Raw genomic sequence first — 70997 nt, forward strand, 5'->3', positions numbered from 1 at the left:
CTGAGCCAAACAATGTCTGAGAAAAGTGTTCGCGGAACCAATGCTGCGTTGCGTCGTATCATTCTGCGAAGAAGACTCCAAGTCGAAGTGACGCAAGGCGTTGTATCGAAGTGTTTCTGCTCCAACTGGCCTTCGACACGGCCCACACTGTTCAAAGGTGTCCAATAAGGATCTTAGTTGAGCAAAGTTCAGTTTCACACTTTGTTTTCGAAGCTGCTGATGTTGAAAAATAAACCCATTCCGGCCCTGGACCCAAGCTCCAATCCCGTTGGTCTGGTTTAAACCCTAACTTCTATTGAGAGAAAGGTTGACGAAATTGCAGAACATTAAAGGAGATGATCGGTCCCTTCCTTGAAGTACTCTCCGAGATAATTTGGAAGTAACAAAGTTTATTCCTACCCGGAGCTCTATCTCTCACTGTTGAGGACGGTCGATTAAACCGGTTCTTCGAAGTATAAACGACTATAACAGTGAGTCATTGATATTGCAAACAAGTACCCGAGGGAAATAATTGGGTGCAGGTTGGCTACCTCGGGTGGCTGACAGCGCTCGGATGGAACTCTGATGTCTGCTGACATTGGCTGTATACGGACAAACGTCAGGCAATATCCAGCCAGCCTAGCCTTTCTGGCTGCACCTGCCAGCCACTATAATGTCCCTTTGGAGTCCGGTCAGCGCTGTCCCCAGCAGCCATGAGGCCGCGAGGCGCTGTAGCCCGCAGCCTTCAAGATGCCCCAGGCAGCTTTCCTTCGCCGCGCTACGCTGCCCCCGGCTTCTATGACGCTTCGGCTCACAGCCACATCTCGGCCGCATCCTGCAGCTTGGCAGCCTCCACATTTCCCCACCAGGCTTGACTGATGGTTTGCATCGAAACGTACATTTGCGGGCCCCGAATTCCGTGGAAATAAAGTTAGTCCAAACTACATTTTTTTGGCAAATATTTGTTCAAGTCCACCTAGAAAAGAAATCCTTAAGTCTGCAACGCACAATTGATCCAGGAAGCGGAAGAAGGGGATAACTCAATTTTGGCCATTTTTCAGGAGAAACAAAAAACTGTTAGCAGGGAAAAGTAAAACAAAACAAATGAATGTTGCAAATGTTATTAATTTCAAAAAGCATTAGTAAAATTTTGGAAAAAAAAAATCAAAAGTGTAAGGTCACTCCGTAGAGGATTTCTGCGACTTATCACTTTCCGAAAACAGAGTCAGCTCACCTTATATTTCCTAAACAAAGAGGAATTTGGAGACAAGTCAAGTGGAACAATAGTCTGCATAAAGTGTATGTTACTCTGGTGTATTTTTTGGACTTAGCTCTTTTTTCCAAATCGAAATTTAAAATTAAGGGGGGGTTAAGTTGAGTTGATTCTTTTTACACTAGATTCATAAAAACACAAGTTGAGTTATATCCTTTTGGCAATTTGTCAAACGGACTCATGTAGACTAAGGTTGAGTTATCTCCATTTTCCAATGAAATTTAGACTGTAAAAGGGGTTAAGTTGAGTTATACCCTTTTTCCATGTGGATTTTCTCCTAAACTGCTTGGAATTCAGTCAAATAATTTGGTGTAATGATGTAAACCATTCTAAGGCACAATAATAAAATAAAAACTCAATTTGGTGATAAGTCAAGTTATTCCCTTCTTCCGCTTCCTGGATCAATTTTGACTTTCAATGCAAAATTCCAATGTATTTTATGAGGGAATTCGCAGAAAATTGACGAAGTGCTGCGGAGTTTAGAATCGCGACTTTGACGATACGTAATATCGGTCGCTTATATGCCGAAAATATTACTTTTTAATTATTTTCCGTGATATAGGCACAACCGAACTTTTCCTAGGGAATAGCACTACTCATCAAAACTGTCTACTAAGTACACACTTACAAATGCATGCTTGCAAGTACACACTTAATGCATGCTTGACACGTACACACAAACGCCTTGGCTTAGCATGGAGTTACACGGCGTCAAGAATGCGTTTGTAAGTGTGTACTAAGTAGACAAGTTTGTAGTGTAAACTCATTTTAAGTGATTATGGTTCCAATAATTTTTTATTAACTGCGTGTTAAAAGCTTTTTGGGACGACTACACTGCAAATGCAAGGGCGATACTTAAAGTACATTTACTGGCGATACCCGCCAACAAACGGCCTTACCGAAAAATCTTGCCTTCAGAACGGCGATACACCGAAGCATCGCCAAAATTTGGTGATACTTTCGGGTATCGCCAAAATCACGGCATTAAACTAAGAACTTGTCCCCTTGATTTGTTCAAAGTTTATTGCCAAATCGTGGCAATACTCTAAAGTTTTGCAAAATTTTGACGATACACTGTTAGAAATTAGCTCCGAAACTTGAACAGATGTTCTTCGGGGCATTTCTTGGGTCCTGATGGGAGGTAAAATGCATGTCTTTTCTCAGGGCTTCGCTGTCTGGACCGAAGATGGGAAAACTATAATCAACGCCCTTTTGCGAACCTTATTGTCTGTGTATGATCTAACAGCCCAGAGAGACTAATCGGCCAAATCTGCATTTCACTCCTTGCACTGGGGTCAACTTGTCAATGTTTGACATATTTTGTCAAAAGCCCTATTATGTAGTTTCCTGTTTCTCAAATACAAATTGTGATGTAATGCGCCTTTTGTACCTTTCCGCGCGTGCCGTGAGGCCTCTAACCCTGCCGCGGGTTTGACGCTAGGAACCCCCGTCGCTGAATGGCAGCACCAACTAGCTGTACAGGGCAGACTGTTCCAAGTTACCCCCGGTGTCCCAAGTTACCCCCGTTGACGGTACACTAAATTCCTGATAAAAAATTTGCCAGAAATTTGTGTACTTTTGTTGTGGTTATTTCCTGCAGTGCACCTACAAAGTTTCGTCAAAATCCGAGACATAAAACAATTCCACATAACCTTATACGGGTGATTCCGTGCGTAGGGGGTCATTTCAGGTCACCGGGGCCTTGCGCCTGAACTGAGGTTGATTTGGTAGCTTGGGCAATTCAAATTTGTTTTACTAAACGAAGACCATGTCCTCATGTGGATAAGTCGATCTAACTTCTGTTTATCTGGGTTTCGTAAGCTGCTAAAGTGTCGTTTTGTAAGTTCCGTCATGGTCACCAACACCTATAAGACAACATTGCCATGCTGTAGTATATGACTCAGCCACATCAAAAGAAAACTGGCTATTTCACTCTCTCCCCTGACTTATTCTTCACAAAATTACGGAGGGTGACCTTTGTATCATCACTTGTTGAACCCGAAACAGCCTTTGGGAAAATGTCCACCGTGTGACCATGTGACCTATGCTGTTTTTACAAATGACGGTCTACTGGGGTTCCTTTTCATTTTAGAAACTCGCGACCACTTGCGATCGAAAGAACATAAAAAACACTTCCAGAAGCCCGTGCCCACGGGACCTGGGGCGGTCAAACGACGCTTCCAGGCCGTCAGAAGAGTTCAAAACGGTAAGGGTGTAAAAATGGATGTAAATTCCGTTTCGGGCCGTAGCTCCTCCACCTGAGGGAGAAAGTTCCCACAACCTTCGCTGAAAAATGCTATTTTGGATGCTGAAAATGACACCGTCAACAGTTTTTACCTATCTTGTAACCCAGCGGTTCAGGAGACTAAAAACTTCACAAGATTACGGAATTTACAAAGTTTTGTAAATTCCGTAATCTGTAAATTCCGTCATTATTTCTGTAAATTCCGCCGCATTTCATAGGGAGTGAAAATAAAAGTCAACTTGTAGCGCTGCCACGCTCAGAGGGGTACTGTGGGGTACTATGTATGCCATCTACACCAAATTTAGCCCCTAAAGTTGAACTTTAAAAAAGAACATTTGGTACATCCAAAATGACCCCCTACGCACGGAATCACCCATACGTGAAAATTGATACCTCCAGTCTAAAATGTCAAACCACTTAGTGTAAATTCGTAATGCCGCAACCGTACGGAAACGGCAACTAGTCTCTTCTGAAGTGCAAAATTTGAATGCGCAACAATAGTTAAAATCATTTTGGTGGAGGGACTGTCCTTTCTTATGGAATTTCTTGTCCATAACAATTGCCATAGGAAGTACTTGAACCTATCCCCCGGAACTTACCTCCTGTTTTTTTTTTTTTTTTTTTTAAAGAAGTAAAACGAATAAAATGATTTTACCATAGCCTTTTGTTTCACACAATGTAATTAACACAGAAGTGTCTTAAATTGAATACAAGTCGCTTCAGTTTAAGTATATATCATGATTCCAGTCACAGAATATTACAGTCAATGAAAAAAATTAAAATAAATCCTAGAGAAGCTAGAGATACTGTGCAAGTGCAAACTGATGGCCAGAACCGCCAAGTTCAAAATAGTTGCAGTCGCTACAGGAAACTCTTCTTCTTCTTCAGCAGGGAATCGAGAGACACGGTCCCGGACTTGTCCCCCATGTAGAACAGACGAATGGACGCGGCGTCTGCTGGATTGAGTCGGCAAGCCTGCGAGCACACAAATGGCGAAGTCAACCACACTGCAAGAAAAAAAACGCAACAAAAGTACACAACTTCCTGGAAATTTTTTATCGGGAATTTATTGTACTTTCACAGTACAAGAATTGTTTTACAAGGTACAGTGGAACCGGCATTACGAGTGCTGTGCGGTCCAGGCCTCGTTGTGGTTTGTACAATTCGAGGGGTCCTATTCAAAAGATCTTATCTGGGCGTCCCCCCCCCCCCAAGACAATCTTATCTTAAACGCAGGCGAATTTCACTACCATTTGGTACGGGTACGAGAGTAAGCGAAATATATTTATACGTGCACTATATTGGTTTCTTTGATCTTTCAGCTTCACATTTCAGTGATTTTAATTACAAATTATATTGATTTGTAGATGTACCAAATGATCAAACTGAGTGAAATTCGCCTGCGCCTAGGATAAGATTGTCTCCCAGATAAGATGTTTTGAATAGGACCCCTCGAATTCTCCTTGTATTTACTACAATCCCTGCTGTACTTCTATAGTACAGTTTTAGTTGTACTTTTGATGTACTAGTCACACTTTTCCTTGCAGTGCGGTAGAACCGTCGTCTTAAGGGGGTGTACACACCCAAAACCTGACGTGTTTTATTACTCTGCTCTACAAATCGAAGAGCGTACATTGTATGCTCTAAACTGGAGCATGCCTGCAAGCACGCTCCAGCTAGCGCATGCCTGCCAAGCATGCACTTACTAGTGCATACATGCCAGGTACACGCTTACTGAAGCATGCATCTAGTGTATAAGGGATAGGGAGTTGCTTCCATCAGGAAGGGTGTACCTGGCGTGTATGCACTAGTTAGTGCATGCTTGGCAGGCACAAGCTACCTAGAGCGTGCTTGCAGGCATGCTCCAGTTAGAGCATACTATGTACGCTCTTCGATTTGTAGAATAATCTAAGTGAGAGACAGTCCCACACTATTTGGCGAGAACCACAATATCTCACGGTTTAAAGTGTGGGCCACGTTAGTCCCATGCTTCCAACTGTGCGACACGGTTCGTCCCACGTTAGCAAGTGTGACAAGTTTTGCCCCAAACCTGCTGCCAAGGATTCCCTGCCGTTTACGCCAAATAGTGAGACAAATAGTCTGACACTAAATTTGATAGCGTTTGTCTGCTCACTAAGAAGTCGGTGGCAACTTTGCTTGCCCATTGGCAAACTATTTTGAATGACAAAATTTGGCAAGCTTGGCCCAGACATACTCCTCAGCTTACCTCAGTTTGGCATTGCAGGCGGATGAAGCTCCTAATATTGACATGCTGATAAAGACATAAGGTCAAGTCTTGCCAATTTTTGGCATTCAAATCGGCTTGCCAGGACTGTGGCAGACAAGCCTGCCACTGAATTTGCAGTGTAGCAAGAGTACTAGATAACATATCATGTTTTCCTTTTCGCACTTAATTTTCTGATAGTTTGCACTACCTATTTAAAAAAAAAGCCAACTTTTGCTCTACGACAGATTTAACTTAAGTTGAGTTGACATCTAACTGACACCAACACCAACACTAAAAGTTGGTGTCCCATAACCTCCATGAAATTCAAGGCTCTTTTGTATACCTCACCCACCACAATCACAAGGCTGGCGTAATTTTGGCAAAACCACCAAATTTGGCCGTGTTATAATCAAATTCTTTAAGTTCATGGTGCCATTTCTGTTGTGAAATTAAACATACTGTTATTTTACGGAAGACAAGACACTAGAGGACAACATTTTTCAACTGAGTTCTTCGAGAAATGAAAATTTGCAACACCAAAAACTTAACTTTGGTAACATTGATAGCAAAACTTTTTTTTTACAAAACGAGTAAGCACACTTTCAGCACAATACTGACTTTTCTCTCATTAACTACGTATTCTTGTAAGCAACAATAATACTTAGTATTTAGTAAGAAGGTATGACTAATTTCCTTTCTAAAATTATGTACAAAGTACAAAGCCAAACTGTCAGTACACTGTTTAATATTTCGTAAGTAGTTCTTTAGAAAAGGAAAATTAAGTATTGTGGTAGCACAAATTACTTGCATAAGTACTGACAAGATGAGCAGAGAAAGTCAGTAACGCCCTGAGAGTGCAACCTCACCTAAACTACAGTTCTGATATGAATCTTTCATGCCCAATGACGGAATACACGAAATTCTCTCTCTTCTCACTCCTCATGCCTACCTCCTCAAAGTGGCGTTCAGCCTCGGCCTCTCTTCCGCCCTGCCGCTTGCACAGCGCGCCCAGCCTGAGGCGCAGGTAGCAGCGGTCCCCGACGGCAGCCCTGCAGCGCAGCAAGAGGCGCTCCGCCTCGGCCACCATGGTCTTGGTGACGCCATGGACCTGCAAAATAAAACAAAGAGGTAAAAAAAAATTTTGGTCATTTTTTATCTTTCTGTTTAGACTTTCATGTAGAGACGGGTGTTAATGCTAGAGACAATCGGTACACCATATTTAAATACGTTGTTAACAGATTTCTCCGTTTGCCAGAGAGTGTGGACGTTGCACAATGGGCCAGAAGACCGTTGGAAGAGGGCAAACCTCTAGACGCATTTTGAGCGACAGAGTTTCTTAAAAGGACTCGAAGACCAGAGCACTCCACCAATGGGTTCGAAATCCATCGTTAGGGTCACACATTCGGTTCGAGCCCCATTAAGCGACTCTACAGCTGAAAACCGTCTTGACTTTGACTGCCTGCACCGATCTTCTGGTCCACTGTGCGTTGGACGTACCCGAACCAGCACGTCGCCGGCGTGGCTCAGCACGTAGGGGTGGTCGGGGTAGAGGCGCAGGGCTTCACCCAGCAGTTCCACAGCCTCGGCGCGGCACTTGTCCAAGGGCAGCTTCTCGGCCAGGGTCAGAGCAGTGTGGGGCCCCGGGCGCAGGCGGTGGGCCTTCCGCAAGTGCTCCACGGCCGAACCACCGCAGAAATCGTTGTTGCCCTTCATCCAGTGCCACTCGCCCTCGCGCCGGCTGATCATTATGCTCAGGTCTAAATAGGTGAGAGAGACGTCTGCAACATGGAAAAGGAAAAAAAAGCTTATAGGGGTCATTTTTCAGGATGGTACAATTAGGAGTCCCTAGGGGCTTCAAGCACGCACACTTCATGTTTAGGTACTTTGATTGTCGATAACTGTGGCCATATTTGTGCATACCGAAGCTATTTCTTGAGGTATTAACAATTTACTTAGGATTTAGGGACAATAATTTCATTAAGTGTTTAAGTATTCATAAAATTGAGCTTATACAAATTTGTACATAACTTACATATGCACACGTGAGAGAGTGTGCACTCACAAAACCAGTGATCCGGCTTTCGCGTCCATGACGCTCTCTTAGGCCTCCAAATTACCAGAATTTACCTGAAAGGATCTCAAAACTTTAAAAAAGTAGGTCAAATTCTGAGAACTTCGGCTGTATATGGACTTTCTGAACGTAACTATTGCCATATTTGTGTATTCGAAAGTAATGTACAAATCGATGCAAGACAAAGGTAGTCGTTAAAGTACTTGCACAATATGGAAACGTTGTCCGTAATTTATGTATAAAAATGCATGCGTATGCACAATATGGCAATAGCTATGAACAAAGAAATGCATAGGGTCAGGGTGGGGAAGAACTGGACAGGGGAAGAACTGGACAGCCCATATTTTACTTCAAATACCGTGCACAGGAATAACAACTATCAAAAGTTGTTCCGTGGCATCAGCGGTTCACTACACGACAGTTGTCAGGCCAGTACATACGGCATTTGAAGTAAAATGTGGAGTGTCCAGTTCTTCCCCTGTCCAGTTTTCCCCCGCCCTGACCCTAAACATGTAGTGTGGTCCTCCGACACCCTGTTTAGAGATCCTATCCTCACCGTGCTGCAACTTGCTGACCCCCGCGTGGATGGCGTGCACTGCGGCCTGCAGGTCCGGGCTCAGCTTCTTGAAGGGCGTGATGTTGCTGACGAAGGCGCGCAGCATGGGCGGCGTGGACCGCGTCCGGCACCACTCCATGACGGCCCAGAAGGAGTCCAGCACGTGTCGCATGGCGGGGCTGGGAACACGAAACGCACTGGTAGAGACATTGTCGCAAGTTTGACAAGTCCCTTATCACCAATGCTATGGAAAATCGTTCTGGAATGATTCACAAGGTGTCAGTTGCCGATTGCTTTCATACTTCGGGATCTTCAAGACCACCAGAAAAAAATAATTTCAGCATCCACAGTTTGTGCTGAAAGTTACTAAACCAAACCCATGTGAAAGTTGAAAATTGACCAATTTTCAGAAAAATGTCCAGAAAATTGAATTTTACCAATACTTCCTAGCGGTCTGACTGAAACGTCCAAATATATGTTTGTTTCCGATTTTTACTTGTTCTTTACAAAAACAAAAAAATATTACCACCTAAACGAGTATTGTGCTCAGCATTGGAATGTGGTGATGTGGTTAACCTCGATTCATTATACACACGAGTTCCGGAATATCAAAATTCGATAGATCTTGATACCCTTACCAAAAATACTATGAGGTTATCTAATTAGTTTCTATGTTAAACACTGCAACTCACCGGTACTCCTTGAGTAAGGCACACTCGTGCTGACAGAAGGGCTGCGGCAGAATGTAGAAATAGCAGTCCCTGAGAAGAGCGATCGCATCGTCGTCGCGGTCGTGGGTGCAGTACGCGTACGCCACGCTGATCTGCGGCCAACAGAGAAACGGCATGTGTTGACACTGAGATTCCAAACGCTGTGTGTATAGCACGTATCGGGCAATGCAGCTGAGATATCGCACCATACGTGCAATGCGATAGCCATATTGCACCTTACGTGCAATGCATCCCGAAAAGGCCCTATGCTAATGTATGGGAATAGGGAGGCATTGCACCTCATGTGCAATGCTTTTGCATTGCACCAATTGACGCTATACTCATAGCGTTTGGATTCTCAGTGGATTCCCACTTGGTAAGCCCACTTGTAGTATTACGCCTGTCCTCAAGCGTAAAATCTTGAAGCGTACCCCTGCGCTTGACTTTAAACGTAAGAAGAGCTACGCTTGAAGCCATGCGTAGGGGTAGGTTGGGTAAGAAAAGTACACTCGAAGGTCGGGTAAGAAAAGTACACCCGTTATATCTCCGAACTGAAACTACACTGAACCATCACGTTAGTGGTTTTAGAAAGATTGGTCATCCCGCTCACAAAAAATAAATTTAGCCCAGTTCTACATATAATATTTAGAATCAAACTGCACGTTTGAAAAACACATTAGAAATAACTATAAAAATCTTTTTTTTTTTTAATGTTTGTACTTGAAGCACAGCTTCCTGCAGAATCAGCCGACAGGCCCATGTAAGGTACCACCTTACAGCTAAGACCATCATCTTTGAAAAACAGTGCCGTTCGATGCTCTTAGGCTTCAACACAATTTTTGGCGAGCGATAGCGAGCCCATGCCGTGTTTGGGGGCACCAAAAAGTGACTGGTCGTGCGTCTGTCTGTCTGTCTGTAACTCACTCACGTTTCTCAGCAACTACCGCACAAATAGTTTCAAAATTTCGCACCGGAAGGCTCCTAAATCTCCCCCAGGGGGAGTTTATCTTATATTCACGATTACTATTGTTTGAAATATTCAAAACATCTTTTTGAATTAGGTTCTTAGCGTGGTTAGGTTGGTAGTGGTTGGCAGCTAGTAGCAATTTTTCATACTTGCGGCCGCGACTCTCAAATACGGGACCTGGCAAAACATTGGCAAATAAAACAAACTAAAGAGCAGAAGGGCTTAAAAGTGAGTACGGTCATAGTTTTTTCGATATTTTAGAATGATTGATACCCCTCCGGAGTGTCAACACAGTGAAATACGGAAAATGAAAGTGACAATTATTACGCGTTTCGTCCGTCCGTCCACCCCCTCCCCTCCCCCGCTACAGGGGAAATGTTTTAGTCAGTGGAGTGTGTTTGATAATTGCAAGAATGATTTGGTCTTTTTAACCTTTGTGAGTGTATTTCCATTTATATTCTCAGACACTATATTTTTTAGTTGTTTGCTTTGCTCAATAACAGTTAGAAAATATATTAATACATTCTATGAGTACAAACCAGATGCTAATCTTGCCAAAATAAATAGTCTTTGCTGACTCTTGGCACTGATTCTGGGAAAAGGCTTCATTGCAATGCTGTGAATTTACTATAGTACTAACCTTAAAGAAAACCATATGATGAGTGAGTGTAGCGCATTCAAGGTTTGACATTGACATCAGATTCAATGACACGATTCACTGACTTGATCATATGATTTCATGAGACGATTCTTTTAACTTAATCATACATTGTCTGCGACAACTGGTAATTTGTGTTGGTCATGGTTTAAGTTGGCTTTTTTTTTTAATTTACTCAGAATGTTAGGTAAATACTTTTGCTAAACTCCCGTATGAAAATGAAAAGCACGCTTTTAGGACGCTTTTAGGACGCAAACAGGACGCTTGACCTTGGCTCAGACTTGTTCGCTTTCAGTCTGCTTTCTAGGTGGACTAGGACGTAAACAGGACAGAATCGCCCAAAAAGCGCCCTCCGCGCGCCCTAGTCCGCGCGGGACTAGGGCGCTTTCAGTCCGCTGCGCGGGACTAAAGCGGACTAGTCCCCTGACGCATCCCCGCCAAAAGAATGCCAGCACTGCGAGAAAAGATCACGGTAAATCCTGTACTGATTACTCCAGACTTCACCGTACTTTTTTTAACAGGCAATACCGTCGTTTTTTTACAGGCAATACCGTACTTATTTTACAGGCAACGCCGTACTTTTTTATAGGGAATCCCGTACTTTTTTACCCGGCAATCCCGTACTTTTAATACCTATCAAAAACTGCTATAATTTTTTTCAGCCGGTCGACCCTCGTTTTTCAAGATCCTGATGTACGTAACTGCTCAAGTCGGACTCCTGGACCCCCCTTCCGACCACTCGTTGAAAAGGTCTTGACGAGACCTATCGAAAGGTGCAATAAAATTTCTCAGTCGGTCGACCCCCTTTTTTCAAGATCCTGATGTGGACAATTCTTGGGTGCGGCCTTTGTTGGGACCAGATTTAGTCCTTCCTACGGCATGGACTGTACGAAAGAACGGTAACTTCTGTTAAAAAAACTACGGAATATTTTGTAAAACAAGTACGGTAAATACTGTAGACTGTACGGTGGATACTGGTTTATGAAGTACGGTAAAGTTTGGCAAAAAAATTATCCAGGATTTACCGTCATTTTTTCTCAGAGTGAGCGCCGGGCCGCCGGGCCGCCGGGCCGCCCGGGCCCCGCCCCGACCAGCTGCTGAGACACAGGCTTCAGTGGTAGTCGATCCCCGGACTGCTGTGTTGATGACTCGCCTGGCTCTTCGATGTCGAGGACGGTGACCACTGCGCTAACCTGGAACATGGGGACCGGGGCCGCAGGCGAGCCTCTTCACTGGCGCGGCGCGCTCAGCGCACAGGCAGTGCGCGCGCTCCCTTCCCTCCTCTCTGGCGGGCGCGCCTTTCAAGATTGAGAGGTGCGGTTTTCAACTTGGTGGTTGCTTTGCATAGAAATTGGCATCTAGTATGACTGGTCACGTGTCGCATACAAATATGTACGAAATATTTCGTAGACGTAAAATTTTGTACGGTTCAAACAAAATAGAACAGATACATTTACCCAAGGGGCAACCACTCCAGAAATCTTGTCACCTAAGCGCTAAAAATCTCTGGGAAATCTGAAATCTTGCCTTTAAAAAGACCAAAAACAAGCTAAGTTTGGGCGGAATATTGCTTAAAATCTTGCAAAATCCGACGAAATCTTTGGCCCTCAGAAATATTGTGTCCCCAAACATCCAATGTGGTTGCCCCCTCGCATTTACCACGCGTCAAGTTAAAAACAAGGAGTAGAACTTAGAACCAGAAATGGGCTTGTCTTCAGCAGCCCTGCACAGTGGAAGAGATTCATAGTAGTATTGGTGTTGAACCATGTGAAAAGCGTTAAAATGTCAATCACTGAGCACTGTGTTCTTCGAGGGTAGGATAAATATACCGCCTGACCAAAATTGACACCAGTTGAAATAGGTATTATAGAAGCATTGCGATTGAGAGTAAAGGTGCTGGAAGCGCTAAGGGCAGGGACGACATTGAACATTTAACACTCGATGACTCGATCACCTACCCCTGAACACTTGCGGACTAGTGCGCTAAAGGTACGCTTGCATGAGGGACTAGGACGTGAAGAGGCCGCACAAGTGCCGGACTCCGAACGCCCTAGTCCGTGCGGGCATTAGCGCGCCCTCTTCACGCCCTAGTCCCACCTGCAAGCGTACCTTCCGCGCACTAGTCCGTCTCGAGCGTACCAAAAGCGGACTAGTACCCTCCTCGGGCGCGGACGGCGGGACTCCTAGCGCCCTAGTACCCAACGGAGGGGCCTACACTGCAAACCTAACTGTCTACTAAGTACACACTTACAACTGCATGCTTGCAAGTACACACTTACAAACGCATGCTTGGCCAAGTACACACTTACAAATGCATGCTTGCAAGTACACACTTACAAACGCATGCTTGACGCATGGAGTTATACGGCGTTAAGCATGCGTTTGCAAGTGTGTACTTGCAAGCATGCATTTGTAAGTGTGTACTTGGCCAAGCATGCGTTTGTAAGTGTGTACTTGCCAGCATGCATTTGTAAGTGTGTACTTAGTAGACAGTTAGGTTTGCAGTGTATCCGCGTACAAGTCTCGCGCGTCTTCGAGACTAAAAGCGTCCTAGGACGCATGTTTGCGCACCAAAAGCGTACGAGTCCAGCCTGCAGCGTCCTGTTTGCGTCCTAAAAGCGTCCTAAAAGCGTACTTTTCGTTTTCATACGGGCTGTTTCAAAGAGTTAATAACACACCATGACTGTCATTATGAATAAGGTAAACTTGCGTTTAGCAATAAGTGGCCTCGACATTAGATTCTATGAAACGATTCATTGGATCTGACAGAAGGTCTTCTCCATAAAGTAGTTGAAATCAGCCTGCCTGTAAATATGTCTCTTTTTAATCAATGCAGATAAATCAATATAGTTTAATCCACTAGTTTAAACTAAAAGGGAGAAAGGCTTTTTAGGTATTACTAATAACATTGCGTATTCATAAGTTCAGTAACAAGGAGATATCGAATGGTAATTGAAGTATTTGTGAATCGTATTAAGCAATTCAATGCTGGCTGTTAAATGTTACTCGACTGAGTAACAGGGTCAGGGTTCATGGCATGACACCATGAACAGGAAACGCTCTTAAAAAACGTAACAACTGAAGACCCATACTTTCAACTAGAATTACATGATTTAGGACCAAAATTTCCTCGGTGTTTCATTGCTTCCTGCAGTATTTGGTGTGCTGATCACAAAAATGACTTCCAATTTCATCCCAGACCTTTACTTTTCCAAATATTTACCAATTTTGGACCAAAATTTTTACATCGAGTTTTACATAGTTTCCTGCAGTTTTTGGTGTGCTGATCACGAAAATGACTTCCAATTTCATCTCAGACCTTTACTTTTCCAAATATATACCAATTTTGGACCAAAATTTTTACATCGAGTTTTACATAGTTTTCTGCAGTTTTGCTGATCACGAAAATGACTTCCAATTTCATCTCAGACCTTGCACAAAACCGCTGATGCCACGGAACAACTTTTGATAGTTGTTATCCCTGTGCCTACGGTATTTGAAGTAAAATATGGGGTGTCCAGTTCTTCCCCTGTCCAGTTCTTCCCCGCCCTGAACCTAGCTCCGAAACTCCATGCAACGCTCAAGCCTTTTCCATAAATACTTGCCAAGTATGCAATTGTAAGAGTAAAGTCAGAAGACAGTTGGGTTTATAGTGCAAATCACGATAAAAATGTAAGAACGCTACCACAAGAGCAGTACTAATAGGAGGGATGGTTGTCTTTACCATGTCCAAGACGCGGTGCCAGGGCGTGGGCGCCAAGTCCAGCTTGTCCGTCGTGTTGCTGGCCACGCTCAGGGGCATCGGGACGACCGGCATGCCGATCTTGTCCTTCCACAAGCTGGGGCACGACAGTTTCTCCTGCCAGCTGTCGTCCATGCTCATGAAGCTGCACAACGAATCGGACGCGTTAAGATCACTGTAAAAAAATAAATATAGGAGGCAGTGCTTTGGTTTTCATAAGGCGAATCAGTTGCTCACTATGAAAGACTCATACTATCACAGTCCGAACTCTAAAACTCTTATGAGATACGAAGATATAGAGGCTTTCGTAATATTTAAGTCGTTAAATAAAAATTCTCTGTGCACAGAACCAAAAAAGTTTTGGAAGGGATGTGATTTCTAATTTAGAAGTCGAAACAACGCACGAACATGCGTCGGATTGAGAAATAAACACGAAGGGTAGCCGCAACCTTTAAGGGGGCAATACACTGAAAATGGCCAAAAACTGACTTGTGCGATTGCTTCCATACGCGTTGTTGAGCGTTGTTCAAACTCTTCATGTGTCAAGACCTTACAAAAAGAAGCATTTTAAGCCCAGAATGGCATCGATCGGACGTCAGGGAGCGGAGCAGCGCCCAATCAAATTTTCGTCAAAAGTCGAACTGGCGGGTGTCCCTCAGTCCGCAAAAATGAAGATATCTCGACCCCGTTTGCGCCAAAATGTAGGAAATTGAAGCGGCTATAGCGCAAACTAGGATTATAAACATCGAGCAACCGGAAGTACAAAATTTCATCCAAAAACACTTTTTGAAGATTTTGCAAAAATGATCAAAACAGGTTTTTTGGTAAAATTTTGTACTTTTGATAGTTCGATGTTCATAATCCTAGTTTGCGCTAAAGCCGCTTTAATTACCTACATTTTGGCCCAAACGGGGTCGAGATATCTTCATTTTTGCGGACTGAGGGACGCCCACCAGTTTGATTTTTGACGAAAATTTGATTGGGCGCTGCTCCGCTCCCTGACGTCCGATCGACGCCATTCTGGGCTTAAAATGCTTCATTTTGTAAGGTCTTGACACGTGAAAAGTTTGAACAACGCTCAACAACGCGTATGGAAGCAATCGCACAAGTCAGTTTTTGGCCATTTTCAGTGTATTGCCCCCTTAAAAAGAATCTCTTATTCTTAAGAATTAAATTTAGCTACAGTTTGATTTAGTCCTTTGTTTTTGAACAAAACCCCTTGTTAAATTGGGAAATTTGGGTATCCGCCTTTACCACAAGGTAGGCAATCAATGAAGAACGCACGCAAATCTCGAGTGTACTCAGTGCACAAGTGCATATTATTTCGTCCTCATGATCAAATAGTATAATGCAGCATGTTTGTTTACCGAAAACTTCCCTACAGCAACCATTCTACTCACGGTTATCAGAACACCTGCTGCAATCTTTCAGATGGTCAGGAAAACTCAAATGAAAAGGATTTCGGAAAATTTTGCTGGGTGTCGAAGACGCGTTTGCCCCCTGAAGTTAAAATTCACAATGCCGAAGATGCATAGAGTTACATTTCTGACTTCGCGCAAGATTTTGGCCGATTTTGGCATTTTTTTAAAAGTTGAAAACGCGTGATTTACGTGCCCGGTTAGTGTGTGCGGTAGTTAGGGAGATAAAGCTGTCCTTGGAATCGAACCGCACGTCGTTACGTCGAAAAAGTGGAAACTGTGACTTAAGACAAAAAAGGGCCCCAAGTTTTGGCAACCTTCCGTATGCGCTTCAATGCACTACACTCTTAAGAGCCTACGAAGCATTGGCTTCGTAGCTACAAAGAAAATGAAGGCATTGTAGAATTGCTTCGTATTATGAAAAAATGCTTCATGTTACGAAGGATTTTGCTTCCTAATACGAAGCATTTCTTCGTAGATTTTACAATGCCTTTATTTACTTCGTATCACGAAGCGACTTTTCGTAGAGTTTTTCGGTGATACGTGTGTACTTCACTGGTAAAACTAAAGCGTAGTGTTACTCTCTGTTTTCAAGCGTAATCAGTTTACGCTTGAAATCAAGCGTAACAGGCTCAACGGCCAAGATTCCCCCTGTCTAAATGCATGGGGGAATTTCCCGAGTATCCTTCATTTCAAGCGTAACGTCCTCAAGCGTAACTTTATGCTTGACTCAAGCATAGGGTTACGCTTTAGATCTACCAGTGTGGATGTTGTCCACACTTAGGTTTTCAATATGGGCTCTTACCTGCTGTTGGCGATGATGTATTGTCTGCGCTCCCGTCACCGTTTGGGCCCGACACATCAAATGGTCCGGTTGTTCTGAACAGCAGCATGAAGAGGGAGAAAATATCAGTAGGCGGAAGGGTCTAGGGAACGGTGTACCTGGACGAAGCCGGAAGCCGGTTTGCCTCGTCAGACTCACGCAACAATGCCTCTTAGTGCAACAGATGGGAAGGGCAGACAAGCAGACCGGCCACAACAGTGAAAGGGAGCAAGGAACTGGGGCAGTTCGTAACAGATTTTGAAATTTTGAGCCACTTCTCAACGATCCGATCAGTACAGTGCTGCTTGCAAATCAACACGATCCTTAAAGTTGAAGGCAAGTCACATTCGTATTTACGTAAGGAGCCCCCCCCCAATGCGTAGATATGGGTGTTTGTTCTTAACTGCCCCTCTCTCCTTTACTGAAGCGCAGTCAAGCATCACGCCGACAGGAATAAGTCTATTCTCATAATTAGACTTTTTCAGCAAACTAACCCAGCAAGGCCTGAGGTGACAAAACTGAAGCGAAACGCGTTTTCCTTGGAACTTTGGCAAGACCAATTTATGACAGTTATCTTTACTTCAAGTTTTGATTCCGTATAAGTACATACAATCAGTAAATTGGTGATGTTACTTACGTCTTGGTTGAGCGGGGTTTTCACTTGAGCGGGGGCTTCATCTGAGCGGGTTTTCGTTTGAGCGGGGGCTTCGTTTGAGCGGGTTTTCGTTTGAGCGGGGGCTTCGTTTGAGCGGGGGCGGCAGTTGAGCGGGGGCTTCGTCTTAGCGGGGCCTTCATTTGAGCGGGGGGCCTTCGACTGAGCGGGGGACCTTCGTTTGAGCGGGGCCTTCACTTGAGCGGGGCCTTCGCTTGAGCGGGGCCTTCGTTTTAGCGAGGCCTTCACTTGAGCGGGGCCTTCGTTTGAGCGGGGCCCTTCGTTTGAGCGGGGCCCTTCGTTTGAGCGGGGCCTTCGTTTGAGCGGGGCCCTCTGTTTAAACGATCCCGCGCAGCCAGCGCTACGCCAGCGCTCCCTGTGGTTGACTCGCAAAGCACTGGCTAGCCTCGCTGTATGCACGTCCCTTGCCCGTATGACAAATTGTTCTGCTCGCGGCGAAATGCAAACGGAACCGGTAGAATAGTCCATCAAATAATTTGCAACCGTATGTAGAGATTTAAAATTACGCTTAAGATTTAACGTTACGTTCAATACGAAAATAGAAATGAATGTGACGGTATTTTTGGGTAAGAATGGTTACATTTAGACTTTATTTTAGCTGCTCTATTATAGATCCACCGGGTAAACCTAGTATTAAGGACGTTACGTCCTGTTATAATCAACAATTCCGTTCATTGACAGGTCATACATTGCATTTTTCTTGAGATATTTTAGCTTTTTTGTACATATTGACCAAGTTTTTATCGTTCAATGAACGGAAGGTTAGGTTAGATCGAGAATTCCGGTTTTGCAGGCGTAAAGTAGGGTAAGGTGCCCAGTGATGGCTACTTTTAGCGCACTGATGCGCCTTCAACCCCTTTACTGAGTGTCCCGCATGTCGTACCGGTATGAACATTTTCAGGGACATACAAGAAGGATAGAGTAAAGGTTCGCAAGGTTGAAAACCAGGAAAACAAAATTTATTCTGTGAGAAAAAAATTACCAAAATGTCAGTTCAGTTTGCCCAGTGATGGCCACCTTTTGCCCAGTGATAGCCAGTGTCCCGGCCCAGTGACAGCCACATTAGGGTTTGAGCGCTTTGATTTTTTGTTTTAGACAGTTATTGAACCCATTTTGGACTGGGTTGCACCGTGTTCGAAGCTAAAGGGGTCGCTGTGTCTAAGGAAATAGAAATCAGTGTACCCTGGGAAATAAACTCGTGTGTTTACCAGAAACAAAGAAATAAAGTTAAAATTTCAAGTTTGCGATATTAACGATTTGGTAACCGAAATGATTTGACCTCAAGAAGGTGAATATATAATGTTAAGCATGTTATAGGTAGAGACTTCAAATTCAAAAGTTTACTGGTGTCGGAAGAGGAAAAAGGTATAAAATGCATCGTTTTCCCCCCTTTGATCTCTCAACGTTTAACAGACTTTTTTGTTGTACCGAGCAAAGTCGTTAAAATTGTAACATGACCGAGTCATTGTGTGAGTTTTAGAACGTTTCCTTGCCCAACTTGCACAATTGTTCAAGATTATATTCATACACTGGTAAAACTAAAGCGTAACTCTATGCTTGAGTCAAGCATAAAGTTACGCTACGCTGGAAGACTTTACGCTTGAAATCAAGCATAGACTAGAAATTCCCCCATGCATTTAGATAGGGGGAATCTTGGCGGATGAGCCTGTTACGCTTGAATTCAAGCGTAACCTGATTACGCTTGAAAACAGTGGGTAATACTACGCTTTAGTTTTACCAGTGTATTGTATTTAGTATATTTATTCCTTCGATTCGAATCGGATTCGAAGTAGGGACATTCGATTCGGGCGAAAAAAATAAAATTCGATTCAATGGGGGGAGAAAATAAAAATTCAATTCCATTGTATTAGATTTGACTTTGAAACATGCCACTTCGCACACCACTATCATCAACAGGACAACAAAAACAATCATTTGGTTAGTCGGTGAAACAGGTCATCGATTGGTGTGATCACGTTTTGCTAGTCTGAACGGAATGCCTTAGTCACCATCGGAAAGGAAATTTTGTGTTGAGTCGAAAAGATGCCTCGTGCGTTGGATTTGGTCACGTCTTGCCAAAGCTACGTTCACTTTAGTGTTGCTGCGTCGCCAAAATCCGCTGCGTGCCATCCGCCGCCGCGCTGGCTGCAGCGGAGATAATGGGGGCGGCCCACGCGCCCGGTCGCGGTCGGTGCCGGAGGAGAGAGTTGTGGAAAGAAGAAACACTGTTATTCAACGTTGAGAGAAGTACATTCAGCCATGTGGTTGACGGTTAGGAGGAAAAATGGAGTCGAAACGTTTCTGAATCAACCAAAACCCCAAAATATCCAGTTTTTTGATAGATATCTCCAAAACCATTTATCCGATTTTGAAACGTTAATGCGTATTCAGACCACTCATTCAAGGGGGCAGTCTCGTCCTTGTACCCTTTTTGAGGGGGTTTTCCCCCTCTTTTGATGGCGATGATTTTTTTTAAATATACTTCTTAGAGACTAGAGACAAAGAGTAAAAACGAAAGGAAAGAACGTAATTTTTACAACATTTTCAAAAATAAATATTTTGTTTTGTCTTTAGTTGTAAGGGAGTTATAGGTAGTGCAACAAAAGCCGGCAAAACATACAAAATTTCACTGCGCGACGTTTTTCTCCAGAAGTTCTTAACTCTTTGGCAATCGGTTTGCGGCATTTTGAAGCTAAAACAATGGTCTTTACTTTCGCTCACAATCATCCCTAAAGCCCTAGGAGAACCATTATTAAAACCATACCGAAGTTTGTAGATATGTTTGGACACGTTTATAAAAAACGTTTTCCTTGGGCTACAGGGATGATTGTAGACCAAGGTGAAGACCATTTTTTTTATCTTCAAAACCAACTGCTAACCAATTGCCAAAAAGTTAAAAACTTCCGGAGAAAAATGTCGTGCAGTGAAATTTTGTATGTTTTGCCATCTTGTATTTGTATTTCGAGATCAGCAGCATCTTTGTTTTGCACTACCTATAACTCCCTTACAACTAAAGACAAAACAAAATATTTAGTTTGGAAAATGTTGTTAAAACTACGTTCTTCCATTTTGTTTTTACCGTTTGTCTCTAAGAGGTATATTAAAGAAATCACCGCCATCAAAGGAGGGGGTAAGCCCCCCCTAAAAAAGGGTACAGGGACAAGACTGCCCCCTAATTGCGAGTCAAACGCCCCAAACTGGAAGTTCCTTCGTCGTCCTGATGGTCACAGAGGTTAAAAAAAAGTCAAAATGGGAGACTTTGAGTCAGTTCACTTATGAAGCTAAACAGAAAAAGGGTTTCTATGTATCGAATCATATTCTGATTTTCTGATGGATACGTCCAAATTATTTTCGACTATTGAAACGGTTCCGTTTCGCATTTCGCCGCGAGCAGATCAATTTGTCACCCTTTAGGGGTGTTTTCCCGTGGTTTAGGCATTTTTTTTTAAGTCAACCACAGGGAGACAAGAGTAAGCGAGGCTGGCGGGACGTTTTAACAACATTTCAAACGAATGACCGTCAAACGATGGTCCGTTATTGAAGGGCCCCGCTCAAACAAAGGCCGCTCAAACGAAAAATTTCCTGCGTAAACGGCTTTGCTCAAACTAAGCCCTCCTTCAATCGAAGGCCTGAACAAAACAAGGTCTCCTTTCGTCGAAGGCACCCTAAAGGGGCCCTAAGACGAATCCCCGCCAATGCCGCCCCCGCTCAAACGAAGCCCCCGTTCAAAAAAACTTTTCCTGGCACCCCCCGCTCAAACGAAAACCCGCTCAGATGAAGCCCCCGCTCAAGTGAAAACCCCGCTCAAGTGACGCGGTCCCCCTTGCCTATGTCACTTCAAGTTCCGCTCGAATCGAAAAATTTCTGGACCAGATCGACATTTCATAGTTAAGTTGCGTCGTGGATGAAGTCTAGACGATAACTTTTTCGTGGGTCTCAAACTTTTGTAAGTCAATGTTCCGTCTTGGTGTAACGCTCTGTCGTGGACATTAAGCCTTGAAGAAGAGCATTTCTACAGAACTCCAGCGGAAGGGGAATTTTTATTTACTTATTTCTTATTACCAGTGTAATAAACACGATAAAATTATATAAAAATTACCACATTGATATATGCTTACGAATTCGGATTCGTCTTTGCAAGACTAACAAAATATGAAAGCATATGAGCGTTAACCGTTTTAAACCGTCAAATTGAAAGCAGCTTTAAACGCTTTAATGTTTTCTTGGAATTAGTGTTTGAAATTATTTCAATGAGAATGCTTGGCAAAAATAGTAGGGCCAAGTTAAAAAAATTTACTCCGGGCGGTGTCCAGATTGGACCACTGTGTCCGGGCATAGGATATTGTGCCCATCTTGTACGATCTTGTAACGCTATAAAAACGTTTCCGCTTTGGTTGCAATATTGCCCCCGAATTTGTTCATAGGAATTTTTGCATCCAATTACGAACAAAGTAATGCATAAGCATTCACAATAAATGTTCTGTGCCTGTTTTGAACATCTGAATTGTTCCTGATTCTTCGAACAGACGAATGCCCATAGACATTTACTGTGCGACGCCTGTCTTCTAGCTGACTGGGCGCCCGTCCTCGCCGTCGTCACCCTTCGACTGCCATGCCACCCAAGGCACGACCCTAATAATGATGACCATGGCAAAAGCAGTATCTGGTATAGGATATTTTAACGAATCCCTGGACCGGAAGGCAAAGAACAAAAGTAAGAACCAAAACGGCTTCTGCGCATGCGCAGACGTCCCCCTTCCACTCTGAGGCAGCGTCTGCGCATGCGCAGACGTCCCCCTTCCACTCTGAGGCAGCGTCTGCGCAAGCGCAGAAGGCGTTTTGGTTCTTACTTTTGTACTTTGATGTCCGGTCCAGGGACTCTTAAAATACCCTATTCACTGAAATTCTGTCAGCGTGACTTCGTGCCGCTGCAGGGGCGTGAATTAAATGTCAAGCCATTAAACGGCATGACAGAAAAGTCACGCCAAAGATCGGAGTGACTCAAAAATTCACGCCAATTTTTGGCGTGCATATCTTGTCATGCCGCTTTTTGGCGTGACTTGTCTCTTAAAACGCGTTGTTATTCACGCAAACTGAGGGCGTGACTCACATGTCACGCCGTTTTTCGGCGTGAATTTCATGTCACGCCAATTTTTGGCGAGACTTTTTGTCACGCCATAATTTGGCCATGTGTCCGACCATTACGTTTTCAGTGTTCCCAGGCCCATCGTGGAAGAGGGGGCTTATTTTCCCGGAGCCGCCTGGGAATCCCAGATACTGATTTTGTCGTAGGCCACACTCCTGACGACACGTTTACATACCTGAACGAACAGACACTGTATCCAAAACGCAGCTAGTATTCAACAAAACACGAACGAGCCGAGGTCACGTACAAGGCACACGCTGCAATAGGAATACGGCGCACGCAACTCGCCGACCCTCCGAGGCGCACAGTGCACTGCAGTGGCGACGTGACCTCTCCCAGCGGAGGACCCCGAAGGACTGCCGTGCTGCCGTGAGCGTGAGGCGTGAGGTGCAAGCAAGGCCGTGCCAAGTCCGAGTTGGCAACGCGATACGAGCCACGGCTGCGCATTCCTCTCCCTCCCCCCCCCCCCCAGCGAGGGCACCGGGCACCCCATCACATCCGCTGTCCAGGCCACTTAGCAGACAGTGCCCATCAAAAAGGTGGACCAAACTGCCCCGAGTGTAGTAAATGAATTTAGACGCCCCTTAAATACAAATGATGCGGTCTACTCATTCGACACAGGGCTCAATTTAGAGCTCTTTAAATAGGCTTTCACATGAAATGGTTGGCCGGGCCAAAAAATGATGTTAAATGCCACTAAATGATATGGTTTTATGAAGTTGACATTTTAGTACTTTTACCTGGTTTTGGCTGGAGTCCTAGAGTGGAGAGAGACGTCACACTGCAAGAAAAAGTGTGAATAGTACAACAAATGTACAACAAAAACTGTACAATAAAAGTACAACAGGGATTGTAGAAAGTACAACGAGAATTGTACAAACCACAACGAGGCCTGCACTGCCCAGCACTCGTCATGCCGGTTCCATTGTACTTTGTACAACAATTGTTGTACTTTGAAAGTACAATAAAAACCTGATAAAAAATTTGCCAGAAATTTGTGTACTTTTGTTGTGGTTATTTCCTGCAGTGCACCGCCAGTGCGTGAGCGCGCGCGCGCGCGGCCAGTGCTGCGCGTGGTTTGCCGTACTTTGCTCTGCTTTGCTGCGAGCCAGTGTCTCCCCGGCTCGGCCCCGCGCGGCTAAGGACTCGGCTTGGCTCCACTCGTACCGACGGTGCCAGATTGCCGGTCGGAAGGGATGCGCAGGACTCTACAGGCAGAGTCCTGCCTAGAGAATAGAGAAATTGAGCAACTTAGAGGCACCGTAGCGTCCGAACCAGACCTCGTAGAGCCTTGCGCGATCCAGCATTCGAACGAGCGCAATTTTTAGGTCTTAAAGCACCTGTTTGAGTCCCATGCCCATCTAGTCCCAAACCTTTGAAAACAGCCATTTTGCGGGTTTTGAGCCTCTACCAAAACCAGGGTTCTGGTTTTCCGGAGGTTTTTCGGCAGTTCGTATCACGGTAAAAACTTTGTCGTGTTTTACAAGGACCCGTCATCTCAGCTAAGGGTCTTGGCTCCTGGTCCTTAGGGAGACCCATCTGGCTAAGGTAGCTCCTTAGCCAAGCGTTTGTTTACATGTCGGCCATTTTGAGCCCAAAACCTAATAATACCGATGCTTCACGCTCAACAGACAAATTTAACCAACTAAAGGTGGTTAAATTTCATAAAATACCAAGGTAAAAAGTGCGATCTCTCCATTTCGAGTCCCTGTTTGCCTCTGGATGGTCTGGTTCATTCACGTCCGTGAAATATATGGTCGGCTGAGGGAGCGCTGTAAACGTAATCAAAATTTCTTTCAGCAATCCTTCCTTCTTTTTGAAAAGCGAGTACAGAATCGGGTTCAGCGTTAAATTTTACGTAAAAACACATGCTACGTTGTGTTTTATTAGTTTATTTTCTGAATTTCTACAATTGGCAAATGTGAGGTCAAAAATGGCGGACGTGAAAGCGAACGCGCTGGGCTAGTTTGGCTAAGAAGCTACCTCAGTCAGAGGGGTCTCCCTAAGGACCAGGGGCCAAGACCCTTAGCTGAGGTGGCCGGTCCTTGTAAAACACGACAAAGTTTTTACCGTGATTGATGTAAGGAACCCACAAACCAAGTTTGTTTCCATTCTGAGGAGGTGCTTAGCCAGGTGTGTTTTCTTATCTGGGGTCTTTCTAAGTGGTTATGATCTCAATTTTCAGATTCACTGATCTACTAATTCAGTTCAAATATCTGAATTGGCGATTCAGTCCGTTAAATCTGAACAATTTCTACTGAAATTTCAGAATTTTTTTACAGTTTTCATGCTTTTGTTTAATCACTGTAATAATCCACTTTCAATTCCAATGGGATAAGTACTTAACATCGTCAATTAAGTGCAATGCTGAGAATCTTGCCTTCAATGCGGCGGTAGTGAAGCCGTCAAAAACTTGTCGCAGAGTATCGCTAAAATTTGGCAACGAGCTCCGCCGAAATCAAGGGGATGCGGTTTCTCCGAGAGGTGGTTTGAGAAATCGTGAACAGATAACTCAGTAGTAAGCGGCAATACGCTGTTTGACGGGGATATTACACGTGTATACACTACAAACCTAACTGTCTACTAAGTACACACTTACAAACGCATGCTTGACGCCGTATAACTCCATGCGTCAAGCATGCGTTTGTAAGTGTATACTTGGCCAAGCATGCGTTTGTAACTGTGTACTTGGAAGCATGCATTTCTAAGTGTGTACTTAGTACACAGTTAGGTTTGCAGTGCATTACGGCCTTTAAATGCCAAAATTTGGCTCCTTTAAGCTAAAAATCGCGTAAAATGGTATTACGTTCAAGTGTATTTCACGTAATACACGGTTGTTACGTATTGAGTATACGCGAGTATTTACCCCGACAGGTTTCTCACTCAGCACTGATCGACGACGACATTCATCACACAGATGTGGAATAACAACTGCACTTGTTTGGGATGCTCATCAAGAGCCCGTTGTCGTGAGCGCGTGAAGGACATTGTTTTTCTTCTTTGGGCCTGGAACGTTACGCTTGCTCGTGCCTCCCATAAAGGGGACATTCGCGTCTTCGGCCGTCATGTTTTCGTCCTTGCGGCGCGGCGGGGACAGACGCCTCGCTTGCCGCGCGGTGTACACTCCGTCATCTAGTCGGACGTCGAGGCTGCAGTGGCTCGCAACTGACCTGAAGAGTGTCAATTCTGTCAGTCCCTCGTTTTAAAAGTGCTTTGGCGGCTCCCTGCCGTTGGCTCGAAGATAACATGGAAGTTGGTGGTGGATTGGGTGTCAATCCGGTCACCGTCTACAGTGGGGCACTCGTCTGCGCAGCTGCTTACCTCGTAAATCTCGGCATTGACGACTTGCGGGAACATGGCAGGTAAGTTCTTCACAAATCGCTCTCGGCTCGTGCTGCCGGGCCGTTTGTCGTGAATGCGACGTCCACCAAGAGGAGAAATCACTTAACTTCGGTCAACAACTACTCAATTTAGAGTAGAATTTCGACAAATTTTGATAAATTGCAGTGAATTTCAAATTTTTTTATGAATTTTGACTGATGAATATGGTTTTAGGTGTTTCCCCTTGCCCATTTCTGGCCGAGTGGTTAAGGGTGCATGACCAATTTCCTTAAATCTGGCGTCCCTTACTTTTTCTCTATCAACTGCACTATCTCGAATTTCACTTTTATCTTCGGGCACCCAATATTTGAATAAATCAAGCTTCTCTTAAAAAGAAAACATTGTTCTACGACAAAAATCACCAAAGTTAGCTCTTTGTTCCAAATTTCTATTTACCGAAACAAAGACGGAAGTTGATGTGTTTTTAAAAAAATCCATGTATTTTTATTTAACAAAATGAGTCGTGGCAACAAGCACTTAATGAGAGCGGACTAGATTGGAAACCCCTTAAAAATTTCTAAATAGAGAGAAAAGGCCTGATTTGGCTATTTTTTCTCGTTCCTCCATCTATAATCGCTGTTCGAACGTTCTTAGAACGATTATTGTGCTCAGTACCTACAATGGCCTGCCATGGATCTTCTATAAATGTGAAACGCACTTTTCTTTGTGCCCTGAAAGATCGCATCAGCTCGATTTTTCTTTTCAAGTGCCTCGGTGAAATCTTGAGAAAATTCAACTGGCAAAAACTTTTAAAGGTAGCTCCGGGATGTTTTTTTATTCACACATTTCAAAACTTTCTCAGGGTGATCAGTTGCGAGGCATGTTTTAAATGGCCATTGAAAAATAATATTGAGAAATTCATCTTTCTGGCAATGCCACATTCAACTTTGTTCAAACCTTTTATGATCCGTCACATTTTGCCAATTCAAAGAATTACTTTCCCTCTGAAAATAGCAATGATACTAGAATGTAAGACCAAAAAGTGGTCATACTCCGTGTATGACCGAACAAGGGTCATACTTTTTTGTGTCACTGTTGAAGGTTGATGTATCTCCCAGCTAAAGAGGGGCAAGTCTCGCTGATGTTTGACCCTTTTTCGGTCATTTGTATATGGTCTTTTTTCGATCAAACTTGCATCTCCAAAAATTGGTCAGTTGTCTCATTCTTTGAATTTCACTGCCATTGAAAAGTTTCACAAAGTTGAAGTACTACCGTAGGCTTCGACACCGAAGGACATTGTGTGACTCACTAACACGAAACTCCTTGTGTTTGTTTTAAGGGTCTCAATTTTGCATTGGCCGCTACTCGCTCGCAGTTTCAGCGGTGCCACCTTGGTCCAACTTTTCTTGCTGTGGATTTCATGCAACATCGTTCTGGTCGTGGCAAATGGAGGATTCCGACTGTGGCGAAGTGGAAGAGCTGCCCTTCTGAAAAGTGAACGAAGTACGTTTTATATTCGTGGCTGCTAGGGAATCTCTGTATTCCACTCCTTAGGAACCGCGCCCTGATTGCATGACGTCGTAACTTGACCCACATCCGACCCCATGTCACTTCCGTCTTCCGTGAGTACTAACAGAATCACACTGTACAAATTACAATAGCTTTTGCACTAAGTCTCAAGATAGTTGCTGTGTAGGCACCAGTCTCGATGGGACAGTTCTGTATCACCCCTGAAAGAGTGAGATATCAGTATTTGATTTCCAGTTTTAAGGCTTTTCATCATGTGTGAAATTTAATATCGGACCGGCGTGAACGTGATTTAACGCTAGCAAAGCGTAACAATTTTAAACTTTTTATGTCTAGACGTTGCTGCCTGCTTCCAGATGGCACCCTCTACTTATGGAACTACGGCTGGCTGCTCGCAGGCGTTGCACTCCACACCGCTATGGTCGTGGTTCCATCCTGGGTTGGGTACCAAGTGGATTTGCCTGCCTCCGCCATGTGCGCCCTGTGTTTTGAACAGGTAACTTCCATGCAAAACAGCCTCAAGTATGAGAGTTTCACACGCTTAAAACCTTGAGCATAGGACAAACTAATTCCCTTGACTGAATATATACTCAAAAGTCCTTGCGAAGTCTTCTCTGGCATAGCGTTACGATCTCCCTTTCAACTATTTTCTTACCATAGCGAAGTAAGTTATTACGTTGCAATCTGCAAAAAAGTATTGTTAGAGAAAGATGGTGTATACTTCGTACTGCGAATTACTTTTCCTTGCAAGCGTTCGAGAGTGCACGGTGGGTTTTAATTTATATCGTTTAGATTTTGGAATTGGCTTGGGTAGAAGGGTTCATTTCTGAATATTTTTAGGCACGAAGTAGCCTTATAGTGTACCGAGGGTTCAGCCGGCGGGAGATTCAATTCGCGTGGCCCTTTGGGCATTTTGGAAATTTTCTATAGGATTTTAATGAGATTTTGCAGACTAGTAGAACTTCGAACGCTGATTCTGATGTTGATATGTGGTTAAAAAGTTAATGACCAATTTCGAGAAATTTGCTGTCAAAATCGCCGTTTCCATTGCAAAACTCGACTCGTCAAAGGGAAAAAAAGGGAGTGGGGGGAGCCCGAGCCGGGGCGGACCAATAGCCGAGCTTCTTTTCGGTTCTGTACAGCTTACTCCAAAAGCTGAAAAAGCACGTTCGAAATAAAAAATTTCTTTGACTGCAGGTAGAGAAGATGCAACAATAGAATTGGTGTCGGTTCGAACGCAGTTTTTCGGGTAGAACAATCCAATAATACTTCTTGATCGGAGTGTTTTTGGACATGCGCAGTAGGTTTGAAACCTGTTAAACAGTTTAACCAACTATAGTATTCGAAATGTGCATTCATTTTGCTGTATGTCTTGTTTTGTCTTTGTTTGCTGTTCATGGAAATTCATATAAAACAAATTCTCAATTTATATGTGATAACTTTCTGAAAAAATATATCCCAAAAATTACCAAAACAAAAGTTCTTTTTTTCTGACAAAAAGTTTCTCAAATATTACTTTTTTTCTGTCAATAAAACAGTTTTGTTGTTGTGATTCAGTTAGCACTATGACCACTTCGCTCCACCTCGCGACTTGCAGTGCTCATGTTCCTCGAACAAGACTCACCCGCGTTTCGAAACCATCCCTCCCGAGTTTATGAAGTTTGTCAAACCAACCGTCGTGGTGTTGATACGTTGTGAGGGAGAACTATTACACAGAATTGAAGAAAACATGATTAGAGAACCATAGCCTTTTCAAACAAGCCAAACAATTCAACGTCAGCAACAATGGAGGGGCAGTTTTAATGCGCGACTGCTGGTGTTTTCAGCTTCGCGAGAAAATAGTTGCCAACCCGTGAAAATTTATTTACTGCCTTCTTTCTGCTAAGAACATTTTAATAATGATGGACTTCAAAAATGTTCCATTGTCAGAATACTGCGGAATACATTAGCATTGGAATTTTTTGAAATTACCAGCATTTTGACTTCTATTTATTGTCAAGTTTAAATTTTGACGGGTGGCACATCGACCACATTGGTACCACTGCCTGGTAGTCCCCTGAGCCACAACTTTACAACACCACTTCTTTACTTTCTCCACACTCTTACACAATAATCAAACTGACTTCGTGACTCCTAGGATTTCTTGAAATCGTTTTTTTTTTAAATAGTAATCTGTGGGGTGACTCCTGAATATGTAGATCTGGAAGACGGAAATACATACTAAACAAGGTTCCTCTCCTCACCCAAATTTGGATGATAAAGACAGTATCAGCTGCCTATATGGCCAGACAGTATTCTCACCAAAGTTTGGGTGAGGATGGTTTTCTCACCCCAATAGAGTATTCTTGTCGTCGCCGATCGAAGAACAAGAAGACGAACAAAGCCGGAACTGGCGTCGGCTACATAACCTCCCAGACTTCTATGAGTGGACTAGTTACTGAGTTTTCTGTGGTGTATCTCCTTCAAAAGCACTTTCATTTGTTCCAAACACTTTTTGACACAGGAAATTAAAATATTTGTCGACACTTCTCGCTGGAACCGGGCTTGATACCTACTCCGTTTCTTCCCGGCTTCCGGTTTTGTCCTTCTTTTTGTTCTTCGATCGGCGGCGACTAGAATGCTCTATTCGGGCGATAAAATTATTCTCACCCAAATCAAGGCGATAAAGTAAACCTGGTCAAAAATTTCAGATGTAATTATGACTCATTCATACGTGTTCTCTCTAACGGCTCTACTACGAAGGTGTTAAAGTTCCTCGGAGATCAGTAGTTGTCCCCGCCGACCACCACCACAAAAAACAACATCAACAAAAACAAACAGGTTTTCTAGGGATTCCGAAGATGTTTTTCAGCACCTGTATATTTGACGGTGAGTGTACTTCCAGGTCCGCCTCCTCATGAAATCCTACGCGTACCTGCGGGAGCACGTCAAAGGGGCGCTAGCGCTGCCGCCTCAGGACACGGACGACAGCCTCGGGCACCTTGTCTACTTCTTGTTCGCTCCAACACTCGTCTACCGAGACAGCTACGAACGGTACTACTCATTTAATTTAGTTATGTATAATTTGCTTAGGAATCAAATCGAGGGGTCCTACTCAAAAGATCTTCTGGGCGTTCCCCCCAAGAGAATCTTATCTTAAACGCACGCAAATTTCACTCTTTTTGATCATTTGGGATAAATACGACAGAGAGCGGAATATATTTCTACAGGCACTTTTGGTTTCATTGATCTCCCATCTTCAGATTTACGTGAACTAAATTGCAAATTATATTGATGTGTACCTGTATCAAATGATCAAACGAAGTGAAATTAGCCTGCGTTTAAGAGAAGATTCACTCGGGGGGAACGTCCAGATTAGATCTTTTGAAAAGGATTCCTCGAGATGTTGCTGGCTGTAGCGCATGTGTGCAGCGCAAAGCTTTCAACATTTCTCGTCTGGTAGGAAGAAGGGATGACGGAACTTACATCAATAAATAAATACGCACTTGTTTATTGATCCAGGAAGCGGAAGAAGGGGTTAAGTCGAGTTGAATCCGTGCACTTTTAAAAGGCCTTAACCTTGCAGGTGGGAGAACAGGTGGGGAATGTCATCTAAAAATAGATGCAAGAGGATGGGACTTGTCTCCGAGGGGTGAATCACTCAGCGTTCTGGTGTACACATGAGTACAGGAGTGCGGGTGAGAACACCTTGTTATACTCCTAAATTTCATAATTTAAATTTTTTTAAGGCTTTATTTAGCGTTTTTAACGGCACTCAACGTTAAATCGGTCGTAAAACTAGAGAATTTCGCCTTTTTTAACTTGTGAGTACACTGAGTACGGGTAAATTTGTACACATGAGTACACGAGTGATTCACCCCTCGCTTGTCTCACCACACTTATTTTTGGACCAAATTTTCGCTAACGTTTACTTCATAGACTGGTAAGAGGTCACTGAATCAACTCGACTTAACCCCTTCTTCCGCTTCGTGGATCTATTGTCTTACCCTTCCCCACCCCACCGGCGGCAACTGCCAACAGCACGCCTCGCGTGCGCTTCGGCGTGGCGGTGGCGCACGGCGCGGTGTTCCTGCTGACGGTCTTCACCATGGTGGTGGCCGCGGGCCGCGGTGCGCTGCGGCCGTTCTGCGGCGGTGAGGACGCGGTGCTGCTGGACGCGTGGGGCCTGTCCGGACCGCCGCGCCTCGCCTTCCAGCTGGGCGTCATCGTGGTGCGCGCCACGCCGGCCGGGGCCGTCATCGCCGTCGGCACCGCCCTCGCCATGCACTCCTGGCACACTGTATTCGCTGAGCTGCTGCGATACCCCTCCATTGGGTTCACCAAGGTTTGCGCCCTTCTCGCTCTGGTGAAACAAAGACATCAAAACTATGCCCTCACTGAGACAACCTTGCAAAGTATTTTAGGCCTTACAAACAAAAGAAGCTTGTAATAAGCAAGTATTTTGAACGTACGTAAGCTTTCAAAGAAAATACTTCGTACATTGCAAACTATTCTTCGTGTAACTAAGGAAATTAGTCCGTAATATGTGTGCTCAGAATACTTCGTAATGTTTTAAGCGTGCTGAAAGGGCGTAAATGGCTTAAGTCCCTGGCACGGCGTGAGTCATGCCTTCACGTTACGCCTAAATGTCTTGTACCAATGCACGCTCTTCCCCACGGTCTTAAGCGATTCACGCTCTTGAAGGCCGTGGAACACCACTGTGGCAAAAAGGTACGGAAAATCCTGTTAATTTTTTTGCCAGGATTCTCCGTAGCCCTCTTATCAATATTCTCCGTAGGCTCTTACAGTATTCTCCGTAGGGCCGCACAGTATTCTCTGTAAATCCGCACAGTCTTCTCCGTAGGACCTCGAAGACTGTATAGTCCTACGGAGATCACTGTGCGGTCCTACGGAGAATACTGTGCGGTCCTACAGAAATTACTGTAAGAGCCTACGGAGAATATTGATAAGGGGCCTACGGAGAATTACCACAAGCTGTTTACAGGATTTTCCGTAGCTTTTTGCCACAGTGACTGTATATGCTGTAAAGGGCGTAGTTTCTATGCCTTTGTTTTCCCACTGCTGTTTATTCACTCAAATTTAGAGGGTGTGAGTCATGTGTTCGTGAGACCTGACCCAATTTTCGTTGGTGCAAAATGATCCATGAAGGAAGAAGGGAATAATTCGACTTATCTCCAAATTGAGTTATCTTATAATTGTGCCTCAGAATGGTTTGCATCGTTACTCCAAATTGTTCGACTTAACACTCCTAACAGTTTAGAAGAAAATCCATATAAAAATCGATATAACTCAACTTGCCCCCTTCACGAGCTAAATTTTATCGGAAAATGGAAGTAACTCAACCGAAGTCCACAAAACTCGATTGCACCAAATAGCAAAAGGAGATAACTTGTCTTTAAGAGTCTAGTGTAAGGAGAATCAACTCAACTCCCCATAACTAGTTGGAAAAAAGAGGAAACTCCAAAAACGTACCACAGAAATATAGACTCTACGAAGACCTTAGCTCTCCTTGAATTGTCTCCAAATTCCGCCTTGTTAGGGGGAACCAAGTAAACATGGTTCCGTAGTCCATTCCAACGTAAAGATTTAAATCACAGAACCCGTCTACAGAGTGACGCTACACTTAAAAAAAAATTCAGTTACTTCTAAGGCTTTCTTGACAAAAATGCAATTGCATCATTCATGTGATTGGATTAAGTTAACCCAGCAAACAGTTTTATGTTTCTCCTGAAAAGTGATGAAAAATGAGATATCCCCTTTTTCCACTTCATGGATCATTTGTGTCTCACACTTGCAACAATGGTGATACACTGATGAAACTTAAACGTAGTATTACCCTCTGTTGTCAAGCGTAATCAGTTTGCGCTTGAAATCAAGCGTAACTGGCTCATCCTTATCTAAATGCATGGGGGAATTTCTAGAGTATGCCTCATTTCAAGCATAACGTCTTCAAGCGTAAACTTAAGGCGGCCGGATACGGTCGGCTCCTCTGATTTGGCATAAAGTCTCTGATGGCAATACCCCAACGCGATACTCCGTGCCAATAACTATGCCAAAAGTGTAGGAATTGTCCGAGAGATGGCGGTAGTGGCGAGGCATATCTGCGCAGGTATGGCCATACAGATACGCGTTTTCTCCCGGGATGCACCGAGCTCCTCGCCGAGCCGCAAGTCCCGTTACCTCTGCGTCGGTGCGCTCCCCCTCCAGCCCCCCTCCTTCCCCGCCGGCTGGGACAGGTGACCTGTCAATCATGCAGTAATCTTCTCCAGCGTCGCACCTCGGGCGACGGACTGCAGCCAGAGACGTGGCCCGGACGGAGAGTGGAGGGGGGAGCGGCAGCCGACCAGCGAGACGCGCGGCTTGGCGCGGCGCTGCAGCGCGCCTACTACCCCAGATAAAATTTCTCCAGGCAACTTTGAGCAAAGGTGAGCAGGGGTCGAGCACAGCCCGAGCCCTGCCCGGCACCCGGTGGGCAACTACCGGGCAACACCCGGGCAACACCCGGGCAACACCCGGGCAACACCCGGGCAACTCCGGGCAACATCCGGGCAACATCCGGGCAACATCCGGGCAACACCCGGGCAACTCTGAGCAACTATCGGGCAACTTTGGGCAACTGTCCGGCTTGTTGAGGCATCACCCGGGCAAAGCCCCCCGCGGGCAAAAGTGCGCACCAAGTGACTCCAGCGCAGCGCGGCGCCCGAACTAGTGTTCTAAAGGGTAGGAATATTCCCGGGAATTTAGGGAATTCCCGGGAACGTTCCCGGGCACAATCAAACCCCAAAAATGGGAAATTCCCGGGAATTTAAAAAATGGCTAAAAACAGCTGGTTTTTTGCAGGAAAAATGTAGAACACGCAAGGTATCAAGTAAAAATTATGAAACACATGAGTGTATTTCCATTTTTCTTTCAGAAGAGAACAAAACAACGTTTTGTAATCAAAAATTAGTTTTCTATCAAAAAATTTCGTATTAAAAAATTTAACTTTTATCAAAAGTGATGGGTTTCATATGAAGCAATGTTCCCGGCCAAGTGGGAATATTCCCGGGAATTCCCGGGAAGTCTCGGGAATATTCCCCTGAATGATTGTTCCCGGGAATTTTCGAACACTAGCCCGAACTGCGGCTGCTTGGCCAGAGCGCCCAGCCCGGCCCGCCACCCTGAGCATGGGCCGGGTGGCGGCCCGGACCAGGCCCGGACCGTCAGAGGAGCGGGCCGTCGCACAACCCGCTCCGATCGGCACCACGCTTGGCTTCGGCTGCGTAGCCGAGCTCGCAACGCGCTGCCTCGCTGCGAGCGGCGGTCGGTTCGATGCCAGGCAAGGCAGCGCGCCGCTCGGCAGCCATCCTTGTCGAACCCACTAGCCGCCTTGAGTCATAGGTGAGAAAAGTGACCCGAAACGGACCCGAACAGACCCGCTGCTGAGGAGACTCCATCCGATCCGATCCGATCCGATCCGACCCGCCTGGATACCGCAGCGGCCTGACCCGCTCATCCGCCGCCGCTCCAGGTCGGGCACCTCCTGACAACTGCCGGACCAGGTCGGGCACCACCCCGACGACAGCCAGACCAAGTCGGGCACCTCCCTGACGATAGCCGCACTTGGTCGGGCACTGTCCGGACCAAACCCAGCCTTCGTCAGACGCGCCCTGACTACACCCGTACCATTCCCGGTCTGGATCCGTACCAAATCCGTACTTTCATTTTTACAAGGGATAAAGGGCAAGGACAGCGTTTCTCAACCGTTTTCGGTTCGCGACCCCAAATTTGTAGCGAAAAATTTCCGCGACACCCAGGAAAAATTTCGTGACCCCACGTGATCCCTCCTTTAGCATGCCTTTGATACAAAGTGCGATAATCCACCTTAGTTTCGAAGCAGTATTGCAGCAAAAATGATCAAAACGGTCACAAATGTCTTTGAAAAATCGCGTTTTGGGCCGACTTTAAGCAGCCACTGCGTCTAATCCGAGGCGGTATTTCGTGCTCCCTCAATGGACAATTGGTCTTTGGGCCTTCCTTTAGCATGCCTTTGTTACGGAGTGCGATTATCTGCCTTAGTTTGGGAGCAGTATTGCCGCAAACTTGATCAAAACGTTCACAAATGTCTTTGAAAAATCGTTTTTTGGGCTGACTGTAAGCATCCACTGCGTCTGATCCTAGGCGGTATTTCGTCCTCCATTAGCAGGCAATTGGTCTTTGGACCTTCCTTTAGCATGCTTTTGTTGCGGAGTGCGATTATCTGCCTTAGTTTGGGAGCAGTATTGCCGCAAAGTTGATCAATACACTATTTTTCAGACATTTGTGACCGTTTTGATCATTTTTGCGGCAATACTGCTCCCAAACTAAGGCAGATAATCGCACTCCGTAACAAAGGCATGCTAAAGGAAGGTCCAAAGACCAATTTCCCGTTGAGGGAGGATGAAATACCGCCTTAGATCAGACGCAGTTGCTGCTTAAAGTCAGCCCAAAACACGATTTTTCACAGACAATTGTGACCGTTTTGATCAATATTGCGGCAATACTGCTCCCAAATTAAGGCAGATAATCGCACTCCGTAACAAAGGCATGCTAAAGAAAGGTCTAAAGACCAATTGCCCGTTGAGGGAGGACGAAGTACCGCCTCGGATCAGACGCAGTGGATGCCTAAAGTCGGCCCAAAACACGATTTTTCAAAGACATTTGTGACCGTTTTGATCAACTTAAAAGTTGTTCCCGCCAGTGCTCGGCGTGTGGGCCAGCTGGGAAACCGCCGCCACCCCAAGCGACCCCAGTTACCTCGCCGCGATCCCTCGAAATTTTTTCACGACCCCAAGGTTGAGAACCGCTGGGCAAGGATAAAGCGAGCCACGAAATTGTGATAAAGATACGTGAGAAGTTCAACGTCAATATCACACGGCCGCAGCATCACGAACCTTTTCGTTTCAAACATGGTGTTTGTTTACATTTCAACCAACGCACAGCGCGGGGAGGGTGAGAGGGGAGGGGTAGGGAGGCAGAGGTGGGCAGACGCTCACCTCACCCCTTCCCCCTCCCCTCCCTCTCCCGCCGCCGCGCGTAAGGGTGGCTCGCCGCGCGCCTTGCTGGACAGGAGTAGGCAACCAGCTGGCTGCACTGTGAGATTGGTTGCCTATGGCGGCGCTCGACGCTCGACGAGCGAGCACATCTTGCATCTCTCTCGCACTCAATGCGGCTAGTGGGTTAGACAAGGATGGCTGCCGAGCGGCGCGCTGCCTTGCCTGGCATCGAACCGACCGCCGCTCGCAGCGAGGCAGCGCGTTGCGAGCTCGGCTACGCAGCCGAAGCCAAGCGTGGTGCCGATCGGAGCGGGTTGTGCGACGGCCCGCTCCTCTGACGGTCCGCTCCTCTGACGGTCCGGGCCGCCACCCGGCCCATGCTCAGGGTGGCGGGCCGGGCTGGGCGCTCTGGCCAAGCAGCCGCAGTTCGGGCGCCGCGCTGCGCTGGAGTCACTTGGTGCGCACTTTTGCCCGCGGGGGGCTTTGCCCGGGTGATGCCTCAACAAGCCGGACAGTTGCCCAAAGTTGCCCGATAGTTGCTCAGAGTTGCCCGGGTGTTGCCCGGATGTTGCCCGGAGTTGCCCGGGTGTTGCCCGGGTGTTGCCCGGGTGTTGCCCGGGTGTTGCCCGGTAGTTGCCCACCGGGTGCCGGGCAGGGCTCGGGCTGTGCTCGACCCCTGCTCACCTTTGCGCAAAGTTGCCTGGAGAAATTTTATCTGGGGTAGCAAATTCAAAATTTAAATGTTCGAATCAAACTGGGGCGGATGGGCACCATGAGTTTGCGGTCTCTTTTCCGATCAATTTGATACCCGTTGAAGCTTGATATCTGCCATAGGTGTATAAATGATCTGTAAGGCCAGCGTCGCACCTCGGGCGACGGACTGCAGCCAGAGACGTGGCCCGGGCGAAGAGTGGAGGGGGAGCGGCAGCCGACCAGCGAGACGCGCGGCTTGGCGCGGCGCTTCAGCGCGCCTACGTAGCAAATTCAAAATTTAAAGGCTCGAATCAAACTGGGGCGGATGGGCACCATGAGTTTGCGGTCTCTTTTCCGATCAATTTGATACCCGTTGAAGCTTGATATCTGCCATAGGTGTATAAATGATCTGTAAGGCCAGCGTCGCACCTCGGGCGACGGACTGCAGCCAGAGACGTGGCCCGGGCGAAGAGTGGAGGGGGAGCGGCAGCCGACCAGCGAGACGCGCGGCTTGGCGCGGCGCTTCAGCGCGCCTACGTAGCAAATTCAAAATTTAAAGGCTCGAATCAAACTGGGGCGGATGGGCACCATGAGTTTGCGGTCTCTTTTCCGATCAATTTGATACCCGTTGAAGCTTGATATCTGCCATAGGGGTATAAATGATCTCTAAGGCCGGGCACCATCAAATGGTTTCACATCTTTTCGCCAGTTTGAAATCGCCACGTCACGTCCACGATTTAAGTTCGATTTGGTCCGATATCAGCCGGAGCCAAGGCTGGGCTCGCACACCGCTTCTCCGCACCGGCCGGCCTCAGTCCCCCAGCGCAGTGCAGCTCCGGCTTAGCTCGGGCTGCCTAGGGGAGTGGAGGGGGAGGGGAAGGCGGCGGGCGGAGACAATACCGGCCGCAGGTAGCAGCGAGCGAGGCACGCTGTCCGTCACAAAGACGTCACTCAGGCCGGCCGGCCTCCACGTAGTTCCTGTCCTTTCCACCGCGCCACCTTCCAGCGCTCCGGCAAACGACCGCCAAGTTCAAAACGGGGAAAATGAGGCAAAAACAGGGTCTTTTTATTGCAGTTCGATCTCAAAAAGTACTTGTCCTAGGGAAAAACGGTTTACAGCATATTGAAGGGATCATCAGGGCCTAGGGCGTCGGGTGTATGGCGGCTCTTGAAAGTGGTTAGATGCATCCGATATAGTCCGGTGAACAATGGCCTCAAAATTGACGACTTTGAACATCGAATTTTAACGTCTAAATATCTTCGCACAAACTTCCCACATACCCGCCGACCTAGATCTCGTCGCCCGATTTACGTATCTGCCATTATTTTTCTTCTAGGACTTCTACTTTTTGAGATCGAACTGCAGGAAATTTGAGGTTTTGAAAGTTCAATAACTTTGTTCAAAATTGAGCCAGGTCAAAAAAAATTTGTGGCTCGCCTCCCTGTGATGTCCCGAATACGTGTGCAAATTTTGAGCCTGATCCGACAACTTCAATTTGCGTATCCTGCCGCCTTAACGCTTGACTCAAGCATATAGTTACGCTTTACTTTTACCAGTGTACTTGCAAGCGTTAGACGTTATAGTTTAGAGCGAAACAGTGCGAGACTGTCCCGCTCTTGGATTTGCAGAGGGTGTCGTTATTAATGTGGTAAATAAATATATTGTCTTTTTACTGTTTCCCTCAGCCTTGGTGGAACGCTCCGTCGTACACGGTCTTCTTTCGCCACTGGAACATGTTTGTCAAGGCGTGGCTCTACACTTACGTGTTCAAGGAGCTGCTTACTAGAGGCCATAGCTCCACCGCTGCCAAAATGATAACTATCGTGCTTTCGGCCTTTTGGCACGAGTACATCTTGGCCGTCAGCCTCGGCTACATCATCCCGTACTGTGCACTCACATACGTCTGCACCGCCGGTGAGAACTATTTTGGTGAACTAATTGCGAAATTACCGTCAACGGGTATACGCTCCCGATTTCCTAATGAGAGATGCCGTGCAGTCATAAGCTAATTCTCAGTACTTACCGACACAAGTCCGTCATAATACAGAGAAATTTGTTCGTATTATCCACCTGTGGAGTCAAGGGAAGGGCGGTGGGGGAGGGACCAGCCCTCTCCCACCGTGGCGGTAGCTCCAAGCGCTCCTTCCTGGGGACGGGGGCAGTGAGTGTGTGACCTGTGCTTTGCATGGCTTTTTAGTAAATGTCTGCCTCCCAGCCAAGCGCCAAACGCGAGTGTGTGTGCGTAGGAATGCTTCGAGGCTCGCTTGGTCCAGGAATAGGTGCTGCTTCGCTTTGCTGCCGCCTACTGTGACTAATACGACCCACAGCATAGTGTTAGGGCCGTGTTTGCTTTTACGCTTGTGTTACTGCTTGCCCTGGGTTTGTGCTTGCCGCTGTGCTAATAAATTTCTACAGGTGGGAAGGAGGCAGGAAGAAGGAAGAGTGAGGACATGGAAGGACTGGTAACGAGGTCACAGAAGCTGGTGGGTAGGTCAGGGATGAGGGTCTTTCGACTAGGACTAGTCGGAGCCAATCACAGGCTAGAAGGGCAGTCAGACGGTGAGTTAAACTCAGATCAACTTAGTACAACCTTACTTTAGTTCCATGGCTCGGCAGGCGGATACTCATCGTTCAGCTCAGCCTTGATGTAATACACCTCCCACACCCGGACATCATATTGTTTGGCTGCTTCCTGCGCCGGGACCTGGTCTTGTTCGGTGTCGGGGACGATGGTGTCGGTGCGGTGGTTGTCTGGGTCGAAGTAGTCACAGTCGCTGGCACGGTATACGTCATAGTTGGGGAAAGGGGGAGGGCTAGGAGAGTGAAGTGATGAGGCAGTAGGCGAGGTTTGAATGGTGGTGATGGAGGAGATAGTGATGGGGGAGAGGGTCTGGGAGGTGCGGGAGGTGAGGGTGACGTGGGAGTTTAGAGTGGGGGAGGAACTGATAGTCAGGGGGGTGGCAGGGGTGGAAAAAGGCGAGGAGGGAAGGTGGAGGGGACGTTCGCCTTTATTGCTGTGGTCCAACACTGAAAAACCAAACGTGGTCCAGACCGCACCACTGGTGTGGTCAGGTGGATGCCATTTTGACCACATCAGTTGGTGTGGTCTAGACCACGTTTGACGACGTATGGTGCGGTCTAGACCACGTTTGGCCACGTTTGGTGTGGTCTAGACCACACCAAACGCACCAAACGTGGTCTAGATCACACCAGCTGGTGTGGTCAAAATGGCATCCATTTGACCACACCAGTTGGTGCGGTCTAGACCACGTTTGGTTTTTCAGTGAAGCTTGAATCAGACGGGGCATTTATAGTTCTCCTGCTTGAATCCGGACGGGGGGAACCAGGAGGCGGAGTCGTTGGAGCAGAGGTGTGCGCGTCCGTCCGTCGGGCGTCCGTTCCGTCCGCGGCGTCCCGGGGCGAACTGGGCTGTCTACGTGACGATTCGAACGGGTTCTTTTGCCGTGTGAACGCAGTCCGGTGACTCAGGTGCGACAGCTATGGCACGTCATACTGCTACTTGCCTGGTGAGCGTGACTGAGCGAGTGGCAGAGCTTTGAGTACGAGAGATGCCAACTGCCGCCGGCTGGTCGCTTATGGAGCTGATCCGCTAGCCTGATTTGGCGGGTTTGTTGCTGCCGATCCAGTGGTCGGTGACCCGCCTGCCTCCGGGCTGCGGATTGGGCGGACGTTCGGCGGAGGGATGCGCGCACCTCTGCTGTGGACGAGGAAGTAGCGGCGTCGGGGCACGGGTGCATGGGCGGGGAACTATGGGGGTCGACGAAGTCGCGCAGCTCTTCTAGACGAGTAGGCCCAGGCGGCGATCGCCACGAGGGGGGATAGGTGTGCTTCTGGAGGAGGGAGTAGGGCATCAGCAGGGTCGCTCGGACAGGGTGGTGCAGGGGGAGGCGGGAATCAGGGGACTTAGACGGTGATAGGAGTAAGATGCACTTGGGCTGGGAGATGGAATTACGGGGAGCTTGGTAGGCTGGTGCTGGGCGGCATGTTGGTTGCTTAGTGCTTGGGGCACGGCCTGTTAGCCAACTTGGCTAGTTAACTTGCTTGTATGCACCATTGCTGCATGCTGTATCGAATAAACCCCGTAGACACTGGTTGGAGCGTGTGCACAGTGTAACGAAACACCGAAAAACGCGAAAAAATTATTTAATGATTTCAATCGATAAAATTCAATACAAAACATAAAAGAAGGTCATTTGTGACTGTTTGCGTACCCCAGGTGCCCACCAACAGCAAAAAACTACCAAAAAGTGAAAAAACGTCGAAATTTTGACGAAACGTGGTGATTAATAACAGGAAAAGTAGCGATATACATCGGCAACTTTGGCCCGTCCCGTACATTAAGACACGTACGAATTTCGCCTATGTTTGACCCTGACGGGAATTAAACCTGAGTCTGGCGTTATAATAAATGTCGTTTTCGTCATCAGCACCCTCAAAAACATCAGAAACAATGGCAAAAATCGAATAAAAATAATGTTTAAAAAATACCCTGCAGGGATTTGAACCCGGGTCCGAACTTCTCCGATTCGCTCGAAACTGGCACCATTGGTTTTTTCTCGTCGCACCGATTCCAAAAATACCCCTACATGCCCTGCTAGCTGCATCCGTTGCCGAGATCCTCCTCGACCCCATGTAGACCATGATGCACCTGCAGCAGCGCCCGCGGGGCTCGGATCGGATTTGCTGCCACCGGGCGGTTCTTAGGGTCACCCAAGGAGGCTGCATACCAAATTTGGTCAAGATCGGACCACGGGAAGTCCTCGGACGAACGAACGAACGAACGAACGGACGCACAGCATGCATCATACTATATGCCCGTCCCTCCGTCATTTTTTTACAAAAAATAAACGGGACGGGCCAAAAAAACAAAAAAAAAGGAGCAGCCAAATTTTTTACAGAACATAGATAGATGCCCAAGTAAGGTCCTTGCCAAGTATGGGTCCGATCGGAGGTGGGGTCACAGAGATATCGGCATAAATGTGCGAAAAACACTGCAAAAATCGACCAAAACTACTAAAAAATGGCCACTGGAACCTGGCTAGGTGTAACGAGCACCCAGTTTCAGCAAAGCTTCATAGTTTTATGTTAAAAGATTATCATCTGACGATGTGGGGCTCATATGGAGTGGGGTCACTGAGAAATGGCTGAAAAATTGCAGAATTAAAAGGCAAAACAGGCCTCAGAAGGCCACCAAAACCAAGTTGGGTGTAACGAGCACCTAATTTCCACATGACTTGATGGTTTTGGGTAGAAGGATGATTATCTGATGATATGGAGTCCGTATAGATTGGGGTCATTGAGTAATCGATGAAAACTTTCAAAAAAGTGGTCAAAAACTTTTGCAGGAGACCACTACACTGAAGTTGGGTGTAACGAGCACCTAGTTTCTACATGACTTGATGGTTCTGGGTACAAAGATGAAAATCTAATTGGCTGAGCGATAGCGAAGCCCTTGCCGTGTTTGGGCGCTCCGAAAAGTGACTGGTCGTGCGTCTGTCTGTCTGTCTGTCTGTATGTAATCACTCACGTTTCTCAGCAACTACTGAACGAATAGTATCCAAATTTCACACCTGATGTCTCCTAAACATCCTACAGGGGGAGTTTATCTTAGATTAACAATTATCATCGTTTGAAATATTCAAAACATCATTTTGAACTAGGTAATTGGCGTGTTTAGGTTGGTAGCAGCGTGTGGCAGACCAATTTCTCATACCGGCTGCCGCGCTTGCAAGCCGTCTGCAAGACGGGACGGCACTTATGCAAATAAACAAACTAAAGAGCAAAGGGGTTCTCAAATAGGTACTGAGATAGTTTTTTAACATTCTAGAATGATTGAAACCCTTCCGGGGTGTCAACAGAGGAAAATATAGAAACTAAATGTGAGAATGGTTTACGTGTTTCGTTCCCCTCTTCCCCCTCCCCCGTCACAGGAGAACAGGTCAGTGCAGTGTAGTTGTGGATTGTAAATAGAATGTTTTCTTTGCCTTTGTGTGCATCTACTGATTTTATTCTCTCTGATACTATCCTAATTTTTAAATTTCATAGTAAATAAAATCAGGTAAATGCATGAATAACTTCTGTTGAAATTAGAAGACATGTTAATTGTCTTGGTTTGTCTCAGGGAAATGACACTCTATTGCAATGCTGCAAGCTAACATAAATATTCTAGTACTTACATCTATTGATTAAAAGAATCCATAAATAGATGTATTTTGTGCAATAAATAATCCATATATTTAGTGCTAACAGATTTTGAACTGATATTGGGTTCAATGAGACGATTCAGGTTTTTGAGCGGTGGGTGACTTGGTAATTGCTTTTAATGGGACGATTCCTTTAACTTCACCAAAGCTTGTGTCCAACAGCTGGAACCAAGTATTGGTAATGATTTAAAAGCTGGCTTTCTTAATGTAAGCCCAATGTTAATGCTACACTGTATTCTTTTACTCTAAAGATAAAATATCACGAGGCATGAATAAGGTAAATTAAGTTGGCGTATTGAGCAACAAGTGGCCTCTGCATTTGACTTCATGAGACGATTCACTGAATTTGACACAACTTGTTCTCCGTCAAATGCGTCAGATCAGCCTGCTGTAAACTGAGTCACTTAATGAAAACTATGATTACATATTCCATTCTGTATTGTTTATTTCACTGGTTTTAAATGAAAGAATGACAAAAGGCTTCTCAAATATAACTAATAAATTTGTGAATTCATTAGTTTGAAGAAAAAGATGTATCGAATAGTGAGTCAAGCAGACGAGTAGCTAATTAAGCGATTCAATGCTGGCAATGGAATGTTACTCGACTGAAGGAATCGCATTGGTGTGGCATTAGGGTATTGGTGACGACAAAGGGTGATCCATGAAGACCAACCAAGACCCATTCTTTACCGATTATTGATCAATTTGATATCGATATTTTTCAATCGAATCTCATATTGATTCTTGGAGTTTTTCGAGTGCTGATTATGAAAACCCCTTCCATTTCTACTCCAGACTTATATTTTCATCTCAAATTAGGTCATTTCGGACCGAAATTTTCAGGTCGAGTTTTTTATTGTTTCCTGCAGTGTTTGATGAGCTGAACTCAAAAATAACTTCCAAATTTTTCCCAGACTCACGCTTTACCTAATTTTTACCAAATTTGGACCAAAATTTTTTAATTGAGTTTGATGTTGATCCCAACAGTTTTTTGTGTGCTGATAACGAAAAACACCTCCATTTCGACTCCAGACTTATATTTTCATCCCAATTAGGTCATTTTGGACCAAAATTTTCAAATAAAGTTTTTTTATTGTTTCCTGTAGTTTTTGGTGCGCTGAACTCAAAAATGACTTCCAAATTTTTCCCAGACTCACGCATTACCGAATTTGGACCAATTTTGGACCAAAATTTTGGAATCGAGTTTGACGTTGATCCCAACAGTTTTTTGTGTGCTGATAACAAAAATCACTCCCATTTATACCCCAGACCTACATTTCACTCAATATGAGCCCACAAGCTGCAGTCCGAAGTGCACAAATTCGCATCGCTCAGCCACACTACGCGCCCACACAAAACGGCGCGTACCCCTAGTGATATGGAGTCCATATGGACTGGGGTCATTGAGTAATCGACGAAAACTTTCTAAAAAGTGGTCAAAAACTTTTGCAGGAGACTACTCATGAAGTTGGGTGTAACGAGCACCTTGTTTCTACATGACTTGATGGTTCTGGGTACGATAGTGGTGTAAGATAGTGGTATGGTTGTTAAATCCTTTTTACTTATAGCTATCACTTTGAAAAACAATTAAAGTTGCTTGAAAACTCAAATCCAGTGAACACTCGCTTAATATTATACAACTTATTCAGATAATCTTTTAGTTCTTTAAAACTTTCAATTAATGAAGAAACTAAGTGCTTGTTACACCCAACTTAAATGTTGTGGTCTTCTGCGACAGTTCTCAATGACCCCAGTCCATATGGACTCCATATCATCAGATAATCATCTTCGTACCCAGAACCATCAAGTCATGTAGAAACTAGGTGCTCGTTACACCCAACCTCAGTGTAGTTGTCTCCTGCAAGCGTTTTTGACAACTTTTTTGCAAGTTTTCATCGATTACTCAATGACCCCAGTCCATATGGACTCCATATCATCAGATCATCATCTTCGTACCCAGAACCATCAAGTCATGTAGTAACTAGGTGTTCGTTACACCCAACTTCAGTGTAGTAGTCTCCTGCAAAAGTTTTTGACAGCCTTTTTTGCAATTTTGCATCGATTACTCAATGACCCCAGTCCATATGGACTCCATATCATCAGGTAATCATCCTTCTACCCAAAACCATCAAGTCATGTGGAAATTAGGTGCTCGTTACACCCAACTTGGTTTTGGTGGCCTTCTGAGGCCTGTTTTGCCTTTTAATTCTGCAATTTTTCAGCCATTTCTCAGTGACCCCACTCCATATGAGCCCCACATCGTCAGATGATAATCTTTTAACATAAAACTATGAAGCTTTGCTGAAACTGGGTGCTCGTTACACCTAGCCAGGTTCCAGTGGCCATTTTTTAGTAGTTTTGGTCGATTTTTGCAGTGTTTTTCGCACATTTATGCCGATATCTCTGTGACCCCACCTCCGATCGGACCCATACTTGGCAGGGACCTTACTTGGGCATCGATTACTCAACGACCCCAGTCCATATGGACTCCATATCATCAGGTAATCATCCTTCTACCTAAAACCATCAAGTCATGTGGAAATTAGGTGCTCGTTACACCCAACTTGGTTTTGGTGGCCTTCTGAGGCCTGTTTTGCCTTTTAATTCTGCAATTTTTCAGCCATTTCTCAGTGACCCCACTCCATATGAGCCCCACATCGTCAGATGATAATCTTTTAACATAAAACTATGAAGCTTTGCTGAAACTGGGTGCTCGTTACACCTAGCCAGGTTCCAGTGGCCATTTTTTAGTAGTTTTGGTCGATTTTTGCAGTGTTTTTCGCACATTTATGCCGATATCTCTGTGACCCCACCTCCGATCGGACCCATACTTGGCAGGGACCTTACTTGGGCATCTATCTATGTTCTGTAAAAAATTTGGCTGCTCCTTTTTTGTTTTGTTTTTTTAATCACCACGTTTCGTCAAAATTTCGACGTTTTTTTCACTTTTTGGTAGTTTTTTGCTGTTGGTGGGCACCTGGGGTACGCAAACAGTCACAAATGACCTTCTTTTATGTTTTTGTATTGAATTTTATCGATTGAAATCATTAAATAATTTTTTCGCGTTTTTCGGTGTTTCGTTACACTGTGGTGTGGAGCTACGTGAAAAACCCCTTCTCTCTTAGAAAACCCTCACGCCCTGAGTGCTGGAGGAGCGCAAGCTGCGAAGGCTGCTCACTCGTCGCGCGCTGTAGCGCGACGGGGCCCCTTAAAGTGACACCGGTCCGCGGGTTACGCAAACGGGGGTGGGTGCGGCAAGGATCTAGGTGGTGGGGCTGGGTCCCGAGCCGGCGGATTAAAATACCGGAGTTGGTCGACCTACGGCTTTGCCCGGCCTCACATTATCTATCTATCTCTATCTATCTATTATCCACCTGTGGAGTCAAATAAACAGCAGGGTTGGCACAAGTCTGGAAAACCTTCAAAACCTGGAGAAGTCGGTCAATTTGAAAACAGGGAAAAGTCAGGGAAAACTAAATGAAGTCAGGGAAAAGGGAAAATAAGTGGCACAAATTACCGTAGACACCTATTTCGTTCGAAAATCTCATCATTTAGTACACCCGACTGCTGGAAAAAGTAACCGGAACAGTCAGGAAAAAACGTAAAAATTGTCAGGAAGTCGGAAAAAAGTCGACAGAGAAAATGAAAATTTCAAATTTGTGGCAACCCCGATAAATCCGATCTTGGGGCAACTTCGGACAGGTGTGGCGTACTTACATGTCCATGCAGGCCGGCAGGCCTGCCTGTCCAAAATTAACTGAAGGGAGAAGTAAGCATCCTCAGCTCAAAAGGCTGGGTGTAGGTAAATTTTCTGTGACACCACCCTGGGCGGTTGGTACGAAATTTATGCACTATTTCATGCACGCATGTTTTCCGTACAAATTTCAACGCAAAAAAATTGGACTAAATTCTAAAAGTCCATGAACTACGTGAAAACAAACCTGGAGAAGGTTGCCCATGCAAATGTTGGCTATGAAGTACGCTTCACTATTACGCTAATTCATGACGATTAGAATAACTCGACTTTTACAGTTGGCATAACTCCTCGTGGCAAAGTAATGCGACGGATCACCACTGCAATGATTATGGTGTCATTTTTGTAGCTATTGTCATTCCGGACCCGTTGGGACTTCAAAAGAACTTGAGAGGAAATATCTTCGTTCTGCTGACTCTAAGCGGAGGCATTGCTTCGCTGATCGCATTCTACTTCGCGGAATCCACAGCGCGACTTCATTGCCGCGCTACATCGGCAAGTATTATTGTGCAGCGTTCAGAATCCGCACACAGTAAAAAAAGATTCGCCGATTCGGTGACGTCTGGGCGCCAAAACGAGAATATTACAAGAACAGCGACACCCTCAAACCGTTCTAGCGGCCCTCTGTTCGTTTCGGCGACGCTCGGGCTAGTTTCGGTGGCGCTCGGTCCGTTCCGAAGCAGCCACCTCATCGAAACGGCACTGCAGTCACCCTCCCGCCAGCCACTTTTAATCGTCGTATTAATGTGAAATAGGACACAAAACTAGTCAGGGGCTGTCAGTAATCATTCGCGTGACTCATCAAAGCGTCACGTTGCCGGCGGGCACGCACAAATATGCACTGACAGCTAAAAAACAGTTGTTGTGGTCATCCTAACCTCTCTGGCGGAACACCACCTGGTGACGCAGGTCACCGTTTTGATGACGGGCCGTCGCCGGGTTTGTATGGGTACCCGATTCGGTGAGATTGGATATAGAACGACCACCAAAACAGCGAATCTTTTTTTACTGTGACAGGTTAGGTCTTCAGAACTATTCAGTTCGTATTAACGGGAGCATGCTCGCCCCCTCAGGTGCAGGGCTGCACCTGCGAAATAGGGTACTTCGGAGAAAATCTATACCGGAAGTCGGCGACAGAACGGGAGGAGCAGAAGAGAGTCACGCAGCTGTGCTGAGCGGTGGTGGGGATCCAAATCGGCGGGGTGGGGGTAAAGGCGACGCGCGCATGCTGCCCCCGTACTTTGCCCATCCCGAGGGGGCAACCACTCGCGAAGTCCTGTGTACACTTGATTTGCCGACGTCTTGCACGAAATCGGCAGAAGTCTCGCGAAATCCCTTCGAAATCTGGTGAAATCTCACGAAATCCCATCAAAATCTGGTGAAATTTCGCGAAACCCCACCAAAATATCACGACATTAGGCACAATTTTGACACGAAACCATGCGAAATTTCGACGAAATCCCATCTTCAAAGAATCCTGTGTACACAAAAGTCTCGAGTTGTTGTCCTCTCGGCCCATCCCGGCCCCCACCACCGCCCAGCACGGCCTCCCGACGTTCTGGGGCCGTGGACTAGTTCTAGTTCACGGCGTTTATTGTGATCTCGGTTACAGTGTTCACTGTGATCTGGCCACAGTAAACGCCGTAAATTGGAGCCTGATTTGCAGTACTTCGGTGCTCAGCGGCGTCAAACTCAGTGTTTACTGTACACCAGATCACAGTGAACACCGTGAACAAGATCACAGTGAATCGCGTGAGCAGATCACAGTAAACGCTGTGAATTGACCTACAGTGAAAACTGGTAATATATTAACGGCATTGACAGGACATTTTTGATAGAGTGTGGCGTTTCACCTATCTTTGCATGCGGCGCTACCTTGCCTTCAGCAGGCCCCTTTCATTCTCCTCGGCATTCTTGAAAGATTTGTGAGGTTGACAACTCGAAACGTTGTCTAACATGCTTCCATTCCTTTCTGATTACAGATGCTGGCGTGGGATATATTCGTGCCACAATCATTAACCTGTGAACAACCCTTCAAAAATTGTACTTTTTTGTAAAGTTTTCATGTTAGTCACGGGAGCTTTTCTTCAGGCATAACTTTCAACCCATATAACTGGTCGAATTTCGTTCAAATGTCTTTTCGGCAGTTCGTATGTAAACAAAGAACCGATAAAACACCAAAGGTGCCCGGTCCCATGATGTCGCCGACGAAGAAGTGGTGTTTCTTTTGTCTGAAGCTTCTGTCAGAACAGATCCAAGACAATCCTTACTTTTGATGTCAATTCAGAACTCATCAGAACTGCCAATGACGTGAAAAGCGGTGATTTCGTGACGCCAACATACTCCATAAAATTATCAGCCGAAGGGCTTGTTAAAAAATTTCATCCTTATAAAAGTACATGGACATTGTGTTCCAGAGATATCGAGATTCTTCAAATCTCCGAAATCCATGTGCTAAAATATTTTGTTCAAAGTCTCACTCTCACTTAAACATGATTCCACAGCACAAGACCTTTAAATTAGCCACCTCAAAAGATATCTGAAAGTGCCCTAGGGTGGCCTCCTTACTTCTGGTACTAATTCGCCATGAAAACACTGTCAGGAGCGTGACATCAAGTCGAAGCGAGTGAAGAATATGGTGTCCCGCTCCTTTGGAAGTCAACAAGCGAAGTTATGGCTGATGGGGTGTAGTATGTCAGATTTTGAAAGCGTGCTTTCAAGTTACCCGTCGAACGGCAGCAGTCGCCGCACTGGTAGTTGTCGCGTTGCCACTCAGAGGCCCTTATTTGGGCGCCCACTTGGAAAGGGCCGTATTGAGCGAGTCTTTGAAATCCAGTTCTGTTCGCCTAGCCTCGGCTGGCGTCGCGCAGCCATCGCCACACCGCCCCAGTAAGGACATGGCCTTCCGGCGGGCCACGCTGTGCCTCTGGGCGCTGTCGCTCAAGGTGGGGGCATTGGTGGGCTTCATCCCAGTGTGGTGGCGCGGTGGCCAAGCGCGCCCCATGAACGCGGCCGCGCTGGTGGTCGTATTCTTGTTCTCTCGCCTCGTGGTGACCAGCTGCCTCTTGCTGTCGAAGTCTCCGGCCGCGGCGGCAGTCTTCTCGGCCTTGCAGTGGGCCGAGGCCTTGCTGTACGCGTGGCGTCGCCGCGACCTGGCCTTGCTGGCGCGCTGCCTGTGGGCGTACCTCGACGTGCACCCGCTGCGCGCCACCCGGTGGCGCACCATGTTTCTGGTCTCGATCACCGTCGTCGCGATTATCGCGACTAATTTCCAGTTCTTCACCAGCGCAATGTCTGTGCTCGTTGGTGCGAGCCCCGCGAGCCCGTTGGTAGTCGTCATCGTCCTGGCCAAGATGGTCGTGGCCACCAGCCAATACATGCGCCTGGTGTGTCCGCTGGCGCTGCTGGGCGCCGCGGCCGGCGACCTGCGCGTCGAGTGCGGGCGGGCCGCGCGGGCGGGCTTGGAGGGCCGCCTCCTGCTCGACGGCCACCCCTGGCGAGCGCTGCGACAGCGGCAGTTCCTCCTACACGACATGCTCCGCAAGTGCACCGACTGCAACGGCGGTTGCGTGCTGCTCGTCATGGTGTACATGGTCATCGTCTTCGCGTCTGACGCAAGAAACCCCCACACTTTCATATTCGGGGACAATTTCCCCTTGACCGTACGGAGCCAGGTTATTTTCCTGGCAATGGGGCTTGTCGTCATCGGGATGTGCCAGTGGCCAAAGAATGAGGTAGGTCCGCTTTGCACTGCACATTCCGAGTCGAAGAACCCCGAAGCGTCGCTGAGAATGCACGACCACTTACTCGAGGGTTGTATCACTAATCACTAGTGTACTCATTTGCATACACTAATGTCATGGGACTTTTATTGTCCGACGATTTATGCAATTTTAAGCACATCCGACTGATACAATTTTGTTTCCGTCTCGCGACACGTTTCGTCCGACGCCTCCTGCAACTTGAACTTTCACTAGACAATTTGTCCCACCTGGCGGACGCAAAATTGCATCACCACCGGATGTGCTTAAAATTGCATCATCCGTGGGACATTAAAGGCTAGTGTGTACAGTTTGGCGTGTGTACACGGCAAAAACGGTTCCTGGTTTTCCCAGGAACCCCCTGGAAATCGCCTATGTCTTCGCCATAGGGCTCCTGGGAAAACCAGGTGCCGTTTTTACCGTGTACTCACATGTTCAAAATGAGCAAATTTCTCCGGCATGATCTGATGTCTCTCGTCCAAAACGCTACATCAGGCCTTTACACGTTGAACAACGTGAAGTTGATCAGTGTTGGAAGTAGGGATGCACTGTAAAAAAATTTCTCGTAAAATAACGAAAAAAGTTTGGGTAATTTTCCTTTACGAACTGTTCGTAATTTTACAAAAATGTCGTTTATGTCGATTTTCGGCCCATTATCAAGATTTTCAGCTTCAACAAGCGTGCTGTAAAAAATCTTCCAAAATTTTTGTTTTACTCGTAACAACAAATGTTTCAGTTCAAAAAGTTAACGAAATGTTTTCATATATTAGCGACAACTTCGCAACAAAAAATTACCCAAACTTTTTTCGTTGTTTTTGGAAAATATTTCGTAAAGCCTCACTAAACAAAACATTTCGTAATGATATTGTCTGTAACTTCGCCAATTTAGGAAGATTTCTCTCTCGAAGTGATTTTGTAGGATTACGATACATTTTGTGATGATTTTGTAGGATTGCGATACATTTTGTAAATTAACAAAACAATAACCTTTTTGTTTGTGAAACATATCGTGTAGTAATATTTCGTAAATTCACGATATTTTTTACAGTGTGTAGGAATAGTTCGGTATCGAATCGAATCACCCCTGATTCGATTCAATTCGGGGACGGATCTCTTTGCTTCGACCTTGAATATTCGAAATCTTCGAATCGACAGTGGTTCGTCTTCGAATCGGTTGCACGGAAACGGTTGAATTTCGCGTGCATAGCGTTGTTTTTATGCCAAAGCAAGATCAGATGCTTTTCTTTTCTTCTTTTTGTATTCCTGCTATATGCCCCTCCTTTAATACAGAAAATGTGTTTTGAAACGCACCATTTTTTTAAAAGTTTCAGTTCGAATTCGATTCGACAACTTTTTCCAGATTCGATTCGAGTTCGATTCGAAACTTATTTTCGAGATTCGATTCGAAATGCATATTCTTGATTCGCACATCCCTAGTTGGGAGGTGTACATATCCGTACTTATGGAATATAGGATGCTGAGTGATCCTCCCCTCGCGACTACTCCAGTTGAGGGAGCCCAACACAATTCCATGCGAGTGCTGGACAGGTGTTAGTTTTGAGTTGTAGTTCCAGGCTTTGTACGTGGAGCTGCGGAGTTTCGTGGTGCAGCACCGTGAAGTATTCCACCGAAGTGCCGAGAAAGAGGTAACAACACAGAATCAAAAAGTCACCACCATCGCCCTTCAAAGAAGTGTGTTTTGGGTGGCGAAAAATTCATCGCTGGCGTGAAGGCGCCCAAATTTGGGTAGCCACGCCGTGAGGTCCCCGACGACGTCTTTCTGGGGCCACCGCGTGTGCACTGAAGACTCCTTACGGACACCATGTATCCGCAATACGGACATTTTTGTGCAATTGCAATTCACTGGTTTTTTGACAAAGAGGCGTAAGTCCACTGAACCAAATTTTTCAGGACGGCCAAAAAACATACAGTTTTTAGCTCCTAAGATCTATAAATTCCCACACAACACTCAAATTTTTGTGACAAATTCTTTGAGAAAGTTTGCATCTTTTGGTAAAAATCTCATGTGTGTAACTCTTTTGTAACTCCTACAATGTCAGAAAAACCCTTCCAAATGAGGTGTGATTTTTGACAAAGAGGCGTAAGTCCAGGTGGATTTTTGACAAAGAGGCGTAAGTCCAGGTGGTTTTTTGACAAAGAGACGTAAGTCCAGGTGGATTTTTGACAAAGAGGCGTAAGTCCAGGTGGTTTTTTGACAAAGAGGCGTAAGTCCAGGTGGATTTTTGACAAAGAGGCGTAAGTCCATTAGCCATTCTGACAAACAGGCGTAAGTCCATAGGCCATTCTGACAAACAGGCGTAAGTCCACAGACTATCCCGATAAACTAGTTCTGATTTGTAATTAACCACTTACGAATGTCCACAGCTAATGTGGTGAAAATGGCGAATGTCCACTCATGAGGTCACAGAGTGGTTTGCAACATGTCAACACTGTTTTAATCAAATAATAATGACTAATGGTTCCTCTCATCTCAATCCCATCAGGCTAACAATACATATCTCAAAACGGACTCTTAAATATTTGCAAGGGGTATCAGATCTAAAAGACCAGCATTCTTCGTCACCTGAGTCCGATGATGATGGTGAAACCAGAGTCCGATGACGATGGTGAATGTTGCATTCGTCTTCTTAGGCAGCACTTGGCCTAAAAGTCATGGGCCCAACACAGAGTGTGCTACATGGAGGTTATCAGCATGGATGAGTCCAGGTTCTCCCCTGCTGCAGAAGATTAATGCGCCAATCACCATCTCCATCGGACTCCGGTGAGGAAGAATGCTGCTCTTTTAAATCTGATTACCCTCGCAAAGATGTAAGAGTCCATTCTGAAATACGTATTGTAAGCCTGATGCGATTGAGATGAGAGGAAACGTTACACTTCAAACCTAACTGTCTACTAAGTACACACTTACAAATGCATGCTTGCAAGTCCACACTTACAAACGCATGCTTCACGCATGGAGTTATACGGCGCCAGGGATGCGTTTGTTAGTGTGTACTTGCAAGCATGCATTTGTAAGTATGTACTTGGCCAAGCATGCGTTTATGTGTACTTGGAAGCTTGCATTTTTAGGTGTGTACTTAGTTGACAGTTAGGTTTGCACTGTAGTCATTATTATTTGATTGGAACAGTGTTCACAAGTTGCAAACCACTCAGTGACCTCATGAGTGGTTAGTTGATTGGGATGGTCTGTGGACTTATGCAACGGACTTACGACTTAAGGTCCATGGACTTACGCCTGATTGTCAGAAAGCTCTATGGACTTACGCCTGTTTGTCAGAATGTTCTATGGACTTACGCCTGTTTGTCAGAATGACCCATGGACTTACGCCTGTTTGTCAAAATGGCCTGTGGACTTACGCCTCTTTGTCAGAATGGCCAATGGACTTACGCCTCTTTGTCAAAAACCCACCTGGACTTACGCCTCTTTGTCAAAAACCCACCTGGACTTACGCCTCTTTGTCAAAAAACCACCTGGACTTACGCCTCTTTGTCAAAAAACCACCTGGACTTACGCCTCTTTGTCAGAAAACGGGTGGACTTACGCCCCTTTGTCAAAAATGGAATGGACTTACGCCCTTTGGACACCTTCTGTATCTTCTGAACTAATTGAGATATTTTCATTTTTCAAAAACCAGTAGGCTTGTTCTTTAATTTTAAATTCTTTTCTGAAAAAAAGTGGATTTTGCCAATTTGTGGACTTACGCCCCTTTGTCAAAAAACCAGTGAATTACGGATGGATTTTGTTTGTAATACGGATGATTTCATCCGTAATACAAAGGTTTTCGTGTCCGTAACATACAGACGAAAATATCCGTAAAGTACGGACGAAAAACTCTTTGTAATACGGATGATTTCATCCGTATTACAAGCAAAATCTATCCGTAATTGCACAAAAATGTCCGTAATACAGATAGATGAATCCGTAAGAAGTTTAGTGTGCATACTGTAGGAAAAAATCACAGTAAATCCTGTAGTGATTACTACAGCTGTCACTGTAGTTCAGAGTACAGGATTTACTGTACTTTGTACGGGATTTACTGTACCACAGGAGTGGAGTACGGAATATGCTGTACCAGGTACAGTAAAAACTGTGGCCAGGCACAGTAAATCCTGTGTTCTGAACTACAGTAAACCCCGCCAAAAAAAAAAAACAACAGAATTTACTGTGTTTTTTTTCGCTTAGTGACGACGTTACCGAAATGAGGGCGACCAATTTTAATTAGTGCCCTGAATTAGTGCCCTGAAACACTGGCTCATCAACTAAAGTTGAGCGACGATGCGTCCATCATCCAGAAAGGGCGATGGTAGTGACGGTGACTTCCGTATCAATCTGAGTGAAGCCTTGATCCAATATCAAAGGATATAAAAGGTGACGTTCAGGACAACCGGTTCAGCCTCCTCGGCCTTGGCCACTGCGGACTCGAGGCCATCCTCGGAGTAAGTGACTAGGGATCGCAGGACACCGTTCTCACTGCGTAACAAAGGCATTTTACACTGAGAATCAAACGCTATGAGCATAGCGTCAATTCGTGCGGTGCGATATCTCACCTGCATTGCACCATACGTGCTATACTCATAGCGTTAGGTATCTCAGTGTAACGACGCCTTTAAAAAGTCCTGGACTAATTCATGGCCTTTCCAACGGCATTAACGAGCCACGCCCTTGAAGAGCTTGAAAGACTGTCAATGTCCTTAAGGGAGCGCACCAGTGGTTCTGTGAAAGGTAACAAATCTATTGGCTTAATATTTCAATCTTAACTAAACACATATTCAATTCAACAAAAAACGTCACTGAAGCAAGTGGCGGTGATGAAAAGAGGGGCTAGCAGTCAGTTTTCGATTTCCTCGACAAGCTAGTCATAGTGACCAAGATTGCGCTGCCCAGCACTCGTCATGCCGGTTCCATTGTACTTTGTACAACAATTGTTGTACTTTGAAAGTACAATAAATTCCTGATAAAATTTGCCAGTAATTTATGCCCTTACAGAAAAATACAGTACGCTTTTAGTCCCCAAACAGTACGCTTTTGGTACGCGTAGACTAGGTCGCTTTTAGTCCCCTCCGACGAGGGGACTAGTCCGCTTCCTGGACCAAATCGACCAAAAACCGCCCTCAAAGCGTCCTAGTCCGCGCCGGACCGGTACGCTTTTAGTTCGCTTTCGGTGACGGGGGGACTAGTACGCTTTTAGTCCCCGTCCGATTCCGAGAGTCAAAAGAGAGGGCCGACACTGGGGGAGGGGCTGGCATTTTCTTTTGAGGGCGTCGGTGCTGATGGTAGTCGAACCCCTGGCCTTCGGTGATGTGGACTCCTCTGGATCCTCGGTGTCGACGTCGCTGCCCACTGCGCTAACCTGAAACACGAGGACTGGGCCCGCAGGCGAGCCTCTTCACTGGCTCAGCGCGGCTCGGCGCCCAGCGCTCCGCTCGCACTCAGTCTTCGCTCTCTGGAGGGCGCCAGAATAAAGATAGAGAGATGCGGTTTTCGACGCGGATATCATGATTAGATACTTCGTCACAAGCGCACGAGAGTGCTACGGGAAAATTGTTTTAATTTGACCCCGAGTTAATGGTTTGACCCGAAGAAAACTACACGAACTGAAAATTGCATATCGGCACTGTGTCATTGTTTTGTTACCAAAGCTGAATCTATTTAGTGACTAGATTGGCGACGTGGCATTAGTATCTTACTGGCAGATTGTTATCAGGCAGCATTTGAAACTGTCGGATTACTTTTACCATGATTTTAAACTACGGTAGAGACATAGGCTACGTAGTTCAAAGGGGCCCCAATATGCCCCTTATGGCAAACTCTTCGCACAGGGTACACTCTGAGAAAAAATGACGGTAAATCCTGGATATTTTTTTTGCCAAATTTTACCGTACTTCAAAAACCAGTATCCTCCGTACAGTCTACAGTATTTACCGTACTTGTTTTACAAAATATTCCGTAGTCTTTTAACAGTAGTTACCGTTCTTCCGTACAGTCCATGCCGTAGGAAAGACCAGATCTGGTCCCAACAAAGGCCGCTTTCAAGTAGTGTCCACATCAGGATCTTGAAAAAAGGGGGTCGACCGACTGAAAAATTTTATTGCACCTTTCAATAGGTCTCGTCAAGACCTTTCCAACGAGTGGTCGGAAGAGGGGTCCAGGAGTCCGACTTCAGCAGTTGCGTACATCAGGAACTTCGAAAAAGAGGGTCAACCGACTGAACAAAATTATAGCAGTTTTTGATAGGTATTAAAAGTACGGGATTGCCGGGGAAAAATGTACGGGATTCCCTGTAAAAAAAGTACGGCGTTTCCTGTAAAAAAAATTACGGTAAGGGAGAGGGGGGCAAATAGTGACAGATAATTTCTTTTCGGTCCTACAGCCGTCTTAATGGACATTTTCCCATTTTTTAAAAATAAAACTGAAGTTTGGTATTATTTGAGTAAGAAAAGGTAGCATTCGAGTTGTCTGAGTCACACAAATCCCTTCCAAAAGCTTTTCTGGTAAACCTTGCAACTGTCACTATTTACCCCACCCTGGGGTAAATAGTGACAGCTTGGGGGTACATAGTGACACTATCAATTTCCTTTGATAAACCTCCATTCTTGACATAACAAAATAGTTATAAAATGTTTTTAAGTGTTTTCTGAAATGTTAACAGTGCCAAATCTAAATTAAGAGGAAAAACTCAATATTTTTCTATCAAAGAGGATACAGATGTTTAGGGGTTTCCAAATGTGAGGAGCAGCGGCTTTGCCGTTTACCATATGTTAGCAGCTGCCCTTCTTGTGTACTCTCACTGACAGACAGCCCTTCCACAACGTTTGACGGCTAATATTCTTTAAGGCCCTACATCTAGGTTAGGTTAGGTCAGGTTGATCATTTTATAAAATACCCGTTTAATTTTTTTTTACAAGAAGATTTAATGTTCAGAGTATTAACATTCATATTTTGTTACTTAAAATACTTCTTTGTACTGGTAGAATGATCCTGGAGGACATGGAACAGTCACTTTTCCAGTTAATTAAGAAAAGCTAAAATTTCATATTGAGCGCAAAGTTTCTTCGACAAGAATTGAGACCAGACCTCAAAAAAATTTGTAACGCTTCACCTCAAACCTAAAATGGTCCAAACCTAACATAAAGACCAAAAACTTAACAGCCTAATAAAAAACATAAACAAAAGTCAAAAATTTGGCATATTAATTCAAAAATGCCAGTAGACGAGTGTCACTATTTACCCCGAATTTTTGTCACTATTTACCCCATGAGACAAAGTAAACTTTGGAACTTAACCTCCTTCATCCAGATTGACTGATACATTAAATATTTGGTCGATATGACGTATTGACATGTAGAGCAAACGGAGAAACATATGATAAGCTTTCAAATATCATTAAAGACATGCTACAGGACTTCAAATATGGAAAGAAAGTTTAGGTTATGCCTCGTTTCCGGAGGGTCAAATTTCCCAAAATTAATGACGCCCTTCCGACTTCTCTCTCTTCCACCACCTTCTCAAAACATCGTTCTGGACTTGAAACAAAGCTTATGAAAAATTATGAGGGCAGAAATCGCGCGGGAACAGTACGAAACACGAACTGTCACTACTAGCCCCGTGTCACTATGTGCCCCCCTCTCCCTTACTGCCTGTAAAAAAACGACAGCATTGCCTGTTAAAAAAAGTACGGTGAAGTCTGGAGTAATCAGTACAGGATTAACCGTGATCTTTTCTCGCAGTGTACCGAAGGGCAAGAAGAATGTGCGGCCTCTAAGACGACGGCAGTGCGTGTGGCCCATCGGAGGCGCACTGGGTCGCTAAAGGTTCGCGTTCGTGAGGACTGGGTCGCTTTTGGTCACCGGCAGAGCGCACCAGTACGCTAATAGTACCCGTCCAGGGCGGACTGGGGCGTGATGAGACTGCGTTTCGCGTACTCCGAGCGAACTAGTTCGCTCTGCCGGTGACCAAAAGCGACCTAGTCCCTTCGCACGCGAACCTTTAGCGACCTAGTACGCCTCCGACGGGCCAACGACGCGTCCTATTCACGCCCCAGTCCCGGCAAAGCGCACCCTTCGCGAACCAGTCCTCCTTGTTTCGATGACCAAAAGCATACTAGTCTCACTGCGCGCGCACCAAAAGCGACCTAGTCGACAGGGGAGCGACCTAAAAGCGTCCCGAAAACGACCCAAAAGCGTACTGAATTTTTCTGTACGGGTGTACTTTTGTTGTGTTTTTTTTTCTTGCAGTGCAGATCGAGAGAACACAAAGTTTAGGGTGACTTTTGTTCACTGTCTTTGCCGGAAGTGTCACTTCAGCCTGCAAACACCCCTGCACACGTGGAGAACATGCCACGCTCCTGGAATGAGAGCGCAACTTTTGATTCACCAAGCGCTTCCTGCGGGCTCTGTTCCAGGCCCTGAACTCGTTTAGCATGTATTCGTTGACCTGCATGATGCGAGCATTCTTCGATTGAAAGAAGAGTCGACAGCTGGAGGAGTAACTGAACGGCACAACCTTCAAATTGTTTGCTGTAAAAAAAAGTGCGTTGTATCGCAACGTTGACACAAATGCTATTTTTTTCTCTGATGCTTGAATATATATATATATATATTAATGATGAACGTCGATGCTCCTTCTTTGAGTCTTCACCGCAGTTGGGTAGCAAGCTGTTTGGGATAAAGGCCCATGCCTATTGGTGGCCCTGGGACGCGGTGACCTATTTTCGTTTATTTGGCCAAAGCTGCTGAGCGCTTTTGCCTCCAGGATTTCCGTTGTGGGGGTCGGGCACTTCTGGCAAATGTGTATCACAGGTTGTCTATCTACAAGGATATTGGGACGTTTCGCCTCATTAACCGTCTTAAGAGTTAAGCGGGGGCATTTCTTAAATCTCAGTTTGGTCAATTTGTCAGTTTGAAACAAAGTTTGAAAGCTTGTTTGAATTGCCCAGTGTACTTTCTGCTGTGAAATCATATGTCCAGTCTTTAGAGAATGAAGATCGATGAAGATTATCTGAGTAATTTTGTGCAAAGTAAACTTCCGAAAACTAAATGTCTAAACTTTGTTGGTAAACTTGTTTCACCTCTCTTTTTCCATTTTGACGAGATTGTAACAGGCAATGATCTTGGTTCTCACAGTTCGATTCATAAGTTAGCTGCAATGTATGCAAAGTGTCCATGTCTCCCTCCAGAGTTTGTTTCTAGGGACGGGCGATTTTGCAATTAATCGCAGGTGCGATGCGATTTTTTCAAAAAATCGCGATGCGATTTTGGTTTTTGAACCTCGGCGATTAATCGCAAAATCGCAAAAAATCGCTAAATCGCAAAGATCGCACCGTGCATGGATTTCGCGACCACTGCACCGAACGAGGCTGGCGCGTGTTGTCGGTGCCACTAGCCTGCCATTTGACCACTCAGGAATTTGTTTTGGCACTTTTTTAAAAGATTTTGTGCCATAATGGGTAGTATTTACGTATTGTTGCGTTTGTTTGCGATTTTGCTATTCTTGCGATTCTTGCGATTTTTGCGATTCTTGCGATTTTGCGATTAATCGCATGAAATCGCGATATATGAGAAATCGCAATCGCGATACTAAAATTTGGAAATCGCCCGTCCCTATTTGTTTCCATGCTAGAGAAGCATTTTCTTGTGTTATTGTTTCATGCTGCTGATCGTAGTGCCGTGTGTGGGAAACTTCAAACAACAAAGTAATTTTCAACAAAGTGATAGTGGAAGTTTATCAAAATGGGAACTAATGGCATTACTATCAGCACTGAAAGAGGGGACTCTAAGTTTATTTCTATGTTGGTTTAATACTTGGAGACAACTTAGGTTTGCATTCTTTTCTGGGATTGGTGGAAAGTTTCACTGCAAACTACCCCTGCATGTATTGTAAAATAACCAAAAAAGATAGTGGATACCTGCAAACAAGATTGTTCAGTACTTCGCACTGTTGAGAACTACAATGAGGACTTATTACTGCTGACCCATCTGCTGATGGTATTAAAGAAGAGTGTGTTTTTAATGCAATAGATTATTTTCACATAACTTCTAATTATACTACGGATTTAATGCATGATTGCTTGGAAGGTGTGTGCAATTATGATATGACTGAAATATTGTATTATTTTGTGTTTCTAAGAAAGTATTTTACCTTAGATTTCTTCAATAGTATTATGGAAATGCTATTAATAGGCCTCCACTCATTGCAGAAAAAGATTTGAAAGCAGGATCTCTCCGTATGTCAGCTGATTCGATGTTAGTCTTTGTCCAGAATTTCCCTGGAATTATAGGAAATTTAGTTCCACATGATCATAAATATTGGACATTGAGTTTGTTTCTGTACGATATTATCATCATCTTGATGAGTCCCAAACTTCAGTTTGCAACCATTGCTTACCTAGATTATTTGATCATCCAACATCACAAATTGTATGTTAGGTTGTCGGGTGATACTTTAAAACCTAAACATCACCGTATGTTACATTTTGCGTTCAAAATAAGCCAATCCAGGCCTCTGAGCATTACTGGAGCATGCTCTTTGAATCCAAGCATCGCATATTGAAAAGATACAGCAATGTTTGTGTTTCTAGGGGTAACCTATCTCTCTCTGTTGCACCTAAACATCAATTGATCTTTGCCTACCGTCTTCTTTGCTTCAGAGGTTTTACTGAAAGAACATCTGTTACACTGTCAGAAAATTCCGAAAAAAAATGGAAAAATCATGGAGTTTTTCCGAAATTTCTGCATGGAGCTCTCCATAAATGCAAATTCTGGGCTTTCTCCGAAAAATTTCGGAATTTTGAACGAAAATGCATGCTGCACTATCACAAAAACACGAAAAAAGGTTTGCAACCAGTTTAAAATTGAGGGAAGGGTGAACCCCTACTTTTTGAGCTCAGTTTTCATAATATAAAGGGAAAGCTACAGGATATAAGTCAAATGAGCTCGAATGAGGTTGTCCCTTCTTGACCATATCAGACCAAAAAAATGCTTCAGCGAAGTCCTCTTTAATATATTTGAGAAAAGACTTCCATGTTACCTCCTATCTGGACCCAAGGAATGCTCCGAAGAACATCTTTATAAGCGCTGAGAAAATCTCTCCGAAAATAAATGGAAAATGAATGGAGTCTCCATGAACGTGATTATAGGGTTTTTCTCCATAAAATTTCGGAGCTAATTTCTAACAGTGTAGTTGCAGACATGTCACATTCAAAAATACTGACGTAAGTCGTATCTATGACATTCCTTTAAATCCAGATTTTAAGTTCATTTCCTGTCAAAATTTTGTGAAAAATAGTGGTACAATGTACAGACCTGGAACTTGTCTTGCATTATCTTGTAATGAATTTGGTCTACCTGTATGTAGTAGTATTGAAAAGATTTGTATTTCAAAGCAGAATGATATTTTCTTTGTTATTTCTGACATGGAAACTATAAGTTACAGCCTACACTTTCATTCCTAAAATGTAGTCAAATGCATGTCCTATCGTTGGCTTAGTTTTAAGTCGATACCATTGAAAATACCGGTGTACTGTCGTGCTGTGCTTACTGATACATTTATTGTTTCTTTGCATCATCAAATCTGAAATTGTATTAGATGTATTGTTATTGTATCAATTGTATTGTTAATAAATCTATAATGTTAAGAAAAAAAATAACGACCATTCATTTTTAGCCCAAACTTAAACTCTTTCTGATACTTCCTTCTCCCAACACACTAGACACCTATTGGAACACATTAAAAAACGAGGGGGTAAACACTCGCGTAATACCCTGTACACAAAAACCGTGTATTACGCGTAATACACGTCATGGTAATGCCATTTTTGTGCTAAATATGCCTAATTTGGGCATTTTAGTGCCGTCACTGGTATTTCTAATGTGATAACTTTCATACAATTTGCTGCGATGAAAAGGCTAGTGGGATTCTCTCAAATTATCGCATCTGTGGCAGCCATAAAAAATTATCGCACTAAAATTGCAATAAGTCCCTTAGGGTTTGGCCGGTCTGGGCCCAGATTATCACAGTTTCGGCGTGATAAAATGATAACTACACAAATAATGCGATAAATGCGCTAATGCAATACAATAATTATTGCACTTTTAATGCAATAACTTTTCCATGGCGCTACTAATGCAATAAACATGTTATTGCTTTTTAAATGAGTTCATTATTACATTCGGAAAATCAGTGGTAATACACGTGTAATGTCCCCGTAATACAGCGTAATACCGAGTACTCTGTACACGATTTCGTGGAGTGTTTACCCCCTCGTTAAAAAAGAAACACTAACAAAAAAAAGAGGTATTAGGAGGCGTTATACGAGGAGCTATACGTTACCACGAGGAATTATACCTCGTGGGATTAAAACTGGTGGGACTGTATACCTGCTGGGGTAACCCCCCAAAAAATCCACCTTTTTAGAATTTAAAAAAATGCTTTGGGACATAAAATGTTCATAGGACTCTATTAATTGTGCTTTGTAGTCGGAATACCTTCACTTGAACCAGTGCCGTTGGATAATGTGATTGAGTGCATCTAATGAAAATGCATTCTTGACGTTAAACTAGTTGGGCGACCCTATTGGTGATGTTTAACCACGGTTCATGGAAAGAGCGGTAAGATTTATGAAACTCGTTAAAAGCTGACAAAAAAATCAGACGATTGTAGTCATTGAACCGTTCAAAAGCGGAAACAGAACACACTGCTCAAACTACTTCAAGCGTCCCAGTCAAAGGTTTGACCAGTTCTATTTTTATTGAAGTGTTCAAGCTTGGGGGATCGAAGTTTTCATTCCAGGAGTCAACCACTTTTCCCAGTGTGGGAAGGAGACGAAGACAAGAAACAAAGCCCAGTAGAATCAAAATGGAGCAGCTTTTATTAATTCTCAACTTGAAACGCCAACTTGTAACGGGGGATGACTCCATTGCCAGCGCCCTGGCATGGAGAGCAATCGGCCGACCCGGGCACGCCGCCCGTCCGCACGTTTTGATAACTTCTCTTTTGTCACGTCTTTCACGAGTGAAATGGGTTTACACAGACACTACGTCCACCACGGCGCGGACACAGCCTCGGATGCCGGTAGGCGCACGCGGCTTGTTGTGCAGGAACCGAGCAATGGCCTTGTAGCGCCCGTACGGCAGCAGCGGGAAGTGGCGCATGGGGAGGAGCTCGGCCGGCGTGGTGCCTCCCTTATACACGCCCTGCGAAATCGAAACGGAAATGCTGGCTGACGGGGCATCGTGGGCCAGAAGACCAGGGCAGGCGGCCGAAACTCTGAACGAGTTTCGAGTTGCTTAACAGGACTCGAACCGAACGGAACGGTTGCTGATTATCTCAGGAAGACTTTAGTAAAAGAAATGGGTGATATCGAGGGAGTTCCTTAGGAGACAAGGAACCGTATTTATCGTTGATTGACCCCAACAATGGATTCCTCGTTCGGGAAACATTTCGATGGTGGGGTCACACGTTGGGGAGAACTGTTAAGCGACTCTGGAGCTCAAACCGAGTCTAGAGTTTTGAACGCCGGCGCCGGTCTTCTGGCCCACTCCGCGTGGTCCTCAATGGGGTATTCCGACGCAGTAAAATATATGTAGGGCTCATACCGGTGAGGGAGGCCAGAGAAATATCGGGTTAAATTAATGAAAGGAAACTGGAAATCACGGAAAGGGAGGTAATACAAATGATCAGGGAGACGCACTGTCTTCTATTTCACTAAAGAATGGCCAATATTGACTCACATCAGCGATGGGGCACTTGGTGGGGATCTGACCGTTGGAAGATATGTCGTGAATGATGTCGGCTAAAATCTCATCGAACACGAAGCAGAGTTCTCCGAGGGGAAGTACGAGGAAGTGCTCTCGCCACCCGGACACGGGGTCCCACTTGGCGCAGTCGACCGTGATCTGCGTTCGGCAGGGAGTGAAGTTTCACGGATGCACTACAAACCTAACTGTCTAGTAGACCCTACTGTCTTCTACGAAGTACACACTTACAAATGCATGCTTGGCAAGTACACACTTACAAATGCATGCTTGACAAGTACACACTTACAAACGCATGCTTGGCGCCGTATAACTCTATGCTAACCATAGGCGTTTGTAAGTGTGTACTTGCCAAGCATGCACTTGTTAGTGTGTACTTGACCAAGCATGCGTTTGTAAGTGATCCATGAAGCAGAAAAGGGGGATAACTCAATTTTTATCTTTTTCAGGAGAAACAAAAAACTGTTGAGTTTGCAGTGTGCAGGTGCCCAAAAATTTATGTCGAAAACTGTCTTCATCGGCAAAGAGTCGACGGGTTGGGACCGGACTGCCACTCTTTGCCTTCGCGAAAACAGAACAGCACATGGTGCGCAGGCCGGGCTCCGTCAGTGCTCCGAGCTCCGGAAGGTCATAAAACCATTAGCCGGCCCTTGGATTGTACACTGGAGTGGCCAGAAGCGCTCAGCCGACCGGCACCTTACGTATCCACGTGACCTGGCCTAGTCGGCACTCCGGTTCCGGGTCCCGCCAGCGCTCGGGTGAGCGCTGCCCGAGCGCTCGCGGCAGGGAGGACCCCTATCATCCCAGCCGGGCCATAAACCCCCCTGCTCAAGGAGGGGCCGTCACACAAAGTTGACTCTTAGCCGGCGGACTCATTGCTGATAATGACTGTACCGCTCCTTTTTTTGAACCCCTTCTGATTCTTGAAAAGCTAACAGATGAACAAAAGTATCGGTTACCTTCACTGAGAAAACCTTACAAACTACTTTGGGCCTTACAAAGAAAAGTAGTTTGTATAACAAAGTATTTTGAGCACACATAAGCTTACAGAGAAAATACTTCGTAATTTACAAACCGTTTCTTCGTATAACAAAGTATATGAGTTTGTTATATGTATGCTCAAAATGCTTCGTAAGGTTTTAAGAGTTATTGGTTATTCCGAACCGAATAGCTCTACACGGTAAAAAAGGTTCCTGGTTTTTCCAGGGACTTCCTGGAACACTCTACAAAAAATGTCCTGTCAACGCCGTTAATTTATTACCAACGTTTGCTGTTATGCAATTCACGGCGTTTGCTGTGAACTAGTTCACGGCGTTTACTGTGATCTCGGTTACAGTGTTCACTGTGATCTGGCCACAGTAAACGCCGTGAATTGGAGCCTGATTTGCAGTACTTCGGTGCTCAGCGACGTCAAACTCACAGTGTTTGCTGGGGACCAGATCACAGTGAACACTGTAACCGAGATCACAGTGAACGCCGTGAACTAGTTCACAGCAAACGCTGTGAATTGACCTACAGTGAAAACTGGTAATAAATTAACGGCATTTACAGGACATTTTTGGTAGAGTGAAATCGCCCATTTCCTTCCCACCAGGAAAAGTTCATACCGTGCATGTGCTGGTACAAGGAATGATGATAAGGTTGGTAATACCTTGGACTCCCCGCGCAGGAACATCCCATTGTGAAAGGTGGAATTAAACTCCAGGACTGGAATCTTGCGAGAATGGTTGTGTCTGAGTATTGAGTCCATTTGAAAGTCGGAGGGCGATATCTGGTCGCTCACTTCATTTCTGGGGCAGTTCCCTAGAGCCTTTATCCTTATGCGGTACGGACCCTGAAGTCAACAGGATGTTTTTAGTTACAAATTATTTACACAACACTGTTTCGAACGAATCCCCTTACTAAATACAAAAGAGCGTGAATGAAATTTAGACTGAAAAATTAGCGGCTCAATTTTTAGATACCTGGCACGAAAAGCCTGGAAGCTATAAATATAACCAAAATCTATAGAGGCAGAAACAGAAAATTGGCGATAGCTCAGCCAATAACATTTTCTTCTCTGTGAAATTTTGTCTTCGGGCTACCACTGCTTGGGATCCAACACACCGACCAAATTTCGCCAGAACCAGAGAAGGTCGCTGTAAGGTCCTGTTCCCTTTCGATAAATTTTGCTCCAAAACAGATTTAAGCCTATAAATTCCATATGGAGGCCCAGTTTAGAGGCATTTTTTTTAAGAAGTCCGATCGTGGAACACGACCGATGCCGATTTCCTCCATTTTTTGGTCAAAGGTAGTCCTTGTGGGTCTAAGAAAGGCCACAAATTTTTTGGGCCGAAATATGCACCGTTCAGATTCTATGGGCAATTTTCGTTTTCTCTGACAACTTTTCACATTATATGGCCAAAATTGAAAAATCACCTTTCTGAGGCCTCTATGCACTCGATTGAGCTCAAAATGTGGTATCTTATGTAAAATCACGCGAGGAACACGAATCCGGTGCCCGTTTGTTGATAGGACAACCCAAACAGATGTTATGACTGTTTTTCAGGTTTTGTAGTGGCTTTTACTTTTCTTGGGGTTTTGGTGCTCGGCATCGATTTTCGCCAATCCGATGAGTGGATTTTATAGATAAAGGACCAATCTATCATACTACGAGATAAAAAGTTTGTGTACGCCGCGTAAAAAGCAGTGGCGCTGCAAAAATTGAAAAACCGTCATTTCTGGGTAGTTTTAGATCAGATAAGCCACCTTTCGCGTGACCGTCTCCGCCCCATATTCAGTCTAAGAGCAAGAATATATAAGATGTGACAGGGTTGGATTTCACCTCTCCGATTTGGCTCATTTTTGGTTGGTGTTTTAGTACCCTAGAGAGATGCCAAAAGCCGGAGTAGCAGGTCCGGCAAAAATTTATTAACCAATCTATTGCCGTTTTTCTGTATTTTTGAGTTTTTTGACTTAAATTTGGGACTTTTTTTAATTTTTCTACAGTTTTTGCACTAGGAAGCTGAGATAAGGTTTTCCAGACGTAAAATGAGCCAAGGAATCCAAATCTGGGTCTGGAATTGAGCTACGACCCATACTTCAGGAGATATTGGCAAAAAACTGCGAAAAGTTACCAAAAAAGTCCCAAATCTTGGGGAAACGGTCAAAAATTCCTCTGAGAGGGTTCCCGGGGGGTCTAAACTTTAGAGAATGAACCAAGAAATCCATTGAGCACAACCCCATATTTTTCCGACGAACCGTTTAGAAATGGCAGACTTTCAAAGTTGAGCGTTTTTTTTTCCTTTCAATTTTTTAAGCTTTTTGACCCCGTAGGATTGTATTTTCTTCTAGCATCCCATCGGCAATGTCCCCTTCCATCCAGAGTCACGTGGTGTGAACGCCGCGATGCAAAACCTTGGAATAGAATGCGCAGCACTTCAGCGCCTGTGAGGATCCAGCATAGGCAGACCCGTCAAGCAGGCGCGCGAGATGGGTTGCCTACCCAGCGCTGCGATTGCGATTAACGGCTGGACCACAAGTGATCGTCTGCCTTTCGGGCCCGCCCGGTCATGTCGGTGATTCACCAGCACGTGACGGGGCGTCCCTACTGAGAGGAGTGGTTTTCTCGGTAGACCGGGTTCATACGCCCACGAATCTGGGTATGTAGCGGGAACAGCCTTTTGGCCGTCCACCCCTATACACCTTATCCGAGTCCGACACTCGTCTTTGTTCACCCCGTTTCTAGGGGCTGTGTTGAGCAGGTCTTCTAGGCCTTCTGGTTGTTTTGGATTCCTGGCCGTTGGCACCACTGACCTCTTCTCGCCCTTTCTTCAGCGACCAGGGGACCGTTAAGATTTGCTCCAGACCTGGAGTCTCATTGTCCGACGCTGGAGGCATGAAGCCTACCCCTGTGGGAGAACGACCCAGCGCCGCGCTCTCCCCGTTCTCGCTCCACCCCACTGATAGAAAAAAGTACAGAAATTACACGGAACATGTCTGGTCAATTTTTTACCCGGACCGTCCGTACCTTGCCAACCACGGAGGTTCTGTACATGTTTTCTGTACCTGTTTACATGAGATCATGTACTCTGTGATTTAGTTTTAGAGGACAATAATGAAAAACTTGTGCTATCCCTCAGTGATGAAGAGAAGCTGTATTCTTTGAGAATCATGAAAAGACCTCGCCAATAATCATTCTTATTCAACATTGCTGCACTCTTCTCACAGAACTGGCAAAAGGTCTTTTTACATTTATACTACATTGTATGTAACCCATATTTAGTTGAAGTTGGGAAATTTAACTGTAACATATTTTTGTGCGCTATTATCTTACATATTTGTTGGGATAGAGAACATTAACATGGGGAATTTTCGATCTCAGTTATGCTATATGATTGTCAAAGTTATTTCTTAAATAAATTCCATCAGTTTTGCTGTAATCTTCTAAAGTTAATTCAATTTCACTGAAAGCATCTGAAACCAAGAACACCTACCAAACACAAAAAAGATGAGAGCTCCACTGGCATAAGCTCCTGCCAACGGGTAATGTAGGGCTCTAGCCCCTGCGCGTCGCTGGGTAGGCAACCCGTCACGCGCGCCTGCTTGACGGGTCTGCCTATTCTGGATCCTCACAGGCGCTGAAGTGCTGCGCATTCGATTCCAAGGTTTTGCATCGCGGCGTTCGCACCACGTGACTCTGGATAGTAAGGGACATTGCCGATGGGATGCTAGAAGAAAATACAGTCCTACGGGGTCAAAAAGCGTAAAAAATTAAAAGGAAAAAAATTGCTCAACTTTGAAAGTCTGCCATTTCTAAACGGTTCGTCGGAAAAATATGGGGTTGTGCTCATTGGATTCCTTGGTTCATTCTCTAAAGTTTAGACTCCCCGGGAACCCTCTCAGAGGAATTTTTGACCGTTTCCCCAAGATTTGGGACTTTTTTGGTAACTTTTCGCAGTGTTTTGCCAATATCTCCTGAAGTATGGGTCGTAGCTCAATTCCGGACCCAGATTTGGATTTCTTGGCTCATTGTACGTCTGGAAAACCTTATCTCAGCTTACTAGTGCAAAAACTGTAGAAAAATTAAAAAAGTCCCAACTTTAAGTCAGAAAACTCAAAAATATAGAGAAACGGCTATAGATTGGTCAATAAATTTTTGCCGGACCTGCTACTCCGGCTTTTGGCATCTCTCTAGGGTACTAAAACACCCACCAAAAATGAGCTAAATCGGAGAGGTGAAATCCAACCCTGTCACCTCTTATATATTCTTGCTCTCAATATTGTCCCAAGTGATGTCAGAGTTGGTGTGAAATTTCACCGCTGTAGCTCAAGTAGTTTGGAAATGGCAGCTTTCTAAAGTTTTGCAATGATGTAAGGCATTTACTTTAAGTAGAATTGCGGTAAATGTGAAGACTTGTCACAGATCGGGTAATAAATGAGATAGATGAGTGTGTCAAAGTTCTCTAAGCGTAATTTTGGACAAGGAATCCGATTCTGCTGGTACGAAGACCCTAGGCGAACTCTGAAGTCGGAAAAAAGGCCAATTTTATGTGGTTTGCACGAAAACGTAGTTATAGAGTACACTGGGCGATGCCGAGCACCAAAACCCCAAGAAAAGTAAAAGCCACTACAAAACCTGAAAAACAGTCATAACATCTGTTTGGGTTGTCCTATCAACAAACGGGCACCGGATTCGTGTTCCTCGCGTGATTTTACATAAGATACCACATTTTGAGCTCAATCGAGTGCATAGAGGCCTCAGAAAGGTGATTTTTCAATTTTGGCCATATAATGTGAAAAGTTGTCAGAGAAAACGAAAATTGCCCATAGAATCTGAACGGTGCATATTTCGGCCCAAAAAATTTGTGGCCTTTCTTAGACCCACAAGGACTACCTTTGACCAAAAAATGGAGGAAATCGGCATCGGTCGTGTTCCACGATCGGACTTCTTTAAAAAAATGCCTCTTACGGATCTTGCCTTACTGCGACTGCCCCATGCGTCACACTGTTGCGAAAGAGGGCCAGCTGCAAAGCGAGCAAGGCTTGCGCCCACAGTCGCATCGCCTCACAGCTGGGGAAAATGTTACAGACACCAAGATACAAACTGCTCGGCCTTCAGTCCTGTTCGGCCACCCATTGCCGGTTGGTGTTTTGAGTTTATCGAATGTTGCATGTCCCAGTGACGGGGAAAAAAAGGGGGGCTGACACGAAAGATGTCCTTCCGCCTGAAAGCTGCGTCAGTGGCGGGCGTGCTGATCCGCTACTGATACGACTTTCCCCGCCAAATAGGCACCTGAATGATGATGTATTTCGAGATTTCAACTATGTGTCGGGGCAACACACTAAAAAATACTGTGAGGATAAAAAAAAGGTCTTTCCTTCAATTACTACAAAGTACTGCAGGTCAAACTGCATGACATCTTGTGGAACCCTCGAGAAAGAAAGACATCGAGAAGGTAA

General features: G+C 45.2%; 3 protein-coding genes across 6 annotated transcripts; 1 reads left to right on the forward strand and 2 right to left on the reverse strand.

The window, feature by feature from the left end:
- Positions 1-4158: 4158 nt before the first annotated feature.
- LOC117643710 lies at positions 4159-16396 on the reverse strand. Its single transcript, XM_034382763.1, has 7 exons — positions 16347-16396; positions 14411-14573; positions 9044-9174; positions 8352-8530; positions 7222-7502; positions 6674-6832; positions 4159-4472 (listed from the first exon to the last, which is right to left on the reverse strand). Exons 2-7 carry the CDS (start codon positions 14567-14569, stop codon positions 4359-4361), a joined length of 1023 nt encoding a protein of 340 aa, XP_034238654.1. The 5' UTR covers positions 14570-14573; positions 16347-16396; the 3' UTR covers positions 4159-4358.
- A 9255-nt stretch (positions 16397-25651) lies between these two features.
- On the forward strand, positions 25652-49117 carry LOC117643334 (sterol O-acyltransferase 2-like). The gene is made up of 9 exons (XM_034382180.1): positions 25652-25850; positions 27149-27303; positions 27693-27832; positions 30221-30369; positions 31357-31660; positions 38730-38958; positions 47372-47648; positions 48040-48121; positions 49005-49117. The coding sequence occupies exons 1-9, from the start codon at positions 25735-25737 to the stop codon at positions 49077-49079; spliced, it is 1527 nt and encodes a 508-aa protein (XP_034238071.1). The 5' UTR covers positions 25652-25734; the 3' UTR covers positions 49080-49117.
- Positions 49118-63709: 14592 nt separating this feature from the next.
- LOC117643600 lies at positions 63710-70746 on the reverse strand. 4 transcript variants are annotated; one of them, XM_034382574.1, is made up of 4 exons: positions 70643-70746; positions 66208-66390; positions 64533-64697; positions 63710-63995 (listed from the first exon to the last, which is right to left on the reverse strand). In XM_034382574.1, exons 2-4 carry the CDS (start codon positions 66304-66306, stop codon positions 63825-63827), a joined length of 435 nt encoding a protein of 144 aa, XP_034238465.1. In that variant the 5' UTR covers positions 66307-66390; positions 70643-70746; the 3' UTR covers positions 63710-63824. The 4 variants fall into 4 exon arrangements, with proteins under 4 accessions (XP_034238465.1, XP_034238462.1, XP_034238463.1 ...); XM_034382571.1 differs by lacking the exon at positions 70643-70746 and adding an exon at positions 70521-70636; XM_034382572.1 differs by lacking the exon at positions 70643-70746 and adding an exon at positions 70516-70631.
- Positions 70747-70997: the final 251 nt, after the last annotated feature.

The sequence above is a fragment of the Thrips palmi genome, unplaced genomic scaffold, assembly GCF_012932325.1.
Source record: "Thrips palmi isolate BJ-2018 unplaced genomic scaffold, TpBJ-2018v1 HiC_scaffold_17, whole genome shotgun sequence".
In the NCBI taxonomy this organism is placed as follows: Eukaryota; Metazoa; Arthropoda; class Insecta; order Thysanoptera; family Thripidae; genus Thrips; species Thrips palmi.

What these genes read in the sequence shown, in the direction of transcription:
- LOC117643710 (XM_034382763.1), bottom strand. Translation starts at nt 14,569, where the DNA reads ATGAGCATGGACGACAGCTGGCAGGAGAAACTGTCGTGCCCCAGCTTG. An exon ending in GGCACCGCGTCTTGGACATG is followed by an intron (nt 9,175 to 14,410) that starts GTAAAGACAACC and finishes TGTTGGCCGCAG; the next exon opens with ATCAGCGTGGCGTACGCGTA. An exon ending in GCCTTACTCAAGGAGTACCG is followed by an intron (nt 8,531 to 9,043) that starts GTGAGTTGCAGT and finishes TCGTGTTCCCAG; the next exon opens with CCCCGCCATGCGACACGTGC.
- LOC117643600 (XM_034382571.1), bottom strand. Translation starts at nt 70,598, where the DNA reads ATGCGACTGTGGGCGCAAGCCTTGCTCGCTTTGCAGCTGGCCCTCTTT. An exon ending in TGACGCATGGGGCAGTCGCA is followed by an intron (nt 66,391 to 70,520) that starts GTAAGGCAAGAT and finishes TGTTGACTTCAG; the next exon opens with GGTCCGTACCGCATAAGGAT. An exon ending in TCCTGCGCGGGGAGTCCAAG is followed by an intron (nt 64,698 to 66,207) that starts GTATTACCAACC and finishes TGCCGAACGCAG; the next exon opens with ATCACGGTCGACTGCGCCAA.
- LOC117643334 (XM_034382180.1), top strand. Translation starts at nt 25,735, where the DNA reads ATGGAAGTTGGTGGTGGATTGGGTGTCAATCCGGTCACCGTCTACAGT. An exon ending in AAGAGCTGCCCTTCTGAAAA is followed by an intron (nt 27,304 to 27,692) that starts GTGAACGAAGTA and finishes GCCTGCTTCCAG; the next exon opens with ATGGCACCCTCTACTTATGG. An exon ending in AACCGTTCTAGCGGCCCTCT is followed by an intron (nt 47,649 to 48,039) that starts GTTCGTTTCGGC and finishes TTACTGTGACAG; the next exon opens with GTTAGGTCTTCAGAACTATT.